Here is a 72,089-nt window from a genome sequence, read left to right as displayed (position 1 = left end):
GAGATGCAGATGGATTAATAGAATCCAGGAACTCAGCATTGACATCCAAATTACTAAGTTGGTGAGAGGCCAAGGATTAGAAAAATTGATGGCTCAATCAAATTCAGATGCGTCTCTATTTTTACTTTTTTTCAGTTTGGACACTGCCACAAGGTGGAGTTTTCCATTTAACCTCTTATTTTTCATTTTTCTCTTTAATTTGTGATAGAGGTATTGGATGTATGTTTTGATCATATTGACTACTAGTTCATTGGTGGAAGATACCATGGGTTCAATAGCATTTAGGTAACATACAATCTCATAATCATTGTGGAATGAGGATAGCTTTAGTCTTTGATTTTGACTAGACCAATCTATGAGATCTGGATACATGAGTGAAAGTGAGGTGGAAGTTTCAAGGTTATTGATGCGAGCAGAATCATCTCTAGTGATGAGAGAGGTCAAGCCTATAGAGAAGGCTCCAAAGGAATCCAAATCAAGATATGTCCTAGAGGAATCAATGTGATCCACTAAGAAAAGTTATGAATCTAACTCATCTAACTCTACATGAGACTCATCAACTATGTTTAGTTGGATAACATAGGCGTATATCACTATACACTCAAAAAGTTTCACACTCTAAAATCTTCTATTCAAGTGATCCCATGGATTGGAATTCTTGAATGTTGTGTTAGAGCTCCCTATCCATGAAGTGCAAAGGTGCATTTTGAGCAAATGTGAATAACTCTCAGCTAAGCCTTTGAGACACAACCCTTGCTAGTAAACCATGCAACAAGAGGTTCTTAAGACAAGAGCAAGAATGCAAATGTCCACAAGAACTCTCAAGTTATGCAATGCAAATATGGACTAAACTAACATGCAATGTACAATGCAACAATATTAATCAAATGAGAGTATTATGAGATCCAAGCTAGTTAAACTATGTAAGCTAGTTAAACTGTGTGAGCTAGATTATTGCAAAATAGAAGCTATACTATATGAATCTAAGCTAAAATTCCATGGTATGAAAGAATTAGACAAGAGGATAGAAGTTCTCCATAAGCTCTCAAGAAGATCAACCGATAAACCTGCAACATAACAATACTCAAGAGGGTGGATCCTTTGAGAAGGGGAGAGCTCTTCCTTTAAAGGTGTAAGAATGATGGAGATCAAAATCAAGGGTGAGAGTTGACTTTGACATGATCCATGTGCAAGAGAAAGTCAACCAATGGAGAGAAGTTGACTTTTCATGTGATGCAAAAAGCCAAAAAGCCTTTTCTTTTAATTTGAAAATACAAAAAGAACTTTATGTGTGCACATTGAGTGGGTTAGAAGAATGGGGTATTTTATTTAATCAAAAGGGGACATGTTCTTTTAATTAAATAATGAACTTAGGATAATATAGTCAAACTATAGGTTATAATCAAATTAATTGATTTTTAGCAATTTGGCCTAGGAAGATGATTAATTAATTTAGCCAAAATGCTAAGAAGGTTGCTAATAGTCTAGATGAGCATTTTTAGGTGATTACAATCACATCCACATCTAATTCACAAGAGGCATCATAAAGGGACTCACACTCATATTCAAGAGAGTCAGTACTTTAATCATGAGCCAAAAATCAAGCAATGTTTCTTTTAATTCTCTTTGTATTAGGATCTTCAACATTTGTTTCATCAAATTTGGGTTGCCTAGATGTGGACGCTTCAGTAGTGTTATCATGAAATTACATGTATTCTCCCTAAAGAAGGGAGATAGAAGGGGTGAAATCCTCTTCACATGTTGGAGCAACAATAGCATGATGGACATAATCTTTAGAGTCACTACTCGTAGGGACTTCTCTATCAAATAATGGTAAATTATCTTCAACACCATACCCTCGGCCTATAGTATCTTTTCTGTTTCATCCCTTGATGTGAATTAGGGATTCAACAATAGCATTCTTGTTGTCATTCAAAGGTCCTTGACCTCAATATTCTCCTTTCTATATCTCTTGGGAGAAATGGGGGTAGTTAAAATGACATAATTATTATTCTCTTCTTCTCTATAGATCCAATATCTAATATATTAGTCTTCTTTTTCAACTTCTAAAGGAATTAAGGATTGAACGAAACTACCAAAGATGGTCATAGCAAAAGCCGAAGGTTTCATTTTTAGATTTTTTCCCATAGGACCGTGAAGAACACGTAATGCTACAATGGAGTCCAAGGTGTACTCCCCCATCCCAATACTCATCATTTTTAGCTTATTTTCACACTTTGTAAGAGATGATCTAATATCACTAGAGGGTTGATTATGGGGTACTAGTGACTCTACAATCGTAAGCATGTTGATGGACATAAAATTATCCCCATAGTGGGCACCAAAAATGTACACACTAGAACATGCACTTCTCTAAGTCATTCTATTTGAGAGATCTCATGGATTGGGAGTTCCAAACAGTGACCTAGAGCTCCCTAGTCATGGAGTGCAAAGGAATACAAAATATGAATAAAAGGGCTCTTAGCTTAGCCTAAGAGATGCAACCCCTTGCAAGTACACCATGAAATGGGATATTAAAAGACAAAAGTGAGAGTGTTAGTGTCCAAGAACTACCATGGAATGATACACAAAATTCAACTAGATTATATGAAATATAAATAATATAAACTAAGCTAACAATATGAAACTACTATAACCCCTCTAATTAGCTAATTGTGTTATTCTAATGCATAAAGGAAGCTATGCTAATGGTATATGATACTAAGGTATAATGTTATGCAAGTATGAAGATGAAGCCACAAGATCCTCTACAAGCTCCAAGAGTACCTATAGAAAACCTACAACATAACACTAATGCCAAGAAGATGGATCCTAGATGAGGAGAGAGCTCTCCATTTTAAAGAAGTTTGGATGATGGAGATCATGAGGCAAGAAGATCTAATCAAGGGTGAGGAATTGACTTTTGCATGATCCATGTGCAAGATGATTTACACCAACAAGAAAGAGTTGACTTTTGCATCTCCACGTGACACAAAAATTCATTTCTTTTATTTATAAATTAGAGAAAATGGTTTATATGTGCAACTTAGGATAAGAGGTGAAAGGGTTCTTTTTATTTAATTAAAGGGGGACATGTCCCTTTTAATTAAAAATGACCTTTAGGATAAAGTGGTCAAACTATAGGATAAAATCAAATAAATTGATTTTTAAAGATTTGATCTAAGAAAATGATTTAATACTTTAGCAAAAATGCTGAGAATGGGGGCTAATGGTCTAGATGACCATTTTTGGGTGATTATAGAAAGGCCATGTTGCTTTATGGTGGAAAGAATTGTAGCAATATAGAGAAGAGGAAGGAGAAATAAAAATCACTAGGTGGATATTAATGGTGACAAAATTGAAGGCTAAGTTCATTCCTAATGTTTGTGAACTTGAGTTAAGAGGTTGTAGAATCTAAAATACAAGGATATATCTGTGAAGGATTATGCTAAGGAGTTTTATAGGTAAACTATTTGGTTTGGACATAGAGAAATTTCTAAGGAAAAGGTAGCTAGGTATGATAATGATTTCAGATTCAATATTCAGGATGAGATTGGTATGTTGAAGGTTGATTTGGCTGAGGATGTTTATTAGTATTCTCTAAAGGAAGAAGATAACTTGAAGAAAAGACATCAAGGTAGTTCTCAAGGGAAGGAGAACCAGGAACACTTGGTGAAGTATAAACAGATTGTTGAGGATGAATCAAGACCCATTGAACAAAGGAGGAGAAAAGTTAGAGGTGGACATGAGGGTACTAGCTACAAATATGGTGAAGGACATAGATCTTTTGAATTTCCTAATACTGATAGGAAGGTCAATGATAAACGGCCTATTATGGTAAATAGAAATGAGGACTTAGTGAATGAGTCAAGGTGGAAGATAACTTGTTGGCTTGACGAGTATTATTTGGTAAAACGATGTTGGAACCTTGTCAAACAAGGAATTTATTTAGGACTAGATGCAAGTCTTAGGGTTATTGTTGGAAAATGATTGTGGATAGTGGTAGTACTAATAATCTAGTTGTTGAGGAGATGGTTTAGAAACTTGGTTTGGAGAGAGAGAGAGAGAGAGAGAGAGAGAGAGAGAGAGAGAGAGAGAGAGAGATCCTAGTCCTTATAGGATTAGTTGGTTGCAAGATGTACATGCTTTGGAAGTGAGGGATGAATCTCTAGTTGATTTCTAGATTACGCAATATAAGGATCAGATGTTGTGTGACATTGTGGACATGAGTAATTGTCACATATTACTTGGTAGACCTTGAAAATATGATTGCAATGTTGTGTATGATCGTGTCAAGATTGTTTTTACTATTGAGAAGGGTGGTAGGGAGTTTTCTCTAATTCCTTTGTAGGATGTAGAACCGAGTAGGAAGAACATAAGTTTTGGTGGGTGAGTTGAGTTGAAGGATTCTCAAAGGGTTAGAGATTAACATGGAAAAAATACCTATAGTGCACTGAGGAAAGATGTAAGGTTGTTTATTGCAAGAAATAATTTGCAGACATGGAACAAAGGAAAGATTGTATAAATTGAAGACTTGGAGAACATGCATATAAAGAACTAGTTCAAGGTTTATGTGTTGAATCCTAGAAGATGTTCTTCTAGCTAATAGAACATCATTTTGCACTTGGAGTGTCTAATGTAGGAGCATACTAGGGTAGTTGACAGTCTTGTATGTTGGAGTGGTTCTGACCTTAGAGTTGGTGAACTTAGTTGAAAGGAGGTGATTCTTGGTCACTATTGGGGTGGTTCTTGGTTGTAGTTACACTTCAGTACCTTGGTGGTTGAAGGAACTCAATAATGCTTATGGTGCTGGATTGATGATCTTCTCCTCAGTGATGCTTGTGGAATCTTGGTGGACATGCTTTCTTAGTATACTTAGTGTTGAAAGATTGACAAGATTGGAAGATTGGTTTGATGATGGTATGTTACATTCATGATTGAGTTTGTCATTGATGTCAACATAGCATGTTTGATGTCTTCTGTGGTATCTGATAGAAGAACAATGGAAAGATTAAGTTGGTATGAACAACTAGTTAAGCATGATAACCACCTGAGGTTATGAGAGATACTTATGAGTATCTAGTATATGTAGTTAATGTCAAAAGTAGAAAGGACAAGTCTAGCAGAAGTTATGTAAGTTTTGGTGATGTCTATTTTGAGATAGAGTTTACAAAAGTATCTTTTGGTAAACTTGTTATATCTCCTAGTAGAGTTGATATCTTGAGGATCAAGATTGAGGATATGAAGAAGACATGTTAAGGATAACATGGCTAAGCTTGCTCATCATAATATTGCATGTACGAAATGTTTTTCAAGTTGCAAGGCAGAAGATTAAGGTTATCACTAAGTGTAGTGTGTTCTTAGTGATGTCCTATAATAATTAATTGAGAAGGACTAACAGCTGACTTAGGAATTGTTTTATGGACTTAGTATAAAGGAAGGACATTTTCCTTTATCATGGGGTGTGTTGATATGATTGAATGATTGATGATAAGCAACAGAGAGTACATAATGTGAAGTTGAGCAGAGTAGTGTAGAAGTGAAGGAAACTTCATTGCCAAGGTTTTTCTAAGTGATCCAAGGTTTGGTATTTGGATCCAAGGTTCGTAACCTAGTCTACAAGTTCTAACAGTGATTGGTATGGTTGATAGGATAGAGGAAATAATAGAGAAAAGAAGAAGATACCAGTAAATTACTTGTTTGAGCAGCGAGCTCTTCTTGTAGTTGAAATTGCATGTTTGGGCAATGGGCTCTTCTTGCATACATCATACCACAACTCCTAATAGGTTGGCACAACTCCTAACAGGGTTGGAATCTCCTAATAGGGATTCAAAGTCTCCTAATAGGGACTCATTGTACTAAATTTTGTAACATACTAGGTCTATCCTCTAACAAGGAATATATATATTAGTACACCATCTTGTGGGCATCATTCCCACTGAGGTTTTCCCTTTGATCAAGGGTTTCCTTAGTCAACATATCTGGTGTAATTGTCTATGTGCATCTATGTATGGTTGTTGTTTTCTTTAGTTGAGTGGTTAAGTTTGTTTAAAGAAGATAACTATTTTTATTGGATAACTGATTCACCCCCACCTCTTAATTATCTTGGTGAAGTATTGTTTCTAACACTCAGTGTATACTTGGCATGCTTGGTTGTTGTTGTTGATACTCAGTGGTTTGGCTTACCGACTGATGTTCTTGAAGGATTTATTCAACTAGCTTGGTGCATTTAATATGTGTTGTTCATGGTCATGACGTGGATCGATCATGGGATATGTGTGGACCTATTTAGGGTCTTGGTTCTCTCTCCTATGTACATTTAATTATTGTTATAAGATGACTAAGGCATGTATTATTTATTTGGGTTCTAAATGATTCTATTTAAAAAAAGCCAACTTATGGTCATGCAATTATAAAAAGAGGGTTTGGGTAGTATTTTAGGTAGTAGTAGAGTGTGTGAAGAAGTGGAAGTCAATTTGAGAGGAATAATTGAGAGGAGTAATTTTTAGTACAACCAGTAGCTAAGTGTGGGATTATGTGAGGCCTCGCCTTGATCCATCATAGCACATCTGTTACATTATATTTTGACACATTATGACTTAATATGTTTGAGACATTATTTGATGGACTAGACATTATCTATATTATTTATGTCATGTGATGTTTTTCTTTAAAATGCTTAATCATGTTATTTGATGTTTTGTGTGTAGGCATGCATTATGATGTTGTATTTCAGTAAATGATTCAAAATTATGAATATATCAATATCTTAATTATGCAATTACTGATGATTAAATATGTGTGTAGAAATGAGAAAGGTTATTTAAATGAAATTTTTAATATTTTGATCAATGTGACTATGCAAATCTAGTTTAAATATATGAATGTGATGTTATCAAACTACTAATATTTAAATAGAGTGTGCATTAATTGTGTCCTTGATGTCATTGTACTTGAGATTTCTCCATTGTAATACCACCTATTGTATTGTATATCCATTTTGAGAACGAATATGAAAGGAGTAGATTAAATGTTGTAACTTCAATATTGATAAATAGAAATGCATTTATTGTATGAAATAAGAAAGTTATGTGATCAAATATTATTGGATTGAAAATCATGTCTTTTTTTTAAGTTATTGCTTTGCAAAAAAATCAAGTTGAATACTCTCTATTTCCTCCATGAAATCTTTGGTTTAATTCATTATATTCAAAAGTTCTTATTATAGAATGTGGATATATGATTTACTTAATTGATAGATGCAATAATTCATTCTTAAGATCATGAGATTTAATCAATGATCAATTTAGTTACATTCATCCTACTTGCACCTTAAAACCTTAGCTCGTATAAATCTTATTAAATCAAATAATATCTACCCTATGTTGCAATGCATGTAAAAGACCTAAAAATCACTTCTAATTTGGATATAACATTAATGTCAATATTGAAATTGCAATACACTAAATGAAATACCTAAAGTAATAAACTCCTAGGAAAGAAACATCTTGCTAAAAAGATGGAACAAATAAAGAATCAAACAACCCCATTTATTTGAGAGCCAAAAGGCTCTCTAGAAATTCTATGAGAAAATATTTATAAAAAAAAAAGTAATAGGGAATATTCTTTAAAGATACTCCCTTAAATTCTTTTGGAATTCAATTTAAAAGAGTCAAAAAAATTATATCTAAAACTACATTCTAAACTCTTAAACTACCCCCTCTAGATATCATCTCACCTAACTCACTCCACTAGTAAGACCATTCTCCCATGTGTTCAGACATGTTGATGCCACCCCCACTTGCCCCATCACATCCTCTTACATGAGAAGTACGTAGACATGGATTGGGGGGGGGGAGGGGACACAAGTCAACATGGGTGATAAATTTAAAGGGATTGCATTGTAATAAGTTTTCCTAACTACCTATCCCCTTTCCAATGTTCCTTCTCCATTTCCATGTGTTGGAAATTCCTTATTACCTACCATGTGTCCACATCACCATCCCATCACCTTGTTGACATGGCCTGAGGGCTGCGGTCAAATGGGAATTAAGATAGTATTTGATTTATCGTTGACTTTCCCCTTCCCAATCTCCAACAAATCCCATCCTGCACATTCCTCTCCAAATGTACTCCCTTGGCCAGCTTTTGGACAATGTGCTAGTTGCATGGGACAATGTGATCCCCACTTGGGAAACACACATTTGGGCTTGAGGAGAAGTGTGACAAGTGGGCCAATTGGGTGGTGCATTTAATAGGTGGTTAGGTGATAGATAGGGATGTTTAGATTGTAGTAAGTATTAGTAATTAAGTGTTAGGATTTAATATTGTAATATGTTTTGATTAAAGTTTAGCATGTCAGAGTTTCTATTATTTTAGATTAGTGGGTAGTTTGTTGGTAATATTAAGTTATTAGTGGGAATGTAAACATAAGGGTAGGATAGGGTTGATAAAGTGTGTGTGTGTGTGTATAATTTTTATTTTTCATTAGGATGTTTAAATTTTATATAATTCATTCTTTTAGATATTTTAGTGTGATGTTAAGTAATAATGTTATATGAGGAACACAGTTGACCTAGGGCTTGCATAGTGACGAATATAGGTAGGCATTATGCAAAAGGGAGCTTGGATTAATAACTTGATCAATTGTCTAAGGACTATGGTAGAAGATGTATTGAATATCGAAGGAGACTTATTTGTGAATAAATCATTATCTTCTTAAGTTACTATAAGATTATTATCAAGTTGGAAATCAATAATAATATATCATTTGGTCCCCCTCAAGTTTAGAATTAGTTCACCTAGGGAAATTGTTCGACATAACAAAATGAACATATGGAATCATGTCAAACCTAATATGTCTTATGTAATTAGTCAAACATATTAATTAAACTTTAACCAGAGAACTATGGAACCCTAATGTCTTCTCAAATATTATGTCACATCTTAACTACGATTTAGTCAAACTAAATTGTGTAATCTGAACTAAGTGTTCATGTGGCACTAGAACCTAAGGTTCCATAATGGTGTAGTACATTTGAGATGTCAACTTTGCATCATTATGAAATGAAATCAAAACTCACTTAAATCCTTTTCAACTTCCTATAATGTATTCAATATAGTGAGTTCTAAACATAGAGTTTATTAACTTAAAAAAAATTGTTCATGTGTTTTTGCATTAATTTTTAGGCATGACAAATTAGAAAACAAGGAGATTGTTTGGTGGCTTGCAAGCACAAGTTTAGATATTTGTTGGATTTTCTACCAGATTTTTGTGTTGTTATAGATTTGGGTTAGCTAGGAGTTGTTTGGATCTTGTGGGATTGTGCATAACTATTATTGTAATTGCTTTGCATTTGACCATAATTGGGAAGACTTATAGCTTGACACATTGCATGTAATTATTTGATGAATAAGAATCAATTCTCTATCAAATTTTATATATTTTTTGTGTGGTTTTTTGTTGGGGGCTTGGAAACCTCCATTAGGGGTTCACTCAGCCGTGTACTATATCATTTGGAGTATGATCTATGCCTCTCATGAGGTATCATTTAATATGAAAGTCTTGTGCCCTCCTTTGTTCATGTTCAAGCTCTTTCATTATATTTGTTTGCATCTTTATTTATCTTGTATTAATACCTTATGATTTCATGTTCATATCTAGTGATTATCATTTAGTATTCATCTGCCACTTTTTATTCTTTTTGTCTCCTTCACAACTTGTTTGTGCTATCATGTATTCAAATGGATCTATGTGGAAAATTTATTGTTATCTTATTGATGACTTGGTAATTATCTAGTCCATCTCATCTTTTCTAGAAGCTCTATGATCTTCCTTATGGTTCATCAATATTAATTTATTTCTTATGTGCCATTTTCATTCAAGATTACATGTTTTCTTATTAACGAAAACTCTTGACAAGTGTCACTTCATTTTGATGGTAGATATTCTCATCTAGTTGTATCTTATGTGTTCAATACTTCAGCCTTTGGAGATTGTTTTTCTGAGCACAATTTTTGTTGCTTAATATCATGACTAGTATACTAATTGTGTTTGTATTGTGTGAAGAGTAGTCTATTACTCTACTATTTTGATGTTCTATTTATCTATGTTATATATTTTATAAAATTAGAAACACTCTAAGCTAAATATTGGTAATTCTATATTCTAGAGTTAGTCACATAATTTATATGTGGAGATATAGGCATCTGTTATGTTGTTCAGGGGTATGTGTGCATGCCAACCTAGGTTGAGAAAGTAAGATTGCTAACTTGACAAGGTTTTAGTAAGGATTTCAAAAAAATATATGATATGAATCATACAAGGAGTACATAGTTACACACACAATTAATGCCTATATTCCTTTGTAACTTGAAGCATGAGATTTTTGCCCTCCAATTTTTTCAATTTAATAAGGTATTTATTTAGAGTGGGTGAAGTAGGTTGGCTGCACCTTATTTCCATGTTGGGTTGTCCCTCTCATCAAAATTACTAAATCTCTTAAGAGGCAAGCCTACTAAAGCTCCAACATGTTCATTTGAGAGAAAGAAAGTTGAAATGACATGAACAAGTTGGGGAGTTTGATTCACCAAAATGGTAAATATTATATCCCTATTGTTCTCACTTCACAAATATTATTAACATTGTTCATTCCCAAGCCTTGTAAGTAAGGGGGCTAGTGAATGTTTGGACTTTTGATTCACCTAATGCTACTCATACATGAAAATGAGGGCTTCTCTAATGTGTTGGTAATTTCCAAGTTCCTCTTCATCTCAATTTTAGTATGTCTAAGAGTTTAATTCACTTAAATGGTGAAGAAAAATATCCCTAATGCCTCAATTTGATGCAATACCAAGGTGGAGAAATCCCAAAATGAGATGTCCAACCTTCCAACTAACAACCACGTAAGTAATAACATAGATTTGGGAGAGAAACAATGAAAGATCTATTGATTAATCCAAAAGGTACATCAAATGTGTAACAATGTAAGCCCTTCCTAGTTATGGCCAATACAATTAATAAAAAAGCTTATGCAATTAATCCTTGTATTGTATGCATTCACCCTGTAGGATGCCCCTAGCTTAATCCCTATCTTCTTTGCTACTTTCCGATGATCACAAACCTTAGATTTAAACACAATGCTCCAATAGGTTGCCATTCAAGATATTACATATCCCTATGCAAACATGTTAAATCGGTCAGTTGTGAATTTCAAATAATTACATCAAGTAAAGAAACTTCTAGACTTGATCTAATCAACAAACCGACCACACATGAATCCACCTCAAGATCCATACCACAAAACTTCATTGATTTAAAACTTCGAGCATAATCCACAATAAAAAAATTGGTGAATGCAACTAGATAAACTAGTAACATGAAGAATAATAGGTAATTGCACATTGAAATGGTAAACAAGAAACAAACTGATGAATACAAATGAACTAGTAAAAATAGCATGATCGACAAACATATGACCAAGCGAACCTACTGAACAACCAAACTAGTGAGATCACAACCAATCCAAATGATGACCAAAATTAAATCCAAATGAGCGTCAATCATAAATATATGAACTCTGAAAGGTCTTTAACCAAAATCCAAGATAAAAAGAATCTCCCAAGGATGTACGACCACTGCAACATTCTATCAAAATGGGAAAAAAATTGAAAACAATATTTTGGTTGAATTGCCAAGAACCCAAGATGCTCCTGCATCACATTTAAAATTCCAGTTTTCTTTATTATGTTAAGCTATATTTTGAAGGAGATTTTCCATAATTTAAGAAAATACATAAGGATTTGGCATACCTCATTCAAAGCTAGCAAAGGCTAGATGTATTTATTATTATTTGTGTTTTCAATTTTCACTTACCTAAGCAATAGCTCTAGCTCCTAGTATCTCCTTCCATAAATATTAGTCCAACACTCAAGGAAAAGTGAGGAAATAAAAGTCCAAATCAAATTGAAACTTTCCTTTAAAATATGAATTTCAATTATCAAGGAGTATGACTCCAATTGAGTGAACATATTTGGATTTGTAAGCATTTAAAACTTTAACATAATGGTCATAAAGTTTTGCTTCCTCATTTAAATCTTGAGTTATAGCCACACTTTGCAACTTTTTTTTAATATACCTTGCAATCTTTCTCTCCTCCTTGTAGTTGGATGATAGTTTTAGAGTTGGTTTTTAGACATTGTGCTCAAAGATTTGGAGAAAAATGATGTTTTCATTAGATTTATCTATTTTTTTCAAATTTCAAATTTGATAGTACAAATCACTATAATACTTTACATATGTGCTATAAGAATGCTTACATGCATTAAACTTTAGTGTATATGCACTACAAGACTATTACTAGGTATTGGAAAGTATGTTGTACGCACTAGAAAGTATAACAAAAGTGTTATAAAGTATATTATACATGGTGGAAAGTATAATACATGCGCCAAAAAGTATATTGTAGGGGTTGGAAAGTATAACACAAGTCATAGAAAGTATATTGTAGGCATTGAAAAGTATAACATAGGTCTTGAAAAGTACACATGTTGGAAAGTATTAAGCACTAGAAAGTATAAGCATTGTATGGATGCTTATAAGAGCTCTACGAATGCTAATAAGTGTTGTAAGAATATTGGTAAGTGTTGTAATAATGTTACTGAGAACTTTAAGAATGTTGATAAGAACTATAACAATGCTTGTAAGCACTATAAGAATGATTATAGGTGCTATAAGAATTTTGAGAAGTGCTAATTTTTTTGTATATGTGTTCCTGCACCTACAAATGCCAAACTAGCAACACAAATCACTCAAACTCACCAAAAGATATCAAAAAACATTAGTATGAGGCATCTAGCCCACAAGTGGGCACCATTTTGTGTATGTAAAATAACTTTATAGGATTAGTGCAATCAATTCAACTCAAAATAATGAAAGATCTAACCTAATAAGAACCTTGAATTAAACAAATGGATAAACATCCTATAGTTCTCTAATTAGAAGGACAATATCAATGCACCTAGATCTACACAAGCATTCGTAAAGTGACAACCTTTGAAATGTGAGTGCAAATTAGGTTAGAAACATGATGAATTGATCTAATTATGCTAAAACAATGCTAAATTCTCTCAAAATGATTCTAAAACATGACCTCAGATGACTATAATGTGGACACAATGAGATAGTGGATGAATTACTCTTAGAATGCTTCCTATTTGTATATTTTCTCAATGGTAGGGGGTAGAGTAAGGATAACAATGGTTTGATGAGGGTTAGATTAGTGGTTTCAAATACTAGGACACAAAGACAAATGAGTAGCAAAAAATTATTTGTCCTTGATCCATGTGAGTTCATATCTTTCTTAACATTGATTGATTTGATATAATCAACTCATTAAATCAATTACATAGTTGATTTGACCATTATAATTTAATTGATCTACAATGACTTAGAAGTTTTAATATTTGTTTCATAGCTTTAATTTGATTTGACCACATTGACTTTGATTGACCAATTTTGGGTGTATACACCTATATTATGGTCAAAATAAACAAGTTTAAAAAGATTCCATGGATTATACAATTATAAACTAGTTTTGATAGAGGAAAATTTAACCTAATTAATTTACTTCTATTCTCATTCATTATTTTTTGATTGTTAAAGATAATTGACTACACAATTATATATTTTACACTAAAAATAAATACACAAAAGATTCTATCAAATCAATAATTGAATATCAATTGTATATTTTATATCTAACCAATAAAATTGTTTACACCTATTATCTAATTAAACTATAAATAAACAAACTATTCATTTTATCCTATCATACTTTCATTTGCTACCAACTTATACAGCTTAAAATTTAAGACAATTTATTTGAAACATTCATTTAAAAATAAATTATTATCATAACAACGAAAAATAAAATCTGTATTTAAATCTTTTTAAAAATTTATAATATAAGTAGTTAATGATACAAAATATCTATTATTTCAAGATTTTAGAAATATATTTAATATTAGATATAGAATCAACTTTCATATCATATTTAGGAAACCCATCAATTTTTTTTTTTTTTTTTTGATGAATAGTCATTTTCAATTAATAAAATTTACTAAGTTTTCAATTCACAAAAAAAGGGCCGAGGGATACAAGATCACCTCGTGAATGAGTTCACACGGCCGAAGCCGGAATTAACAAAAAAACTAACTTTTAACAACCTCAGGCTGCCAAGGCAGTACCAGCAGAGAGGGAGGATCGTCTTTATCAGAAAATCCCCACGCATCAGTGAGATTGTGGGGCGGACTGGGAACAGTCCAGCCGTCAGCAGCATCAACAGGATCTGGGGTAGTCGCAATCTCCGCATCCTTCTTGTCTGGCCGCAGAGGAGAAATTGCCAAGGCTAGCCGAAGAAACTTGCCAGAATGCGCCGGTCCAAAAATACTAATAGACGATATACTTCAGAAATCAGTAGCAATCCCCAAAAATATTTGTGAATAATAAACAAATTTTAAAACTCATCATGTGATAGATTTGTTAGCATATTAGAAAGAATTTTTTTTTATTGGAAGTGGCTGAGTCACGTTTGCTAAAAAGTAGCTCAGGATCCGTAAAAATTTAATTTCCAATGATTCAAAGACTTCTAAATATATAAAATCGCTTGGCCTGCCACGAATACATGTTTCGTTTCTTTTTAACTTAATTTAATTTTTTAATTGCAAAATATTCAGAACGTTATCATGATTGACGAATCATGCTCTGTCGTGTGAAAACCGAGTCCGAGCCTGTTGAATTCGTTGCCTCGGATGCCGAACCTCACCTATATATACTCATTCCATTCTGATGAGCACCGATTTCTAACCCGATTGTATTTTACTGTACAAAATTGAAGGAAATCAGACCCACAGTACAAATAAAGGGAGCAAGTCTGAATTTCACCGCTTGGGTTGTCACCGAATTGCATTAGTTGAGCTGGATCGTAACTCTTTTTCCTTTCCATTGCTACCTGTTTCTGTTTGGGCTGTACAGACATTCACTGTTGCAGGTTTGATTCAGAATTGACAATTTCTGTCCGGATTTAATCGAAAATTGTTGTGGGACGTTCATTTTATTTTGGCAGACAATGAGTATGTTAAGTGTCCTTTAGAACAAGAAGCAGTGTAGGTACAGGTGCAGGTGGATCTGAAGTGGGTTTTGAGGGGATTGTAAGAGAGTTAGAGCTACTATGAGCATACAGAATTTGAAGGCGCGGGTGGGCAAATATGAGGTGGGAAGAACCCTCGGGGAGGGCACTTTTGCCAAGGTGAAATTTGCCCGGAATTCTGAGACTGGTGAAAGCGTGGCCATCAAGGTGCTCGACAAGGAAAAAGTGCTCAAGCACAAGATGGTAGAACAGGTATCTTCCTTTTTACATTCGTTTATGTTCATTCCTTTTCACCAAATATATAGAGGTAAGTGTCATTTTCTTAGTTCACACGAAAAGTTGACTTTATGTCATAAATATTGAAGATTCAAAGCATCCATATTTTAGAAGATCACGAGAAAGAGTTTGAGGGCAGGAATGGATTAAACTAAAGAAATGAAATTAACTCTATCCCGTTTGTCATTCATCCTCTGATATGTCAGACCGTTATATAATCTATATGCACACGTATTTACTACTTTCTGTATAGGATATATATGCATAAATATGTTATCCACACGTATACTTGCACATGTGCATAGGAGTAGAGACCCAGTAGCTGCCCATGCTAACTCTGTGCACCTAGAACTAGAACTCCTAGTCCGTAGGTGACTGAAGAGCTTAAGGTTAAGGTTTAGGTGTTTCTGCATTTACGGAGCTCTCTGCAAACGCTGTGGAGTGTATGTGGTCGAAAAGTGCCATTTCAAAACATTCGTCCAATACATGTTATGTTTACTCCCCTCTCCCCAACCCCGCCTCACAATAGCCGCTTACCAGAAAAAAAAAGTACTTTTGGCACAAATGGACCAATCAGCAACCAAGAAAGCTAAAAAATGATCAACTATTAGTACATGTGTGATCATCTACTAATACATGTGTTATCGACTATTAGTACATGTGTTATTATTTATTGGGCTTTTTAAAAGCAGTAATTGGGGGTATCTGTAATGATACCATAACGGTCATTGGACCCCCGGTGGCTACTGGGTCTCTTCCCCTATATATAACTTATACTGTATACATATATTATACATACATATAAATACATGTACATATACGGTACATATACATGCATACATGTACATGTTATAGAAACATGTATGTATATGTGTGCACTCCCCTGCACATTTATTACAGTTTGACACATTAGGTGATGAAAAGTGACCAGATACCGTTGATAATATTTTTAATTCCATCTGGTTTGACCTCATGTCTAAGCTTCAAGAGAGACAAGCCATATAAATACATCACATGCAATATCCCCAGAGAACAATCATTTTAGACATGGAGCATAAGTGCAGTAAATTCTATTGAATGTTTGCAATTAAAAACATTACACAGTGCTATCCAAATACATGATAATATGTTTGACTAGGAAATTCTATTTTTTTATAAATGTTTTTCGTTTTTCTATGAGTGCTATATTAATTGTCCTTCATTACATCCAAAATAAATACATGGTATAGAGTCAAAGAATACACGGAAGCCAAACTTTCAATGGAGTTGTTAAGAGTAAGCTGCTTTGCAGTAAGCCTGTATAATCAAATGGAACAGTATGGCTAATTGTTGTCAGTGAACCATTTTAAATAAGCTTGTATATCTAAAATTTGCAGAGCAGTATGAGAGTCAATTACCTAGAGTTATTGCGGAATTATTTAATTGACTGTCTATAGAGGAATAAACCACACCTTTTTAAAGACTTTCCTGAGCAACCTCCCATTGGAGTTATACTTATTATAGTTACTGATTTGCAATTTGGGCCCTAAGATGATAGGTGTGGAGGACAGAACAATATATTAGCTGGTATTATACAGTATTATAATACACATATGACATAAATAGATGAATCAAACTATTATACTTTCATGGAGGCAATGAAATAGTATAACTAAGCTTATCTGTTCACCTTGAATTGGGTCATGCTTATGATTACAAGGTTTTAGAAGTTTAAGAATGAATGACAATTTATTTGATTGGCTAGGGGAAAGTGTATTTGTGATTTGTGAAGCTGGAATGATGCTAAGCTTGTTAAATTTTTCTTTTTGTTAAAGGTCGAATGTAGGCATTTTGACAATTACAAGAAGCAACTACAATTGATATAGCTACCGAATGATTCAAATATGTGATTTACCTTGCTTCTGGTGCTACTGATTTGTTGGTTCAGCTTCTTGACGTGTCTTGAGTTGTCTCATGATGCAACATTACACCATACCTGCTGGTGCTCACAGGGTTGAGGATTTGCTAGCTCACTTGGTGCATCCTTGGAAACCAAATAAATGCATTAAGAAGGCAAGCCATTGACTGTCATAAAACTCGAACTTTCATGCAAGACCTCAAAGGTTGGGAGCTGAATACCACGGGAATTCTCATTTTTAGTCTCTTGGAACTTCATAACAATGTGTATAATCATTGTTCATATGAAAAGGAGAGCAGTATTCTGCTGTGTTATTGTTTTCGTGAATGTGTGCTGATTTTTGTGTTATATATATTTTTTGCATTTTCATCATAAGCAGTAATGTAATAGCTAGGTTATTATATTATTCTCCATGCCATTGTCTCAGGCCCCAAGCAGTTGAGAATAGGCACTAGGAATCGGTATTTGATTAATCATCAGTGTTCACTTCCTTAATATGCTTGTCGGTGCTCTTGCATGCTAGAAAAAGGTAGGAGCATAACCTATCTGTGTTTTAGAGTAACTAAATTAATGCTGGTGCATGGTAAAATGGGCGATTCCAAAAAGAAGATTTTTGAAGGCACTGCAAATGTTCAACCAAGTCATCAATAAAGTTGTTGAAGAACAAAATGCACTTTTTCGCTAGTTCATTTGGTTCATGATGCAATTGGGTCCTTTGACTTTAACTGTCATCCCCTGTAGTCCTCTATTTTTTACCCTCTAGGATACATCCTGGAAACACCATGGAAATAGAACATTTCTTTAACTTAAAAAATTGGAATGTCAAAATTGATTTGCACCTTAAAAGAGTCCAGTCTTGCACAAACATGTGATCATGCAGAATAGATGAGGAAGTTCAAGTCAGTTGACTCAGATGCATCATGAGCCAAACGAACTGGCCATAAAGTACATGTTGTTCTTCCACAACTTTCTTCATGAGTTGAAACTTGAAACATTTGCAGTACCTTCAAAAATCTTCTTTTGGGAATTGTCTATTTTACCATGCAACAACATTTGTTTAGTTACTCTAAAACACAAATAGGTTATGCTTCTTTTTTCTGGCATGCATATGAACAATAAAGAACTGATCGCTGATGAGAACTCAAATACCAATTCTTAGTATCTATTCCCAACAGCATGGGGCCTGAGACGATGGCACGGAGAATAACATAATAGCCCAGCTATTACATTACCGCTTATGATGAAAATGCAAAAAATATACAGCACAAAAATCAATACACATTCATGAAGACAATAAGACAGCAGAATACCGCTCTCCTTTTCATATGAACAATGATAGTGCACATTGTTATGAAGTTCCAAGAGACTAAAAATGAGAATGTAGAGTTAACCTCCTTTGTTGGGGATTGAAGGTCAAAGGTTCTTTGTACTTTGTTTCATCTAACATCAAACACGTCAGAGCACATGCCCAATCAGCAAACTTTGAAGCATTGTTAGTGGTCAGGGGTAGGGTATTAGCCTTAACACATTCCAACAACCTTTAAAAAGGTTACACCGCAAGTAGTCACCATTGATGACCTATTGGCACTTAGGGGTTTGATGCAGGAGCATCTTGGGCTTGCTTGCAATCTTGCATGTTTGGAGGGATTTTGGCTTAAAGTAGTGGAGTTCGGCAGATATTGGTGTTCGGCATACACTATGGAGCTCGGCATGGTTTGTGGAGCTTGGCGTTGTCTGGGAGCTCGACAATGCTTGAGAATTTGCTGATGCTTGGCTTGGTTTCCTCTGGCACTTGGCTTGGTCTTGGTTCTTGTTGGTCCGGAGTTGTTTGAGAGCCAACCTTAGCATTTAATTTATGTATTAGTTTTTAATTTGTGTTGTAGTCAACTTGTGGCTTGATAGATATTTAATGTAAGGGATTTAATTTAATTTGTGATGAATTGGGCTGACTTGTGGCTTAGTCGGTATAAGTAAGGGGTCTTGTAGAGTCTTTAGGTATGATTATGAGGATCCGTCTTGGAGAAGAGGATGCAAATTTTGAAGAGCTAGTAGCTGTGGCTTGAGAACTAGAGGATTGCTTGGTGGACTTGAGGGTACAAGTGTGGATTCTTCTAGGTATTCTTATCCAGTTGTGGATTTGGACTAGCTTGGATTGGGATTGTAAGTTGGATCTTGTTGGATCCTGCAGAACTGATATTGTAATTGTTATTTGTATTTGGCCCTAACTTGTAAGGCCCTACAGCCAAGCATATTGCATGTAATCAGTTATTTTATGAATAAAGAGTTGTGATTTGGTATCCGATCTTGCATTATTGTTACTTGTTGTTGTGTTTCTGTTGTGTGGTTATTTGCTGGGAATTTCGACATCTCCTTTGGGGATTCTCCTACCTTGCATTGCGTCAGGTTCAGATCTCCCTCATCCTTACCAATAACAGAATTCTAACAAATGTTAAATAAGAATTCCAATCAGTGATGATTGTTGAGACGATTATAAGAGTTGGGGCTCGAGTTTATGTTTTTCCTCTTCTCAGCAAACTTCAAACAAGGTAAACCAAATGCGTGATCAATACAAGCAGATAGACCATTGGTGGCTTGGGATCCTCCTCACACATAGAAAATATGGAACTTTGAACTTGTTTAAACAAATATACCATAGTTACACCGCCCTAGGGGACGGGGGGACAAGGGAGCCTCAATTTGGGGACGGCAGGGGGGCGACTGGGGGACGACGGCGGGGTCAGGGAGGGGGGGGTGTTGTATATACTATATACTATATACTATACATGTGGTACTTAACATGCTAGTAATGAAAATATGTATAATAATATAAGACAAAGATGTAAAATACTAATTTACTAAAATTTGAACACTCGAGTTTTGAACATTGAACATGAAAGTGAAACATTGAACAATAAATATTAAAATTTTAAATGCTCGAATGAGCAAATGAAAGAGTTCCAACTTCTCTAATATAAATATTAAATAATAATAGTACTTAAAATGCTAGTAATGAAAATATGTATAATAATATAAGGCATAAAAATGTAAAATACTAATTTTCTAAAATTTAAATACTTGTCTTGAACATTGAACATGAAAGTGAAACATGAAACATTGAACATTAAATATTAAAATTTTAAATACTCAAATGAGCAAATGAAAGAGTTCTAACTTCTCTAATATAAATATTAAATAATAATAGTCATAGATATCAAAAGTGTGAGTATCTCATCATAGAGATGATTACATTGAGCAACATGATATTATATTCAATATGCCTAATAGAATATTAAAACATGTATATATATTTTTAAACAAACTTTATTTTTTTTGGTTGGCTAGGGTACACCCAGCTGGCCCCTGGAGGGGTCAAGGGACTTGTTCTCGTCCCTCGTCTCCTCAAGGGACTTGTTCCTGTCTGCAACAAGACGACGGGCCAATGGTGGCGCCGTTGAGGATGCAGGAATGCCGTTCCCCTGTTTCAGATGCGTCATCGTCTCGGGTGCGTTGAGGAAAAAGGGCAGGGATGCGTCTTCGTGTTACTATGAATATACCAATAATGGTAGTTTTCTTAACTTGCCAAGAATTCTAAATTGAAAACATCTTATTGGGGGATTGGAGATGGAGGATCCATCACACGTATTTCCAAAAGTGAATTAACAAACTTTACGTACAAAGTTTTGATTAGCAAAGATGTTGATGGGTATATTGGGGGTAGGTTGATCCGTCCTCATATTGTTTGGCAATGAAAGCATTCAACATTGTAGCCTTGAGAGTGGAATCATGATTTACTCTGATCATATATTCAACCTTCTCATTCTTGCTTGAATAAAATTACCTTTGACGTCAACATATTAATACATCAACACTCTTTGACATCAATATATCAATACATGAACACTCTTTAACACTATTGACAACATATCCAACACACATATACAACATCAATCGACCTTTGTGATTAATGACAACCACCCATATAACAATTATGATTTTGCACTCAGTTCAACGATTGTGTAGACTACATTAGATCTTGTACAAGGGGACATGATTTTAAATACATTTATTTTGTGTTTGAGCACCTTTTCCTCTGTAATTGCTAAGGAATTAGAGCATTTGATTTTAAAATCTCCATGTAATGCCTGGGAGCAAGATTCAGAAGATCATCATAACACAAGATACAGTTAAATGCTTGTCTTATATTGTAATATTTTTTACCGATATGCATTGGGACAACTCTAGTAGGTTTCATGATATTGAAGTTTTATATCATAACACATTCAACTATGGAATCAAACCCATTTGTATATAGACATCTTTGATCTAGTTTCATTGGATGCCTATGATAGTTTCCATGACAAGCCATGACTATGATTGAGATGATACCTAAAACGCTACGATATAGTGCTAGACTATCGATTTCCATAGCTATATCGATCATACCTTTGAATCTTTTTAAAGACCAAACTCACTTTTGTATCTTCCCAAAAATGTAGAGAGCTTGTTTCCCCTATACAATATTTCATTATTTTCCTTATCTACCTAAACACTCAAGTGTAAGTGTAAGCATGTCTTGGACACTTGAGTGCAAGTGTAAGGATGTATCAGTAACGTGTCCAATCTCCTACACAATAGAGAAGTAACTCGACCACTTAGTACCCTAGTAGAAAGATGATGTCTATGGTGTCCCAACATTGATTGCATGGTAAAAGCATTAGATTGACCTAGTTTTATGATGGACAATTTCAAGCAATCCACTCGTTTGTAGACCAATTGGGAGAAAGATAGTTTTTGGCTCTAGATTCAAGAGTTGACCAAAGTAACAATCAAGCCACCATGTTTTTTTTGTGTGTGTTAGAGAGTCCTTGCATCAAAGAAAGATGGTTCATGACTTGACTATTACCCGCTCATCAAAATTACAGTGAAATTGGCATCCATTGCTTGCCTTGTATTAGTGACCTCTTGGACCAGCTTTGGAGTGCACAATTTGTCACCAAGATTGATAGGGATTCTGATTTCCATTAGACATCAATTCGAAAGATATTTGGATGACAACTTTCATAGTTAAAAAAGGGCATTCTTGATTGATTGTTTATGCCTTTTGGCCTAACCATCACATGAATAACATTTGTGCAACTTATGAATGACACACTAAGGCCTTTTACTAACTCCTTTGTGATTTTCATTGATGCTATCCTCATCTTTAGCAAGACTTGGGAGAAGCACATAGAGTACTTTGTGTGCGTACTAGATACATTGCCACAACACAAGTTGCAAGCCAAGTAAATGTACATTTAGTGCCATGTAGATTGAGAACCTAGGTTACACTATCTTATATTCATGTATATATAAAGAAGGTGAAAGCAATCAAAAATTGGTCCTCTCCATGCAATCTCATAGAGCTCAAGGGTAATCTTGGACTTGCAATTTTCTTTCACAAGATTGTGCTTCAATTTTCTCATATGTTAGTTGCTAAGTGAAACAATATATGCTACAATTGCTTTCTTGTGGATGCTCACACAACAATGTGACTTTGCAAAGATGCCTTTGCATGCACCAATCTTGGTCATGTTAGACTTCAATCAACCCATTGAGATCAATACTAACACATTGGATTATGGAGTTGCCATAAGGTTCATTTGGAATGGACACTCAATTGCATATCATTTAGAAAATTTATGCAACATTATGCAACTGTTATCCCCTTATGAGAGAATTGATTGCCATTCTACAAGCTATAAAACAATAGCAACATTATATCCATAAGAAGGTTAGTACTAGTCACTTTGATCATAAACCACTTAAGCTCCCACATACTCAACTAGATGGAGAAAGTGGATGATATACTTGTAGGAGTTTAATTTAGTGGTCAGACTAAAGGAGGGAAAGAGTCCAATGTTGGGGTCTAATTTAACCATCCTATTGAGTTGTACATCAAGTTATTGAAACTTGAGGTCATAAAGTACTTGACTAGGCTTGTCTTTACTTAAGGGATTTGAATTTCGTGCACACATATACCTCTCTTGAACAAAGTAAATAACTTTCTAGTTTCAATTCGTTTGGCGATCTTCTCTCCTCAATTAGCTCAAATATATTTGCACTCTAGTCTTGGCAACTCATCAACAACTTATTTGTGAGTTGCATTGCTCCAAGATGGAATGATATTCAAGGGTAAGAAAAGCATTTTCTGGAATGATATTCAAGGGTAAACTTCTCATTTGTTTAATTGGCATTACAACAAGGTATGCATCATTTGAAATGTTTGGAGCCGACATCAAGGAAGTTGAATTTAGGGTCTAGCACGATCATTCACAAAATTGAATTGCTTTTGGAGCTGACTTTGGTAACGTAATTAGGGTTTCACTAACGGCATGAAAAAGTTATATAATGGAGTTGTAATCGAATTTTGTTATGATGTGATGAGTTGCGATGCATGAAGGTGATTTTGTAAACTAGGGCAAAAGTGTTTATGTGTTGGGGAAGCAATTAAGAGCAGAGCAATTGAGCTGAATCAAATTGGATTTGTCAAGCAGTGAGTGCTATTTTCAGATCACATAACTTGTTGAATCCTAACAGGTTTTCTAAGCTAAATCTATTAACAAGGTCACTCCTAACAAGGTGAGTAGGATCCTAACAGGTCTTAAGATTAAATCCTCCAACCAGCTGATTCTCAGAAGGAGTTCTCAAATTCTTTAACCGGGTAGCTCATAATAGGGATTCTGTAATAGCTTTTGACCTTGCTATAGCTACTCTTAACCGGGTATGCGCCTAACTTTGGGATGTAATGTTCCTAATAGGGAAAATCTTATAATTGTAGTAGTGAGACTTCTAGGTGCTAATTCCCACCGTGGCTTTTCCCCCTAAACAAGGGTTTCCACAAGAAAAATCTTGGTGTTCTTGTGTTGCATGTTGTGGATGTTTCATTTACTTTGCTTACATGTTATAGTTTCCATTGCGTGATGGTTTATTTGGAAGATAATTGGAAAGGCTTTTAGATCCGTGGTTGCACTAATTCACTCCCCCCCGCACCCCCCCCGGCACCTTAGTGCCTCATAACATTAACAAAAAATTCCTATAACATAATTGACAATTAAATCAATAGGTTCACAACCCATTCTGGAGCATTGGCCACAATACACACTGCACACTTGTAAGGGATTGAAGATGGATTAGAAGTTCAAGACTGCACCTTCAGAAAGAGTGATTCAAGAGTCATACACCATTTTGCATGTAGAAAACAATAATGTTTTTTCTCCTTTGATCAATTGCTTTACTTGGGTCTTTATCCAATATTTATTGTAAAACTTCTTGAGCCATACCTTCCACCTTTGCTTTAGTAAATAACAACTCAATATTCTTTATACTTGGATCTTGAACACGTGTGAAACAAAAGGATCCTGATACTGAGACCATAACTATGCTCATCAATTGTTTGAAAGTTGTCAGGGAAAGGCAATGTGCCAATCAAGATAACTTATACACCTTTCAACAACTTTGGGTTTTGTTTTTGCAAGTCACTGAAGACATGATAGGGGATATCATGTCAATAGAAATTCTGAATGGTTAGAGCGAGGTCTTGGTTCATGCTTTTAGCCTGGTTTTGCAAGCTAAACGACACAAACTGACACAAAACCACATGATGCAAAATCCTAATATCCTTCTAGTAGATCAATGCTCCTCCAATTAGTGGTCCACTGCATTGACATTCCTTGAGATGATGCATGATGCAGAATGTAGAGGCATCAACATGCGGCACTTCTAAATGCTCTCATGTTTGATGCTACACCAGCCTGCACAATGCACACTTAACACATTAGTAAGATGGTAAACCACCTGAACTATGGATGTATCTCCTGTATTGAATAAATTCTAAATATGTGTTCTTGGCCTCTAAGTTCTGGAGATGGAGTATGAGAACAAGATTCTGTCTAGCCAGAAAATTAGCTAGGATTATTTCCTCTATCCTCTAATCACGTCAATTCTAATTCTCAATCCTTTAGGATTTGGTAACCATAGGTATTATTCTTGATCGCTGTCTTCATGAGTGTGTAATGGTTTGTGTGTTTTATGTTTTTGTATATTTATCATAACACGATAATTTAGTAGCTAGGCATCAGTGTTGTCCTTTTTGATACCATTCTGGGCTCAATGGTGAAAACTTGAGTGTTTTTTGTTGGGTAGGGACAATCTCCTAGATGAATGGTGCTGTTGTTTGGTGCTATTATGCATAGCATTGGTTCTGTAGGTCTGCTTGCACAAGGTGAGAGTTCAGGTCATCAAGGGTGTGCTTGATTTGTTCACCCTTGCTTCAGAAATTATAGTACCCGTAGCATCTTTGGTTAATCATGGAAATTGAACCTCAAGTCATTGCAAGTATTATTTTCATTTCAGGTATTGTGGTATACTGCTTTTTTATCCCAGGATATAGCTTGGATGTGCGTGTACAAAAATAGATAAAATATGCAAGTAAAACTCACAATTTTCCCCAAATATGTGAAACTAACCACAAAACACAACTGATTTATAATTCAATGGCAAATGTTAAATGATAAATAATATGTAAGGTTACCAGGAGACAGGGAGACTTGGAGGTCTCTGGTACTGGTGCTGGTATTGGTATGGCTATTTTTCAAAAATAGGAGACGGGGGTACTTGGAGATGGCAAATTTTTTTTAATAGTTAAAAGAGTAGTATTAAATACAAAATAGTAAAACTGTAAAACTAAAAGAATTAAGTAAATACTGATAGTAATGTCACACTAATATAAAGTCAAATAGTTCAGAACTCACATAGTCACATTATTGTATTTCATAGTCATATCTGATTTCTGAATATCGCATATGATCATCATCGTATCAGATTAATAATCACTAAGATTATCATTACATATTCAAATTTTAAATTCAGAAAAATTTAGTTTGATGCTAAATTGCTGATATGCAAAAATAAAATGAAAAAACTTAGTATTGTAAACAAAAATCAGAAATATATCTAGTATCTAGTATGATGATGATACTATCATCTACTCCACAAGGTTGTGATCATCCATCTCAAGGTCTTCAGCTATCATGCTCTCCAAAAAATCATCACTCTCCATGTTGGATTCCATTTTATTATCTATATAAAATTTAAATATTTCTAATTATTGCTGGTCAGGTTGGATTTTGGAATAAAAATAAAAATTAAAAGGGCCTTTAAGGTTTTTAATTTATTAAAAAAATTCAACATGATTTAAATGATTAAATCATTAAAATTGTCATTGATTTTAGTTTTTTGCATTAAAAACATTAAAATGAGGGTCAAATACATAAAATAATTTAATATTATAATTTACATTAATTTTTTCAATTGAAGACTCCAAGGAGACTTCACTTTTTGGATTCAGAGACTCGGAGACTTTGTCATGAAGTCTCCAACCTTTTTGAGGTCTCTAGAGATGCAAAAAGTCTTTGAGACATGTCCCCATCTCCGAGATGCCTCCCCGGGGGGGGGAACCAAGTCTCCACATAACACTGATAAAATGTTAGATGACAATGTTCAAAATACACCAATAGTTAGTGGTCAAACTATATTAACATGGTGCAAGTGCATGTGGAAAGTCAATAAGTCAACATAGTGCTTAACATTGAGAGCACCAATACGATCAATTGGCTCATTAGAACCAAAAGCAATGCCAACCTAATTCTTTGAGTTGTGTTATAGATGTCCTATATAGCAGCGTAATGATGCTCACCACTGATGAAGACTGATGAAAGCTTTGCAACAGAAGCATCCAAGTTGTTAGTTTTAAGTTTAAAGTGACTGTAAGTGGTCTTAGGCAATTTACACTGAAAGCAACTTTTCGACACTTAGTAATTGAAGGTTGTTATATGGTGATTGTGTCCTAACCAATTGCTTGTGGTACCCACACATTCTTAAACAAGTTCTGACTTCTTTAATGTATTGCCTGAAGTTTGAACTACTATTTAATAGTTTTTCATTTCCTCTTTCCCTTTTCTGTTTTCAAGAATCTCTTTATTTTATTTTTTCTGTACCTGCCACCTCAAAAATGCCCTTGAGCTGTCCCTAAATTTACAAAATTTACCTAGCTATCTAGAAATATTTCTGAGATGGAGGGACACTGAGAAAAACTTGAAATAACTTGTTTATATCTGGGTTTCTCATTTTTAGTTGTAAAATGTGCAATCATATCCTCAGGTGTCATATTTGTGCATTTTGCGGTGTTCTTGCTTTTAGATTTCATCCATTCATCTATTCAAAGGCTTCCATACCTGTGGTCTAGTGTCAGGGTATTGTTGCTGTGTGTAGTTGCATTGTCCAGTGTGGTGCACGGTAGTAAAGACATGTAGAAGACAAGCAATGCCTATTAAGGAAAGGCACATCATTCTTTACCTTTGAGACTTATTAGGTTGTAGACAATATTGCACATCTACAGCTGGAGGCAGATTGGGTGGAGCAGGATAAAGTTTATCTTCTTTTCTTTTACATAATCATGTGTCTAGGCTCTAAGATTTAGCCTTTGAAGTTTTAATCTTTTAGTTATAAACTTTTGTTAATTATAATGTATAACTTTATTCTCTAAATATGTACTGCAGATTTAAGCTTCAATATTGGGTTTTAACTGTTTTCGATTATTTTATTTTATTTTATATTTATAAAGTATAACTATTTACAGAAATACTCTATTCAAAATTTTTATATTAATATTAATTTGATTGTAAATATTAAGTTTGAAAAAATATAAATGGTAATACTTCATCAATTTTGCAGTCCTATTGATTTCAAATTTTTCGTTCTTTCGTATCTTGTCAAAATTTCCCTATATTTTCAAAACTTTCCTAGCTTTATGTCACCATCTGTTTTTCTCTTTTGGTTTGTATTCGATTTCCAGGTCTAAACTTTTTTCTTAGGGTTTACAACAATTTACTGGGTTTTACATCAAAAAGATTTACAGGGATCATAGCATAAGATAATTTTATCTACCTTAGTTTGTGTTTGCTATCTAGGAACCATAAAAGAAACTTATAGAAGTTAAGAATAATAATTGGGAACAGATGTTGTTTCATTTAAAAACAGTCTTTTGGTTGGCATGAATTTAAGAGATCCAACTTTTGTACAGTATCTTGTTTCCTCTGATTTCAAACTAGAATATTCTTGTGCAAGATTTTTGGTTAGTTGAATAAATTGGCATTATATTTTTGAAGATTTGTAGAGACAATTTGATAAATTTTTAACTCGAGTAATGCATGCTGAAGATTCATTTCTTACAACTTTTTTTAGTGGTTGGTACCATTTCTCTTTCTTGTATCATTAGACAGAATAAACTAAAATTTCTTTTACTGCAAACCTTCCTTAGGATCTTTTGCAAGTATGTTTATCTTTATTTATAATATTGTCTATCCTAGGATCAATTGAATAATATTGTAAAACCAAATAATTGTGAGTAATCTTTAACTGATAAGTCTCATAGTGCTATTTTGGCATGCCATATAATAAAATGGTCAAGCCAGGGTTTACACTGTGAGAAGCAAGCAATGAAATTTAAAAAAAGCACATTTTAAATGCTTGCAAACAAATAAATTGATAGTTGCAATTTATGTTAAAAAGGGCAGCTGTTTTTCAGTTGTAAAGGGCTTTGGATAGTTTCTAGGAAATAGAGTTTGAAACTGATGGTATTGCAAAGTGAAATGTTTTGTCATTTAACTTGTTCAACGACATTTCATCATAGTTGTTTTTTCATATTTAATTTGTTATATCTTTATTTGATGGCTTTGCACTTTATTTGCCATTTAACAATGTATGTATGTATATACATGTATATGTATGTATTTATGTGTGTGTGTGTGTGGGTAGTCTTGAACATTACATCATTTTCTCATTTGCTCCATTTTTTCCATTTTAAACTGCTGCAATTGATAAACACTTTCACTTCTGCCACATTGTGTGGCTTTATAAATGGAATGCTACTATGATATTGTCACCTTATTCAGTGCTTCTGCTATCTAGTTTGTTGAAGTTCAAGAAAAAAGATAAAATACCCTTCTCTTAATGATGAATTCATTATATTTTATCAGATCTATCACAATTATATATTTCTGAGGGTTACAGCTTTTTTCTTATATTATGTTATTACATGTGCAGATAAAGCGGGAGATATCTACAATGAAATTGATCAAGCATCCAAATGTAGTTCAGCTGTATGAGGTAAAGTTATCTTCATTGCTTGGTCATATTTTCTTTTGACATTCCAAAGTGAACTGTTAAAATATGGTGTCCTTTTGCACACATATTTTACAAATTGATGTCATCAGATACAATGCTCTTGGTGCAAGTAAATAATTGAAATCTATGATTTATTTACACTAGATACATTTTTTCTTAAGAACAAAAGTACTCTATGTTTGGAAATTGTTTTCTTTGTTTTCTATGCACATGCAAGTTGGTGTTTATTGATGATAATGAAAGCTGTCTTACTATGAATGTAAAAGGCAAACCGTTGTTTGTGAACTGAAGTTTACTTCTCACTTGACTACATCTTTCAAAGGGCTTTAACATTTTTCACCTCTTCATCAGTGAAAGGAAGCACTCTCCTTGTTTTGGGTGCATATTGTTTCGATTTTTGAGCAGAGGCTGCCATATAAAGTGGGTTGTTCAGAGTGTTTCATTACTGCTTCACAATGGGCTTGATATGTTGCTTACATAATCCCAAATCAGGATCCCCATCATAGATTGCTTGCTTCATTAGCTCAAGCATGCTATCAAATGCCTCATCAATCTCTCCAAGACTAGGAGAATCCATAGCCACTTATCTAACAACATTTAGAATAGATGAGATGGAACAAACAGATCTGCTCTTTTTTTTCTTTTTCCTAAGAATAAGATTATAAGATTCAAATGACAGAGTGAATGCTAATACAAAAATGAGTAAAAATATAAAGTTACAAACATTTAATAAGTTAATATTTAATTAAAAAGTCAAAAAATTGTTATCTAACAAACCTTCATGACAATGACACTTACAAATGTTTATCGCTGTTTAATGCTTTTGCACAGGATATCTGACCAAGGGCTGCAATAGATGCATGGGCATCCCCTGAATGGTTAGGGGACTCCTAGGAGTTCCCTAGATGTTTTGGTGTCCTTGGCTTCTTGGCAAGTCTTTGTCACCTAGATGTTTCCCTCAAGTCCATGTGTCCTCAAAACGTCTTTGTCCTGGAACCATGTGGGTTTTTTTCTGGGGGAGAGGGGGATGTGAGGGGGGAACTTGTCCTCGTGGAACATTGTTTAGAAGACAAGTGTTGTTTTAGGCAAGTGCTGCTATTTGAGATGCATGCATCAATTCTTGACAAAGGAAAGCAGATGATTGAAGTTGAGTCTGGAACTACTATTCCCAAAACACATTGATAATTTTGAAGAGAAGGAATGCCCTTTCCACTCATAGATATGGGTGTAGAGAAAGCTTTGCACTAAGAGAATGAAAGCCATAAAAACTTGAATGTTGTAGATGTCTTCGACTGAACCTGTTAATGATGACATTTCATTCTGAATCACATACCCTTGGGTGATGTCAAGGTTTTAGATTTATCAGTATGGTAAAATGTAAACTTCATCAATCTTAAATGTGACTGCTTACAGAAAGAAGTTTGTGGACAAAGAGATTCACTCGACTTTGTATGCAAGGGTGCTGGAGTGGAACACTATTTATAACTAAGTGGTTCTGCTCCATTTCTTTTAACATCGATTTCCAGCAACTTATTTCTCACAGGTTCAATGTTTATTTTCATTCAAAGGCACAAGTTGTGACATTCCTACAGCTCCGTGATTGTTGTGTAACACTACAAGTTCATTATGCAATGAGTTAAACATACATCAATTCATCCTTGTATACAATTGATTCTTCTATACTTGTGCAATGAGATTTAAATAACTTGCAAGGAAACAATAAAAGGAATGTTAAAATTCATCACAAGAAAAGAGAATCAACAAGTGTTTACCTTGGAGAAACCTGAATAGGGAGAAAAGTGCAGCAAAAATCCACCATCAGTCAATTTGTACAATTAGGACTTCATTCTTGAGGGGCATCATGAGTTTCTTAAATCTAAGTTGCTGATTCGGGTGCGCAGATGCACAATTTTTTTTTTTTTGGTTTTCGATTCTTTTATATATATATATTAAAAATAAATTTATGCAAAGAAATGCAAGAAATATACAAAATTAAATCATTTGATAGTATGATACCTCATGGTTTTATCCAGTTGTCTAGAGACAGTTTAAGTACAATATTCTACTTAAGTTGTTTTGAGCATGTCCATGACATTTCTACTTGTCTAGAACAGCTTAAGTAGAAGGCGTATTGTACTCAATCTGACAATTGTATAACGTTGGTCTTGTCTACACATAAACAATTGCCAAGTTGAGCAATAAAATTGGCAACTTTGAATAACTAATCAGCTGTATACATTAGGTTGTGTTAAAGATATGGTAGCGTCGGTCAGAATTCAAGGATTGATCTGAAAAATCTGTATACACATATGCATGTATGTATACCAGTTCATCATATGAAATGGTACACATGCATACACATACAAACATAATCAGAACTGTTATTGCCATCAGCGAAATAGCTTTTGAAATTGACCAAATTATCATCATCAAACTAAATATGAATTCTGAAGAATTCATTCTCTTGGATCATGTTCAGTCAAGCAAACAAATCATGGTCATGATAGTTTATTCCAGATCGAAGTTTGCAGATGATTAGTTTAACCTAATCACATCTGATTAGGATCAAGTTCCTTAATAAATGCTCTTTAATATCTAATCACATCTCTTCATGAAGAGACATATGGTGAATAGACTTGACCGTCTATGATTGTGTCCCTTAGCAAATATAAGATAAGGATCCAAACAAGAGATACAACTATCGAAATCAATAAATGATTATATCTCTTCAGATTAGGACTGCAGTACAGTGATCAAATAAACACTAGTTCGGACTCAGACCTGTGAATTTATATTCTGTATTTTTTCAATACTGATTCAGCATTTTGAACATTGTATCAGAGCCTAGTTCCTTCTATAAAGCCTAACAGCTTGAAGGTAGATCTTCAGAACCAGTCTAAGGAAGATTTGATCAGATTATTTTTGAAGCCTAAAAAATTTGTCTTCTTTCTCATCCTGATGATTGTTTGTGGAGTGTGACCTAAAACATTGATGGAAAAATTCTTACACAGTTTGATCCAGAAAATGGGTACAATTATCTTATTTCTTTTTTCTTCTGCCCTTGTATGTGCTAGATCTTGTAGGTAATATTACTGCAAGTCCATTTGCTAATCAATTAAGGGCAAATAATTCAGGTAAAGGAATATCTGTATGTTTATTTTTCATGCCTTCAACTGATCTTTCAAATACTCTTGTGATTGTTAGGTCATGGCCAGCAAGACAAAAATTTACATTGTTCTTGAGTTTGTATCTGGAGGCGAGCTCTTTGATAAAATTGTAAGCATTGTTTCAATGATTTGGGTACATTGTATATAGGTTTTGTTTGTATAGTTTTCACTTGGTAATTCTTGATGTACTTTTTTTTTCATTTAACATTAACCATGTCTTTACAATATATTTATCAAGCTCAATCTGTGATTGATGTCATCTTATTTTCCTACCACTATTTTAATATGTCACATGTGTTCGTGTTGAGATTTCAGGTTAACCATGGAAGGTTGAAGGAAGATGAGGCAAGGAGATACTTCCAGCAACTTATTAATGCTGTTGATTATTGCCACAGTAGAGGTGTTTACCATAGAGATCTGAAGGTGCAGCTTTAACTTGGGAACAAACACTAACGTCTTAATTGGGTTTTGCTCACACTCATCCATTTCTTTTGGACTTTATATCAATGCTGGAATTGATTTATGCGGTAACTTTTCATGTGAAATTTTTGATTCGAACAATGCATTCTGATGTGCTTTTCACAGCCAGAAAATCTGCTTCTGGACACATATGGGAATTTGAAAATATCTGACTTTGGCCTTAGTGCATTGTCTCAGCAAGTTAGGGTAAGCACACTAGCACTTGAATTTCCTTTAGTTAAAATAGGGTTCATACATTTTAATCTCTATATACTAGAGCACGTTTAAGATTTTGTTGGGAGCTTTACCATATATTGAACAATAAATTTGAAATAGTATATTATTTGATTACACTACTCACTTCATTGCAACTTATTGACTAGTTGTGCATCTCACCTTAGCTGAACAGAAATGTGTCAATGTGAATGCTGTATCCTCTTTATGGATCCACCTCTTGGGTAACACACATCTAGTGTGTACATTGATTATTTCCTAATTCTTACATTGATTTCTGTGTTCTAGGATGATGGTCTACTTCACACCACTTGTGGAACCCCCAACTACGTTGCCCCTGAAGTACAGTCATGGTTCCTTTTTTAAGCAATTTATTCCTGGTGTAGGTTTTAGAGGTTTTCGTATTAGCAAATGGACTGAGTGTTTATTTTAGCATTCATTTACATTTCTGTTTTGTAGGTCATCAATGATAAGGGTTATGATGGGGCAACAGCAGACTTGTGGTCATGTGGTGTTATCCTGTTTGTTTTGATGGCAGGGTATTTGCCTTTTGATGATTCAAATCTCATGACATTATATAAAAAGGCATGCATCCTATACTGACTCCTAGAACTTGTGCCATTGAGTTGTTGCTATCTTGTGTAATTTTATAATGAACTACTGTTTACCAATTTGCAGATTTACAAAGCAGATTTCACGTGTCCTGCGTGGTTTTCTACAAGTGCAAAGAAATTTATCACAAGGATTTTAGATCCTAATCCTAAGACAGTAAGGAAAACTTTCCTGTCTGAATGCAGCAATTGCAGATTGTAATGTTGTTCGCATTTCGTTTGGATTTTCATGTAGTCAATTGTGTCAGTGTTACAATCAACTGACATATGATATATCTCAGAAGGTTTACAGTTAAATCATGAACTGATGGGTAATGTTTTTGCTCTAGTTATGGAGCATTTGGATTAATATTGAAGACAATTATTAACAGTAAGGTTTGTTTCCATTTTTTATTCTTATTAAATCGCAGCGAATTACAATTCCTGAGATTTTAGAAAATGAATGGTTTAAGAAAGGTTATAAGCCGCCTAAGTTTAAAGAGGAAGAGGATGTAAATCTGGATGATGTCGATGCCGTTTTCAATGACTTGGAAGTAAGCAAAACTAGATTGAAATATCATGATTCTTTATTATAAATTTTCTTCCTCTCATGTGTATGGAGATCCTTACTTGCAATTATTTTTGTCCTATTTGACAGGAACATCTTGTGACTGAGAAAAAGGAAAAACCACCAGCGGCAATGAATGCATTTGAACTTATTTCCATGTCACAGGGGCTCAATCTTGGTAATCTGTTTGAGAAGAAGATGGTAAGTAGACTGAATCAAGAAAAGTTTGCAGCACTTGAAATGTATAACTTGCATGTATGTCTATATTCACAAAAGGCTATCTTTTACTGTTGAAATTCTACTTGGGAGTTAGAATTGACAGCTTCAGTATTCAGATGAAGCAGTAAGAAATTAGAGCCCTTTGTTTTCTGGGCTGGCAAAATTTTTATTAGCAGGACCCTGTTTTTATAATTATGGTTTACTTATACCTTTGTGGTACCCTTTACACAACCTGTGATCCTTGTTTAAATATAACAATGTTAGCAAGATAGAAACTAAAATAACTAGGGTTTGGTCCTGTTACATATTGTGCCCCCCCTCGCCAAATATTTGAATTCTAAATACTGCCCGCCCAACGGTCACTTCCTGGTTTAATATTATTTTAAACATCTCAGGAATATCAAAAAATTAAATGATCAAACCTTATGATTTATTTCTGCGGGCTCGCAAGTCCCCATTGTTGGATCAATTTGGATCAACGGATGGCGCTATGTCGCTATTGAAAGTTGCATGTTGTTTTGCGTTAGCGACATAGCGCCTTTCGGCCGCGTATCAGGTGGGTCCTCCCTTTCCTTATTGTTTCTCTAGCGCCGGGTTTTGTTCCATCCACGGTGGGCGCTGTGGCACTATCGGAAAATCGGTGTTCCTCGCTGTTAGCGACATAGCGCCCAGATAGAAAGTGATACTGCGGCAACATCAAAAGGAAGGTGGGTCCCAAGTATGCTCCGTTGGATACTAGGGATGAATTTGTCAGATACGTCAACAGTGGTCAATCTTTTCATTGGTTGAGGTATGACTGTGTAGAATGTGGGCCTTGCGAGGACTTGTCAGACAGGTTGGCACGTGGCCAGTTCTCATTGGTTGGTACACTGATAGATCGGATCCATCTTGCTCGCCGCCAGATCTCAAGAAATCAACGATGGGCGCTATCTCGCTATGGGAAGTTGCTCGGAGGATATCCATAGCGACATAGCGCCTCGGCGACGCGTGGCACAGGTGATGTAATGGGCCCACCTTTCTCCAAAGTGATATTACGGCTTGTCCTTGGCGACAATTGTCAGGTAGGTCATAAGTACAACGGTGGCGATATTTCATTGGTCCATTCAGCCAACTCAGTGTGCAGCTGTACAATTTTGTTGATCACCGTAGATCTAAGGACATCGACAGTGGGCGCTATCTCGCTATGGGAAGCTGGGAGGAGATTATCTATAGCGACATAGTGCCATTGTGCCACGTGGATTAGTGGGGCCAGATCTCACCAAGACAAGGACGCCAAGTTGTGCCAGGTGGTTGCCAAGTGGATTCATGGACCAGAAACTTTATGGAGGCAAGCGCAGTAATATGGCGAGTCTTCACGATCGTCGGATCAAGGAAGAACAACGGTGGGCGCTATCTCGCTATGGAAAGCTGCGAGAATATTACCCATAGCGACATAGTGCCTCAACGACACATAGCAGGGTGGGGCCGAGTGTTATGAAACTGTAGGGATGGTACCAGTTCGGGCCGAGTCGGATGTGAGGTGTGCTGAGGCGTTTCGTGGGCCCATAAGTTTTAAGGAGATAGCGCAATATTATGGCGAGTCTTCATGATCGTCAGATCAGTTCAAATCTACGATGGGCGCTATCTCGCTATGGGAAGGTGCTCGGAGGATACGCATAGCGACATAGCGCCTCGGTGACACGTGTCCTAGTGGGTCCAGTGGAGGTAGTAACAGTTTGACGCGCTGGCAGATAATGTGATTGTCATGGTCAGGGTTGCAAGGTGGCGTAGTTAGTAATGAAAGAGATGGTCAACTACGTAGGACTCCTGCGAGGTGGCAAGATAAAAGGAGGTTATTGGTCCAAATGGTGCATTTTCGTTGTGAGATTCGGCTGACTCACTGACTTTGCTGATTCATGCACCAAAGAATGATAAGAAATCAGGTTTTGTCGTGTGATTTGATCTCTGTAATCAATCCCAACCAACCCAGAATGAATGCGAGACAAGGAAGAACACTCCACCTCCGATCCAATCCATCTACCTGGTCAGAGTGGCTTAATGGCACTGTTTCTGTCTTCTCAAGGTATTATTTGACATAGAGGATCAGATATCATTGTGTCTGGATCTGTATCCAGATCAGATTTTCTTCATGATTGTTCTCTGCAGGACTTAATGGCAGGTTGTTGCGAAGTAACTTCAGTTGGAGGACATCTCAGTTTAAAGGCAACTTCTAAGAATTTTGTAAGGGGTCGATCATTCTCTGTTGTTCTCTGCTGTTGCTTTGCAATTCCAGTGTAAAATTCCCCTTGCCTCTGAATTGCATGATTCCTGCCTTATCTCCTTCAGCCATTGGTATGAAAGTGCAAGAATTCTTTGCCTCTTATTGGTGTTTTGTAGAGATCTATGATCTGCATGACTGTATCTCCTTGGCCTATGAATGATAATATAAGTGAATCTCTCTTTCCTTGTGTCATTCATCTTGGTCTTCTGATCTGCATGTGGTTATTAGATTAAAGCAAGTCTGAATGTGTATATCCTTAGTTTCATTCTGGTTCAAAAGTGCATATATGGGCAGAGGTTGGTCCGAACACTTTATTTTGGTGCATCACCTCTTTAGATTAGATTAGGTAGATTTGCTTTCATGCTCTCCTTCTCCCTCTTCCTCTCCAAGAGTAGTTAGGTGCATCCTGATAGTAAGAGGAAGCCGGCCTTCTCCGGAGACTCAACCTCATAGTTCAAGTCCCACAGCTTGGAGGTTGTTTCCATGTTTCACTATGTTGTCCTCATGCATAGGCTTTGGACAAGGGTGCAAACCTAAGTGACAACAGTTTTTGGCACGCCCGGTGGGACAACATCTTCCAGAAGATTTCAAGCCTACTGGTGTCAAAAGGGAAGATTTCAAGACCAACACCGAGGAGATAGTACTGGCTTCGGTGTTTAAGCCTTCAAGAGACTCATTCTTCAAAGTACTTGGCGACTCTGAGCTTCAAATACATATCTGGTTCTAGACCAAAGTTGCAGTTATTCATGCCCAGAGCTGAAACAAGGGCATCTTCTAGAGGTAAGTTTCAGTATCGAGAGCTTTCATTTTCAAACCCTAGAAGAAGGAAGGCTAGAATATCTTTATCACCGGTAAGGAGTGCAGTAGTAACAAATACCCCTACAAGATCTATCTCTACTCCTCCTGCTATTAGATATCAGCCTAGACTGCCATCAATACATATCAATAGATCACTTGTCTATATGGCGTTGCCTAGAGCTCATACTTTTGCCACCTTTAATGGTGGGAACCCTCTCTTATTAGCTCAAAGACATGACATACCAGTAGCTGCCCTCAAAAGTATACCAGAGTTTACTGGTGAAACTTCTATCTCTCCCTCAGAACACATTCAAGAGGTTGCAAATGTCTGCAATATCCATGGTATTACAGAGGATGATGTTGCAGTTAGGCTCCTAGCCTCATCCTTGAAAGGAAAAGCACTACAATGGTATGGAGGTTTAGCTCATGGTTCTATAACAGATTGGGACGGATTAGGAGCAGGATTGTGCAAACATTTTGAGGATAAAAGTGACTATTTGTCACTTTTAGAACAATTGACTACTATAAAAAGGGCCCCCCATGAATGTATGACTGATTTCAACTATAGATTTCAAAAGACATGTGATATAATACCTACTTCAGTGAAGTCTACCCCTGGTAATGCCTTCTTGCATTACCTTAGAGCTTTTAATAGTGATATTGCCACTACAATCCAAACTATGGGAGGAGATATCTTGCCTAATGCTTATGACATAGCAATAAGGGCAGATAATATATTGATACAAGGAGGTAAGTTAGCTCCAAGGCCTCCTATGCCTTTCTTCCTTGATGTTCCAAATCATCAACCAACAATGGCTCCTCTTCCCACAACTTCTACATCACAATCCCTTGTCCTAGTCCCTCAAGCTTCCACATCCTCAAATGGGATAGATGAAATCAAAGAGATGATGCAATCTCTGATGCAGAACATGGACAAAAGAGAGAATAACCTTGATAAAAGATTGCAAGATCAAGGGAAGAAGTTAGAAGATCAAGGAAAGAGGCTGGAGGATAATTTCTCTATGATGTAGAAAGTGAGCAACAAGGTGGTGACTTTAGAAAGATAGCAAGCTCAAGGTAGTAAGCCTCATCAATTTCAATATCAAACTCCAAGCAGTGGTAGGCCTCCAAATCCTAATCATTGGAACAATTCTTTTGATCAGAGTAGGCAGGGTGGCCGTGCTTCAACCTCAAATGTAAACCAAAGTAGGGCTATAGTCCCTCAAAACAATATGGCTCAAGATCAAGATTTTTGTCCCTCCTGTAACTACTCCTGTGCCTATTGTATGTGTCAGAAGGCTGAATCTTATTTGGCTTTGACAGTCCAAGAACCTGCAGCAAAACAATCATACAAGGAGGACCGATTTAAAGATGCCTCAAATATGCAAAGACAGGGTGATTGCTCTTTTATGAATCATCAAAAGGAGGAGCATTGTAATGTAAACCAGAATTCCATTGCTCATAACACTAGAAGCAAAAGAAGAGCTATGGAAGATGTTGTCCCTCTTCCTCCCAATCAAGCCTCAACTTCAAATGCGATATCTCATGAGCAAGCAGCAAATAATCAATCAAGTACCTTTCAGCAGCAAAGGCAAAATCATGGTAGAAAAGATACAAGTGATCCTCAGGTTATTCCATCTCAACCTCATATAATCGCAGCTCCCAAGGCTTCTACCAAAACACTTGCTATGCCATTCAGTGTAGTAGAGCAAATGAAGAAGACAAATGTGAATATCTCTATGTGGGATGCTATTGCTACTATACCCGTGCAAAAGAGGTTGCTGTAGCAAGAATTGGAAAGAATTGAACCAAGGATCAAACACTCAGTATGGAAAGTGCCACAAGCCTAGTACAACCATCAAGGGAGGTAGAAACAAGTAAAAAGGTTAGACCTCCTCCATTCTATGTTTCTCTAATTATAAGGGGCAAACTAGTCCATAATTGCATGATTGATTTAGGGGCTAGTAGTTCATGCCTAGGTGTTGCTGATGCTTTGGGAATGAAATATGAGCCCATTGTTAGGGATGTATTAGAGTTGGATGGTAGTACTGTCAAGACTGTAGGGATCCTTAGGAATGTGGAGATGGCCTTACAGACATGCTCTGGTTGTACTATAACCCAAGATATCTCTATTGCTGAGGTCAAGCCATATTTTGCCATCTGTCTGTCAAGAGACTTCACTGCCCAAATAGGTGGTTTCATATCTTCTGATTGGTCATATATGTCTTTCAAGACGAGATATGGAGCCAATGCTTCAATTAGAGCAGAGCCTCAAGCCCTCCATCATACTGAATCTTACACCCCTAATCTCATCAACATGAATTGCCCTATTCTAGACATGGATGAGAATGACATAGTGAACGAACCCACCACTTCCCTAGCAGAGATACCTGATTTTTTCTTGGATGAATGGGCTAATGCGTATCAATTTGACCCTATGTCAGAAACCCTTGAGACAGGCCTCAGTACATATTGTATATTGGAGAAACATGCTCTAGTTCCCAATCTTGTGGGTACTGAAGATGATGTAAGTGGGATATGGAGTATTTACTTTGATGGATCAAGGAATAAGATTGGATCAGGGGCTGGTGTGATGTTAATTTCTCCTGCACAAGTAAGGTACTACTTCTCCTTCAGGCTCCAATTCAGTTGCATTAATAATGTAGCCGAGTATGAATCCTTGATTCAAGGTCTCCTACTTGCTCAAAAAAGAGGAATTCAAGCCTTAAGGGTGTATGGAGACAATAAGTTGGTGGTTAATCAAGTGAGAAACTAGAATACCACCAAGAATGGTTTGCTCAAGTCTTATAAAAATAGGGTATGGGATTTGCTTGAAGGTTTCAATGCATTTGATATTCAAAGTATCCCTAGAAAAGAAAACAGACATGCTGATAGACTTGCAGCAATAGGTGCATCTTATGATGTGCCAGGAAATCTTGAGGAGGAGAAGAAGCAACAAATGAGAGTGGTAGTAAGGCCTGCTATCCCTGATAACAATATTCATTGGCAAGTGTTTGAGTCTGATGAGCAAATTGTGAGCTTCTTGCAGAATAAGGCAAAATTTTCAGAGAGAAATCAGTGAAGACTGCAGGATCAGTATGGTGATCAGATCATTCATCTCAGCTCCAACAAGCTGCCTAAAGGTCTCATTACTCTAGAGAGTGTTTTCAATCCTGATGACCAAGCAAGAGGCAGGGCCATGAACCTAGTTGCTGATAAAGATGACTACACTCTAGTCATGATCGCTGATGGAAAGTCCTTAAACATGGGGAAGGTATGTTCTGAAGTTGAACAAGAAAATTTTATTCATCTATGTCAAGAATTTAATGATGTATTTGCTTGGACATATGATGACTTAAAGGGCTTTGACCCAAGGTTGTTTCAGCATACCATAGATCTAATTAATGATGTAAAACTAGTAAGACAAAAACAGAGGCCAGTGAATCCCAAGATTGAACCCCTAATGAGAAAAGAGCTATCCAAGTTGATTGAGGCCAATATAATTTTTTCCATCAAACACTCATCATGGATAGCAAACCTTATTCCTGTTAGGAAGAAGAACGAAGAAATTAGATTGTGTGTGAACTTTAGGGACCTTAACCAAGCTTCCCTTAAAGATCACCATCCTCTCCCTTCTATGGAGCAGATTTTGTCCAAGGTCAGTGGTTCAAAGAGATTTTCATTTCTTGATGGATTTTCTGGCTACAATCAAGTGCTGGTTAAAGAGTCTGATAGGTACAAGATTGCATTTACCACTAAATGGGGTACCTATGCTTATTATAAGATGCCATTTGGGCTAACCAATGCAGGTGCTACATTTCAGAAGGCAATGGAGATGGCCTTCAAAAGATTGATTGACAAGTTTGTCTTAGTTTACCTTGATGATATCACTGTGTATTCAAAGGATGTAGAAGATCATTCTGATCATTTAAGACAGGTATTCCTAAGATGCAAAGAGTTTGGGATTTCCCTTAACCCAAGCGTGTCTTTGCTACTAACCAAGGAAAATTATTAGGACATATTGTATCTAAGGATGGCTTAACCATTGATCCAGAGAGAACAAAAGCAATACTTGCCCTCCCTCTTCCCAAACACAAGAAAGGGCTGCAAAGTTTCTTAGGTAGGATAAATTTTGTGAGAATATTTATCCCTAATCTTGCTACCATGGTGAAACCTCTTACAGCTATGCTCAAGAAAGGTATGGTCTTTGCATGGACCAAGGAAGGGAAGGAAAGTTTTGAAGAGATCAAGACAGCCATAGCCTCAACCCCTACTCTCATGAATCCAAATTTTGAGAAAGACTTCATCCTTTATACCCTAGGTGGTGAGTCAAACATTTCTGCTGTCCTGACTCAAAGAAATGATAAAGGTGACGAGCAGCCCATAACTTTCTTTAGTGAAGGGCTTAAAGAGTATGAAGATAAATACAGCTATGTAGAGAAGCAAGCCCTTGCAGTCATCAGAGCCTTAAAGAAATTTAGACACCTCCTGTCTCATAATAAGATTCATTTGTTAGTATCCCATGCCAGTGTGAAGAATTTCCTTTTGAGCAAAGATATTAGTGAGAAAAGAGCTGGCTGGATTACTAAAGTGATGGAATATGATATTGACATTCAGATTACCAAGCTGGTAAGAGGGAAGGGGTTGTGTAAGCAGATTTTATCATCTCAAGAACCTGATGAGGAAGCTGCTATGATACTGACAGAGCAACAAGAGGTAAGAGATAGCGACCCAAGGAGTTGAATGGATGAAATGATGAATTTCTTATTAGGCAATGGATACCCTCAAGGATTAGATAGAACTAAAAGGAGATAGTATAGATTACAGTCAATTCCTTATGTCATAGTTGACAATGTCCTCTTTAGAAAAGATTTTAATGGAGCCCTATTAAGATGCCTTGATACAGACCAAGCTGAAAGAATGATCAAAGAACTTCATGATGGTCCTGATGGTGGTCATTTCTCAGCAAGAACAACTGCAATGAAGATCATGAGGGCTGGTTATTACTGGCCATCTTTGTTCCATGACTGTCATAGGTATGTAAGGAAGTGTGAAAAATGTGCCTTCTTCTCTGGCCAACAAAGACTTGCAGCTCTTCCCCTTCATCCTATTCAGGTGGACCAACCTTTTGTTCAATGGGGATTGGATTTCATAGGTCCTATCAATCCTCCTTCTAATTCAGGTCACAAATGGATTTTAGCTGCTACAGATTACTTCACCAGATGGACAGAGGCAGTTGCATTGAAGGATGCCACTGAATCTTCAGTTGTGGAGTTCTTTGATGGAATTGTGACCAAGTTTGGTACCCCTTCAACCATTATTTTAGATAATGCAAAATTTTTGTTGGAGCTCAGATTTGTGCATGGGCAGTGGATCATAATATCTATTTGAGCACATCATCAAACTACTATCCTCAAGGTAATGGCCTGGCTGAGTCGTCCAACAAGAACTTGATTAGGATCATGAAAAGGACAATAGAAGATAACCAGAGGTGTTGGCATAAAAAACTGAAGACTGCACTGTGGGCTGACAGAATAACGCCTAAAAGGTCAATAGGGAATTCACCATTTGTGTTAGTTTATGGCAGAGGCAAGGCTTCCAATTTCATTGGAGTTCCCATCCCTAGAGCTAGCTCATCAACTAGAGTTGATTGAAGATGATGCCATGATAGTAAGAATGGCAGAGCTGATGGAGCTGGAAGAAAAGCGAAATAAAGCTATGTAGACCCTAGAGACACACCAGCAGTAGGTAAAAAAGAGTTTTGACAGGAAGGCTAAGGCCAGAGTCTTCAGGGAGGGAGATTTGGTTCTGAAATGGGATGCAAATAGGGCAAAACCAGGAAGACACTCAAAGTTTGATGTATTGTGGAGTGGTCCCTATCTAATTGTCAGTTGCAAGCAGGCCAATGCTTTTCAGTTAAGCAGGCCTAGTGGTGAAATTTTGCCCATCCCAGTCAATGGGATTTATCTCAAGCCATGCTTCTGATGAAGGTTGAAGGTTCCATGTACATAGTTAGCTTAGTTTCGTTTCCAGTTTGTTCCCTGCTTTTCCAAGAAGTGCACGAGCACAGGATTGTCCCCGTGAGACAACAAGTTTTGAAATTTTGAAGGGTGCAGAAGAGGAGCTTTCGTCTCTGGTTCCAGTTGCAGAGAAAGGGATTTCAGGGTTTTCTCTCAGAGGTAGGGTTAGGGTTTCACAGTATACACAGGATCTACATCTTTCGACTCTGTAGCCCAATGGATGCTTCAGGCCATTGGTCTTATGCATAGCAGGCTAGCATCCCTCGTGAGTCGCCAAAAATGTTACATATTGTGCCCCCCCCCCCGCCAAATATTTGAATTTTAAATACTGCCTGCCCAACAGTCACTTCCCGGTTTAATATTATTTTAAACATCCCAGGAATATCAAAAAATTAAATGATCAAACCTTATGATTTATTTCTGCGGGCCCGTAAGTCCCCATCATTGGATCAATCTGGATCAACGGATGGCGCTATGTTGCTATTGAAAGTTGCACGTTGTTTTGCATTAGTGACATAGCGCCTTTCGGCCGCGTATCAGGTGGGTCCTCCCTTTCCTTATTGTTTCTCTGGCGTCGGGTTTTGTTCTATCCACGGTGTGCGCTATGGCGCTATTGAAAAATTGGTGTTCCTCGTCGTTAGCGACATAGCGCCCAGACGGAAAGTGATACTGCAGCAACATCAAAAGGAAGGTGGGTCCCAAGTATGTTCTGTTGGATGCCAGGGATGAATTTGTCATATACGTCAGCAGTGGTCAATCTTTTCATTGGTTGAGGTATGACTGTGTAGAATGTGGGCCCTGCGAGGACTTGTCAGATAGGTTGGCACGTGGCCAATTCTCATTGGTTGGTACACTGATAGATCGGATCCATCTTGCTCGCCGCCAGATCTCAGAAAATCAACGATGGGCGCTATCTCGCTATGGGAAGTTGCTCGGAGGATATCCATAGCAGCATAGCGCCTCGGCGACGCATGGCACAAGTGATGTAATGGACCCGCCTTTCTCCAAAGTGATATTACGGCTCGTCCTTGGCGGCAGTTGTCAGGTAGGTCATAAGTACAACGGTGGCGATATTTCATTGGTCCATTCAGCCAACTCAGTGTGCAGCTGTACAATTTTGTTGATTGCCGTAGATCTAAGGACATCGACGGTGGGCGCTATCTCGCTATGGGAAGCTGCGAGGAGATTATCCATAGCGACATAGCGCCATTGTGCCACGTGGATCAGTGGGGCCAGATCTCGCCAAGACAAGGACGCCAAGTTGTGCCAGGTGGTTGCCAAGTGGATTCATGGACCAAAAACTTTATGGAGGCAAGCGCAGTAATACGGCAAGTCTTTATGATCGTCAGATCAAGGAAGAACAACGGTGGGCGCTATCTCGCTATGGAAAGCTGCGAGAATATTACCCATAGCGACAGCGCCTAAGCGACACGTAGCAGGGTGGGGCCGAGTGTTATGAAACTGCAGGGATGGTACCAGTTCGGGCCGAGTCAGATGCAAGGTGTGTTGAGGTGTTTCGTGGGCCCAGAAGTTTTAAGGAGATAGCGCAATATTATGGCGAGTCTTCATGATCGTCAAATCAGTTCAAATCTACGGTGGGCGCTATCTCGCTATGGGAAAGTGCTCGGAGGATACGCATAGTGACATAGCGCCTCGGTGACACGTGTCCCAGTAAGTCCGGTGGAGGTAGTAACAGTTTGACGTGCTGGCAGATAATGTGACTGTCGCAGTCAGGGTTGCAAGGTGGTGCGGTTAGTAATGAAAGAGATGGTCAACTACGTAGGACTCCCACGAGGTGGCAAGATAAAAGGAGGTTATTGGTCCACATGGTGCATTTTCGTTGTGAGATTCGGCTGACTCACTGACTCTGCTGATTCATGCACCAAAGAATGATAAGAAATCAGGTTTTGCCGCGCGATTTGATCTCTATAATCAATCCCAACCAACCCAGAATGAATGCGAGATAAGGAAGAACACTCCACCTCCGATCCAATCCATCTACCTGGTCAGAGTGGCTTAAAGGCGCCATTTCTGTCTTCTCAAGGCATTATTTGACATAGAGGATCAGATATCATTGCGTCTGGATCTGTATCCAAATTAAATTTTCTTCATGATTGTTCTCTGCAGGACTTAATGGCAGGTTGTTGCGAAGTAACTTCAGTTGGAGGACATCTCAGTTATGCTTGAGCTATAAAGGCAACTTCTAAGAATTTTGTAAGGGGTCGATCATTCTCTGTTGTTCTTTGCTGTTGCTCTGCAATTCCAGTGTAAAATTCCCCTTGCCTCTAAACTACATGATTCCTGCCTTATCTCGTTTAGCCATTGGTATGAAAGTGCAAGAATTCTTTGCCTCTTATTGGTGTTTTGTAGAGATCTATGATCTGCATGACTGTATCTCCTTGGCCTATGAATGATAATATAAGTGAATCTCTCTTTCCTTGTGTCATTCATCTTGGTCTTCTGATCTGCATGTGGTTATTAGATTAAAGCAAGTCTGAATGTGTATATCCTTAGTTTCATTCTGGTTCAAAAGTGCATATATGGGCAGAGTTTGGTCCGAACATGCTATTTGGTGTATCACCTCTTTAGATTAAATTAGGTAGATTTGCTTTTATGCTCTCCTTCTCCCTCTTCCTCTCCAAGAGTAGTTAGGTGCATCCTGATAGTAAGAGGAAGCCGGCCTTCTCCGGAGACTCAACCTCATAGTTCAAGTCCCACAGCTTGGAGGTTGTTTCCATGTTTCACTAGGTTGTCCTCATGCATAGGCTTTGGACAAGGGTGCAAACCTAAGTGACAACAGGTCCTTTTGTGAAATGGTGGGACTTCTTGCCTATAGTGCCTATAACCAAGGCTCAAGTCATCATAGGGTCGCTCTCTACCGTGGCTCTCAATGGAGAGTTGCATTACCCTTGACCATTCTTGAAATAGTGGGGCTTCTTTCTTGTATTGCTTACAACTAAGGTTCAAAAATTTAAAAGGCTTGTTAATGGGCAGGTGAGGACTAAACCTCTTGCTGATGGTTGTGTAAAAGAGGTTTGGAAACCTCCTGATTTGGGGTGGATCAAAATCAACTTTGATGGTGCTTCTAAGGGACCCTGGCCCATTTGCGGCAAGATATGTTGCTAGAGATGATTTGGGTAGTATCCAAATAATTGGTGCAAAAAAACTTGCAAATGGAACCAATAATTAAGCAAATTGCCTGGCCGTAGTCAATGCAAGTTTGATAGCAAAGGAGATGGGTGTTAGGAAGCTGCATCTTGAAGGTGATTCTTAGATAATCATAAATGGTATTTTCAAAGGAGAGATAGATTCCTGGTATTTAAATAAACATGTTCAAAGAATAAAAACTTTGTTTGCATGATTTGAGGAATTCAATGTAACGCATGTATTGCATGAAGCCAACGAGGTAGCTGACAAATTTTCCAAGGTTAGGGGTTTCTAGTATCAGACCAAGAAGGCTTTGAAATGCTTGAAGATTTTAGGAATATTCAGATTGGGGATCTATCCTAAGGTGGCGGGGAGTTTGTTTCATTTGTTTAAAAAGGTGGTCTTTTTTTTTAATAAAAATTCCCAATTTAAAATTATAATATAATCTAGGTGCGATGCCGTAGGTGAAGGCTTTTGGAGTAGATTTGAAGAGCACGAGTTGGCGGCACGAGTATAAAAGGTTGGTATTAATGTGATGTTGTGGTAAGCTTAGAGTAGGTATGGGGTAATGACATTGGTTGCCATCATGTTTGATAATACAAGCCTCATTTGCTTTCTAGATTGTTCGCCAGTTTTGAGACACCGAAGGTATTCTTGAGTGCGATGTCTATAGGGTTAGTTGTGGTGGAAGCCAAGGATGGAGACAAATTTCTCTTTGGTTGAAGACAGACATTCGGCCCCAAACAAATCTGGATATTTCATTGTTGTTTTTGCCATGGGCGCTGCAACTTGGCACTCCAGGGGAAGCTTTAATTGCAATGAGGGTTAGGTACGGTTTCAATTATTGGTCTGGCAGAGCCAGGAGTAGGGTTGAGGATGCTATAGGGACCATGGCGTGTGATTGATGGTGCGGTAGTGGGCTTGCAGCTATGGATTGTGTGGAGTTTGACAATGCCAAAAGGGAGGCAAATTGCGGCAGCTCGGAAAGGATGGGAGTAGTTGTTGTGTGTTCAGAATGGGAAAACTGAGTGGGAGCTTTGTGAGCAGGAGCAAAAGAGAAAGATGAAGTCAACTCCCCATAAGTCGAGTGCAAAGTTCAGTCCAGAGCGTGTTGTAGGTGTGGTGAGGCAGGTGAAGGAAAGGAAGATGGGCATGGTATACACCCGTGGGGGTACATTCATACCCAATCTGTCCAGGGAGGAGATGCTGCAAAAATGGCTCAAATTGAGGTGTCCTAGGTCTATTTCCTTTTTTTTTTTTGAAGTGTTGTTCTGGTGTGGCCCATTGTGTCACTGGGTAGTATACTTGAATGTAGATCTTCGTGTCAATGGCATTTGAGTAGGTGCTGGTAGGTGGGGAATTATTGTCTATGCTGTATAGCGAATGTAATTGTATGCTAAGAGGCAATTTTGGGTTTATGGGTCTGTCACAGTTCAAATCTGCCATTAGAGTGGCTTTCGTGTATTCCTTTTTGCAAATATTAATATAAAATCTTATAATTACAGATTTAAAAAAACTAAAATAACCGGCTCGATCAAAAAATATGATGGGACTGATTTCTTGCATTGGGTCCTTTTGATGCCTACAGTCCTATAAACCATATTCAATTATGATCAATTGTCAAACACAAATAAAGTGTTGCATGAAGAGACGTCCCTAGGGTTTTGAATAATGATCTGACATACTGAAAATTATGGGAATTGAAGGGGATGTCAGCCCTTTTCAGAACTGTATCTTCTGTTCCATTTAATGCATAGAAATAGAGAAAGGTAATCTCAAGGAAACAAAAGTTAGAAATGTGTAAAATGATAGAAGGGAGAGGATTGTCATTGCATATTCAACTGATTGCATTAACCTTTTAATATTTTAGTTTCTTTTATATTAGCTGTCCTTTTGCTGCCCTTCTGCCATCTTTAAAATTTAACAAACTCTCTGCCATTCTGAAACAGTTTCTCCACATCCCTGCATTCCCCTAGCCTGGAAAGTTGGAGAAAAAATGTGAAAGACAACTTGTAATCATACTGATTATGCCAAATTATCATGCAATTTCTTTCCAAATCATGTCAAGAGGAGTTTATTTTTGTTTGCATACCTTGGGCAAGTCAATTGATGATCATACACTCGAGAATAAGGAATTATAATCCACCCAAGGTTTTTAACTGCTTGTTAATTGTTGCCCCCAAATCATTGGTAGGTTATTCTATTTTTTGTTCTCTGGAAAACATCCTGTTCCCAACTAGGATACTCAAGAAATATAATCATTTCAATCACGATGAAGATGCGCACACAGTGAGTAATGTATGATAGAAATGGAGATATAGATAAGGGTTTGGAATGAATCCACATGCATTTTTTCATTGAATGCATCCACCACATGCATTTTTTCATTGAATGCTGTATTCTATCATCTTTTCCTCCAGAAATCAAGTATTTTATGTTGAGGTATAATGTTAAACTTTTGGAAGTAAATGTTTTCATTTTTTCCTTGTTTTAGAAAGCTATACTCTTTGTTTGCTTCAATGTAATCTAAATAGCTCTCTGTGGGAATTTATTGTGTGAATGTATTAACCGAATTATAATACTTGTATAGAACAGTTGACTGTCCCCAAGCCTAATTTGGCATGTTAGAGAATCAGTAGGATTGACTTGCTTGGCCATAATTTGATTGAACGTGGTTAAGCTTGAAGATTTTGGGAAAGAGTACTAATGTGTTTTCAAACGTGGAGTATGTAGACAAATTCATCTTGAACTTCAAGTCAAAAATGGCTATATGCCTCTTTTTTTGTGGTGGAAGCAGGTGGCTTGCTTAACCAGGCCTGTTGGATAAGAGATGTACATATTTCAGCATATTTTTTCATAATAAAATGATTAAGTTTAAAGAATATAAATCTCTGATTACCCTTGTATTTTCAATGCTGGCAATTTTTCAGCTAAATGTCTAAAGTTGCTTAAAGCATAAGCGTTAGTTGTGACTATACCCAGAAATAGATGAAATCTGAACTTCTGGATATTACGAGGTAATTGGTAAATGCTTCCTTGTTAATAACAGAGACCAAAAGGTCAATTTATACAAAAGAATGAGACGATGTTTTCTTAGGAAACGATCTTAAAGAATAGAAACATTCTATTCCAGAGAAAGCAAAAAACGAAAGCAAACTAAAGCTAAAGATATTTACAAGATAACCATTAACTAATAATAGACGTCTTATCTATTATTGTAATACCCTCCCTTAATGGTTAATCTATCTAACACACCAAGCTGTCCTCTGAATTTGACAAACTTATCAGGACCAAGAGGCTTGGTGAGAATGTTTGCAGTCTGATCTGTGGTAGGAACATACTGCAGATCTATAGTCCCGTCTTCAACCAACTGTCGTATGTAATGACAATGAACATCCACATGCTTGGTTCGTTCATGGAAGACTGGATTCCGTGCTAACTTGATAACGCCTTCGTTATCAACAAACAGAGTAGTCGGTCCTGCTGGTGACATCTGCATATCCCCAAGCATCCGACGAAGCCAGACAACTTCACATCCTGCCTTAACAGTCCCTCTGTATTCAGCCTCTGTAGAAGAGAGAGAAACTGCCTGCTGCTTCTTGCTGGTCCATGTGACCGCACCGGATCCCAAACTGAACACATATCCAGATGTTGACTTTTTATCATCAACAGAACCTGCCCAATCTGAATCTGTGAACCCACTGAGTTTAGGATTAGAACTCCGAGAATACAAAAGTCCATAATCAGAAGTGCCCTTCACATAACGAAGCACACGCTTTGCTGCCATCCAATGATCAGCCTTAGTAGCTGTCATAAAGCGTGAAATATAGCTGACTGCGAAGCTGATATCAGGCCTAGTAGCAGATAGGTAGATGAGGCTGCCTACTAGTTGCCTATACGTAGTATCATCAACGGAAGGAGAATCAGACTTGACTGATAACTTGAGACCTTTCTCCATAGGTGTAGATGCAGGTTTGCAATCCTGCATTCGGAATTTGTCTAACAAGGCCCTGGCATATTTGGACTGAGAGATGAATATACTAGAAGACTGTTGCCAAACTTCAACACGTAAGCAATAATGCATGAGCCCAAGGTCAGTCATATCAAAAAACTGGCATAAGTGTTGTTTGATTCCCTGAATCAAAGATGCCGAACTGCCAGTGATGATCAGATCATCCACATAGATAACCAGAAGGATGATGTCACTGTCAGTAGTCTTGATGTACAAATTTGAGTCTGAAGAACTCCTCTCGAAGCCTTGATCACTGAGGTACGTATCAATCTTGATGTACCATGCCCGAGGGGCCTGCTTCAAACCATAGAGAGCTTTTACCAATCTGAGAACTTGATGGTCTTTACGAGCAACCTTGAAACCAAGAGGCTACGTCATGTAGACCTCTTCATGGAGATCACCATTCAGGAAAGCACTCTTTACGTCCATCTGATGGACCTTCCAGCCAAACTGTGCTGCCATGGCTAGGACTAATCTGATGGTGCTCATCTTTGCAGTAGGAGCAAAGGTCTCCTCATAATCAATGCCCTGACGCTGAGAAAAGCCCTTTGCCACTAAACGAGCTTTGTACTTATCCAAAGTACCATCTGATTTGTATTTGATTTTGTAGACCCATTTGCAGCTAATGGGTTTCTTCCCTGGGGGAAGATCAGAAAGGACCCAGGTGTTGTTCTTTAGCAAGCTCTGGTGTTCAGATTGCATGGCCTGTTCTCACTCTGGAATTCCTTTAGCCTCGGAATATGTTTGAGGTTCAAACACACTATGAATGTTGGCCATAAGAGCAAAGTTAATAGAATTTGTAGTTTTGCTCTTTTTCCAAGCAGTTCTCCCATCAATGAGCTCATCATCATGAAGATCAGCAAGTGTCTTAGCCCACCACTTAGGCCGGAGAGGAGAATGACCAACAGTAGTACTAGGAGATGCTTGATCAGCAGGATCCTCATCAGAAGAATCTGGATCAAACTCAGGTGAAGCATCTTCAAAACGAGGTGATCCTGCAGGAGAAGCCGGAGGTGTCTGTACAGGTATCACTGGCAGGACTGGAGCTGTAGGAGCTACTGGAGCCCTCCCATCAGGTGGACCTAATGGAAGCCGAACTCCCAAATCATGAACCTGCATAGGCTGGTCTGCTGGATCAGGAACAGGAGAAACAGGCATGAATGGTCCTCGCTACCCATCAAAGACTACATCGCGGCTATATATGAGACGAGATGTCTCAACATCAATAAGGCGGTAGGCTTTGTGAAGACTGCTATATCCAGCAAGCATCAGTTTCTGACTCTTGGCATCCAACTTGGTGCGTGAAGCATTAGGGATGCAAACAAAAGCAAGAGAGCCAAAAACCTTCAGGTGACTGATTCTGGGCTTGCGACCTGACTAGGCCTCTTCCAGAGTTTTACCTTTGACCGCCACTGTGGGTGACCGGTTCAACAGATAAACTGCAGTGTTAACTGCTTCTGCCCAAAAACGCTTTGGAACATGTCTGTGTTCGAGCATGGAACGAGCCATCTCGGTGATTGTCCTGTTCCGACGTTCAACTACACTGTTCTGTTGTGGCGTGTGGGGTGTGGTGAACTGGCGTTGGATGCCATGTGTATCCAAGAAGCTGGAGAAAACATTAGAACAAAATTCCCCCCATTGTCTGATCTAAGAGTAATAATAGATTTTCCAGACTCTTTTTCAACTAAGGGTTTAAACTTCTGAAATACAGTAAATGCATCGGATTTCTTTTTAAGGAAATACACCCACATTTTTCTACTGAAATCATCTACAAACAACAGAAAATACCTGTACCCAAGAACAGAAGGAGTGGCCATAGGGCCGCAGATATCAGCATGAACAAGCTGAAGTACTTGAGAAGCTCGCCAAGAATCGCCACTGGGGAAAGGTGTGCGATGTTGCTTCCTAGCCTGACATGCATCACAAACTCCAAGGTGTTGGGTTTGAATCTTTGGCAAACCAAGAACAAGCTCATCCCGAGCAAGTTGTGAGAGATAATGCACATTTAAGTGCCCATATCGTTGATGCCAAAGTGTGCTGATGGAAGATCGCCGAGCAGCCATAGCTAAGTCCTGAGAATCACCAGAATCAGTAAGTCTGAAAAGACCATGATCCTCAAGACCAACTGCAACAGTAGACTTAGTCGCCCGATCAATGATGGTGCACTAATGTGAACTGAAGGTGATTGCCAAGTGTGGAGAATGTCGCAGCAACTGACTGACCGAGAGTAGATTTAGTTCCATCCCTGGAACGTAGTACACATCAAGGAATATGAGCTTCCTCCCAACAGACTGAATTTGAATGTTGCCTTTACCAACAACCGTGTACTCTTCACCACCAAAGATAACAGAATTTGAATAAGGCTGGTAGTCAGTAAACCAGTCTCTGCGGTGAGTGAAATGTCGAGAGGCACCTGAATCAATGTACCAGGCAAATGACTGCACATGATCTGCGGGTCTTTTAGCCATGAAGGTGTAAAAGGCAGATTCCACCTACTCAGTGTGCTCTGCACTGTTTGCTTTGGGTTGCAAACCTGATTGCTTAGACTGGGCAGCTAAGCGTTTCCGACATTCAACCTTCATGTGACCATACTTGTGGCAGTAGTTGCATTGAATGTTCTTCTTTCTGGTACCATTGGATGCTGGAGCAGAAGACTTTTGCTGAGATGGTTGCTAAAATTTGCCCTTATCCTTCTGAAAGGATTTCGCTTCAAAGGCTTGCTCAGTGGAGGTGGAACTGGAGTTGCTACCAAACTATTGTTTCTACCGATCTTGCTGAAGCAGCAGGGTGCAGAGATCAGTGAACTTTAGATCAACACCAGTAGATGTGATGTTGAGAGTCTCGATAAAATGCTCATAGGATTTTGGTAAACTCCGAATAGTGATTACCACAATATCCTCTTCCTCCATCTTGCGATCGATGGCAAGTAACTGATCACGGATTTCCTGAATCCGATTCAGGTGTGCCTGGAGCGAGGTGCGCTCATCCATGACAATAGAAAACAAAGTGTTTTTCAGAAAGAAGGCTCTGCTCTTGTCGGAAGTCTCATGAAGACCTTTTAGATGTGTCCAGATTTCGGCCGCTGTCTTGCCAGATGGAATCTGAGAAAGCTGGTCATCAGCTATGGATAGTTTGAGAAGCATTACTGCCTCTCGATTGTTCAGATCCCATGTATCTTGATCAGGACCTGGAGAAGTCGGACGCTGCTTAACACCCAAAACAAGTTGATCGGTGTTTCGATATTCGAAGATTGCGATGATGCGCTGCTTCCAAGTTCCATAATTGCGACCATTGAATTTGGAATTATGTTCGAGCAGAATATTTGTCAGAGATGCCATGGCACGTTTTTCAATGAAAAATTGTGAAAATCTGTGAAGGCATGTTCTTTGAGGCAAAAATACAGAAGACCCAGAAGAATCAGAGAATGACCCAGAAGAGAGCTCGAAAAACCCAAAAGGAATTTGCTGTCGTTTTCTGAATCCGCTGGCTCGAAAATCGAGGCACAAAAATCGAGGCACCCAAAAAAACGGACGACAACCCAGTTGAGCTCTCGAAAAACCCACCAAGAATCTGCAAACAAAATATTTTTTCGACCCCAAAAAATTAGGGTTTCGAGCAAAACCCTAGTTGGTGGATTTGAAGGTCGGATTTGCAGAAAAATGTCAATTTTCTGTGAAAAATCAGACTTTTATTTTCAGAATAGGGACTGATGGACTGATAGAGCAGTAGAGATGAGGATTTCAAACCAAAAAAAGGTGTTACAGACACGTTTTTTGTTGCAGATTCAGGAAAAAAAGACTGCAAAACACGGCTCGCGATTTCCAGTCAAAAATGAGCAAAACATAACAGATGCAAGCAAGTTGAAGTCGCGTTTTTTGCAGATTCGAGCTTGAATAATTTAGAGAATGAATAATTTCGAAAATAAGGTTCAGATAATTTCAATAAGAAATTATTATTTTCAAAAAAATTCAACCTTGCTCTGATACCATATTACGAGGTAATTGGTAAATGCTTCCTTGTTAATAACAGAGACCGAAAGGTCAATTTATACAAAAGAATGAGACGATGTTTTCTTAGGAAACGATCGTAAAGAATAGAAACATTCTATTCCAGAGAAAGCAAAAAATGAAAGCAAACTAAAGCTAAAGATATTTACAAGATAACCATTAACTAATAATAGACGTCTTATCTATTATTGTAATACTGGAAACCGATGTTTTGGATGAAACTGCAGTTATGTCCTCTACCCTTACGGCTGAAATCTGACAAAATTTGGAAATCTAACCTAATATTTAAATTTAAATGTAGATTAGTAAAAATATTATATTGTTGAAAAAGTTTCTCTAGATGGAACATAAAATGATAATAAGCATTTGAAAAGCAAAGGAAACCAAAACAAGAATCATAGAGACTATACAAACTATAATGGCACATGCATAGTTTTATCACTATATTATCTCCAACACCAAATATTTATTCTTTAGAGGATCAATGGGGAGGTTAAGAATCTGACTGGTAAAAGTGATGAGGGCTGCAAAGTTGCACATAGGAATATCATCATTTTTGAGTGTTTTTATTTATTTTCTTCTCTGTTTTCTCTGCTTTCTCCACTACTTACTATCATCGAGGTTTCACTGACATACAAATTAAAAAATGTTTAAACATCAGCTTTCTGAAGTTAACACATCATGCATCTGAGAAGACAAAAACAGTAACGGATGTTTCAATGGTCTATTTTATCTTGAACACCAATTAAGTATTTCTTCTTTCTTCCAAGGTCAACTATTTGCACAATTCATCATGGTGTTTGTCTGTTTAACATTTTGGCACAAATAAACATTGCAATCAAACAGAGATTATTGGGACTCCCCATTGCCCTGAAGATGGTTAAGGGACTTCTTGAAGTCCCTAATCTGTCTGAGGGATGTTAAGAGGCATCTCTTGATTTTGCAGGGTGTCAACCATGGTAGATATGTTGTTACATTATAGATTAATTAAAGAAGCTGATCAATAATTCACTTCATCATCAAAGTAGCTAGCACTAGCTATTTCGGTGTGTTGATTTCTATTTTAAATGCTTTTTGAAAATGAATCAGCTTGTTCAGAACAGTTACTTTTGGATAGTTCTAAAAGAAGTTAGTTTTTGTTACACCAGTTTATGCATGTGAAATGTCAGCTTCTCCCTTAAGTAGTCTTGAAAAGGGCACATTAGAGTGCTAACAATGTTGAAAGCAATACAAGGCTAAACCATGGTATTAATGCAGTGTTGGTTACCCTTCTTTATTTTCTATTTCTCATTCATGTTTCCCTGCCATCCTAGGTCTTCAGTCTTCCTTTGGGAAGGCCGGTTGGAGAAAAAATGTCCACGATGAAGCAGGGAAAGACATTGATAAAAACTGGTTTTGTTTTTCGTTCACACTTGCCCTTTAGTAGTTTTAGATCTTATGCAAGCTATATGATTAATGTCATAGCCATTTGTGGCATGGTCTTCGAAGGTTCCCTCTTAGGGGGAACATTATAAATGAGCATCTCCAAAATGTAAATGCTACTTGGTGATCACCGTACATTTTGAGAAATGGCATAATGCACCATAATATTTAATCGGGTAAGCAATGGGAACCCAAAATTCTAGTAAACATTTATTTCACTTGCCATGGATGGTTTTATTTATATGAAGTCTAGTGATGGATTGCACCAAGAGAAAAAATTCTTGTGCTTTTTAAACTGTTAGATTCAATAGTGTTGGAAATGGGTAAGAAACTTTTTTAGGCTACCAGTGATACTGCTTCGCAATCCTCAGCATCTACAATGCTTTTCATGGATAAAATCCCAATTAAAACTGCGCAGTCTCAAATTTTTGATGCTACAATGCTTTTAGTTCTCATGGATAAAAAGCCAATTGCAAGATGAGTGGGTCAAGTCCCTAGACGAGGCAGGTTCTAGTAAATATATTTATGATGTTATATTGATCTTCAAATTGATTAGAAAATAAATTGGGAAAAGTAACCTGTTTGTCTTGTTGCTTGTCGCTCGTTTCATCTCCTTGCAATTGGTTTGTGCACAAAAGAATGAATTTGGAGAGGATGTTTGTCAGTGAGGATTGAACATGATCAAGCTATAGTAGGAAAATAGAGAGTATCGAAGCTATCTTTCTGGGCATTTTTAGCACTTCTACTTTTTTGTTTATAATAGTTTTTCTTAGAATATTTTGACAGTCCGACCTTTTTACTAATTTTTTTTTTTTCTACTGTTAGATTTAGTATTAGATGCAAACTTGCACACTAAATATTTGTTACTTAATTTTGACATAAATTTATGTTAATTAATGTATATGAAATAAAATTTGGCATGGAGTGAAGAATATGTAAATTTTCAGTTGTTTTCCAAGTGTTTAGTATTGCCTCTGTGACAAGTTAACACACCCACAATTTTTGGAGTCGTTTATGTGCCCAAGTTACGTTGATTTAAACATTTTTCTTGGTCAAGCAACTTTAAATTACATTTCTTCTGATTTACTCTCATTCATGGCCCTTCTTGTCCCCACTGCCATATTAGATGATCAAAATTCATCATTTTCCCATCATTGTTAAATGTCTTCCTTATTTTTCTTGCATCTTCCACACTTTCTTTGTGATGCCTAATCATTTTGCGGTAGTTATCCTTACACTCAAAACTAGTAACTTGATTGTTGAATTAGATGTTATTGACATGAATATTTTCATTTATTTGCTGGTATTTAGGGCATGGTTAAGCGAGAAACAAGGTTTACATCTAAATGCCCTGCAAATGAGATAGTATCAAAACTTGAGGAAGCTGCCAAGCCTCTGGGCTTCAATGTCCAAAAACGAAATTACAAGGTAGCAACTTGGATTGGGTTTTCCTATAGTGCATCTTTGAAATAGTTCCTTATACCAAATTGGCTTTTGATTTTAAGGCCAGCTTCAAAAAATTGTTGACTTTCATGAACTTCAGCAGGACAGGTTATATGAGGAAAGTGTATAATTATAGAGGTCGTGTAATCTTGTGCAATTCTGACTTTTCCATGCTTTCAGATGAAAATGCAAGGTTCAAAGACTGGACGAAAGGGTCATTTGAATGTTGCTACAGAGGTAATGTTTCATTAAGGCTGCATGTGCTGCATTTGTTAGAGGAAGCTATAGTCCTCTATGCTGTTTCTTTGATATATATATATATATATATATATCCCAGCAAATAAATGATTTTCAGTTAATAGGCTTTACGCTTCACTTCCACAGAGTATGTTCTTAAACCAAAAGAGTTATTTGATATCTTCTCTTTTCCTGAAGGTGTTTGAAGTAGCTCCTTCCCTTTACATGGTTGAGGTCCGGAAGGCTGGAGGTGATACTTTGGAATTTCACAAGGTGAGGCATAGTTAGAACCTAAATGTTGCCCTTGCCTTTTCTACTTTCAATTGGATTTTTGAAATGTTGGTTTCATTTTTGAGCTGCCATCTGATATTGCTGTTATCTTCTTGTAGTTTTACAAGAACCTGTCAACAGGCCTAAAAGATGTAGTATGGAAAGCTGAAGATGATGTGGAAGAGAAGAGCTAGATTTTAGTCACTTTTACTAAAACACATGGGAAAGTAGTCTGTTCGACATTTCTCTTGTAACTTAGTGGTTTCATTTTGTTGGGTTTCATATAAATAACTGTTTATCTTGCCAAGGTCTCCTCTCTAGTTTTGTGGTGTTGAAGGTGACTGCAAATTCTTTGCAAATCTTTACTTGGATGTAATCAAATGCTTAGTTTGAGGCTGTTTGTGCTCACTTCGGGCTCATTAAAAGCTTCTACTACAAAGCTATACAGCAACTTAAAGAGTGCACTCAACCTTGACTACTCGAGTTTTGGATGTTTTTTGTATTATTCAAATTTCATCTTATACGTGTAGGCTTCCCTTGTGTAGTCTTGGTACCTGCAGAGTATCAAAAATTCTATCACCTGTCCAGCTAGGGGAAAACTTTCAGTGAATGCAACGATGCATGAATTTGTATGAGTTCCATATATTTGTAAAGTGAATAAATTGAAGTTATTATTTGTTTCTCAAGTGTGTTGGTTAACATTGAGAAGATGCTTCACTAGAAGCTTGGTACCATGTATATTCTTTTACTTGGTATATTTTTCTATTTAGCGATTTTTCAAAAATCCTATCAAGGAAGGGTTGCAAAAGAAGCCTGTATATGTTCTATATATTTGTCTATTATATGGATAGACATATTATACTTACATATGGATGCAAAGATATTCATCAACTAAAATTGAAGTCATTAATTTGAAGTGTTTGTGATGGTTTAAGTTGTATAAGTATAGGAATTTAGAAATTTTGGTGAATTCATTTTAAAAAATATTTTAATAAAATTGTCTTAAATGTGAATATTAGATTAATTATTAACATTTATCATTATTTATTATTGTATGTAATTTATGTACGTTACTTAATGTTTATTCTATATTTATATTAATTTAAATCTTTTTATAATTAGAACATATGATTTGAAAAATTTAAGATATCCTGCTTATATTTTACTAATTTATCATCATAATTTTGCATTCTTTTTATTTATTAAAAGAATTCATATCAATAATGAAAGCATACAAATATTTATAATAAATGTAAAGATTGAAAAATGATATAAACATTTTCATTTTTAAATCTTTTAATTTTAAAAAAAAAATTGTTTTAAAGCTTGGCACTTAAATGATGGTTGATTTTAAATGTATTCTTAGTTTAAAGTCATCATGTTCTATAAATGTTTATTTTCTTAATTAATCAAATTACTAACCCTTCAATAAAATATATAATTTGGAATAATATCTATTCTAGCAGCCTACAAAATATTAAAACTTAAGCTAATATAATATTATATTCTACAATACAAGATAAGAGAATATTTTTGTATCATAATAAAATTGCAGTCCAATTTAATTTTAATTAAGTCAATATAATCATACTTGAGAAAAGTTTTTAATGAGAATATGGACAAGTATCTTACATATATTTTTCTAATAGTATTTTAAAAAATAAACTAAATATGTTTTTAACCTAAAAAATGATCAAATGTTACTAAACAGAATGAAAAAAGTTAAATGTTTTTTCTAATTATATTAAATAGTATTTTTCTTAAATTAAATGTTGATTTGTGAACAAGTTTCAATTTAGTTTGTACTTTTATCATATTTTGTAAAGACTCTTTGAAGGATAAACTTGGGTCCGTAGGGTGATACCAACACAAGAAAGGAAGCATATAACAAGAAAAACCATATGTCATGTTGTGATCTCAATAGTTGTCAAGGAGTCTATGAATTTATAGATTCTGACATGCAATTGCATCATTGACGGATGTCATCATTCAACAAGGCATGCAGTTACCTAGGAGTGGATGAATCAACAACTACAACACCTCCACCATCATCAAATGCACCATTAGGTTCATCACATCTTGTGCCAACTCCATCATCATCACCTACACCAATAGGGTCATCCCTGCTTGTGTCACTTGCATCATTAGAGTCATTGGGGCCCATTTAGCATATATGTTTTAGTTGCCAACGTATATGTGATAGTCTTTGGTGGAGAGGAGACTCAAATTTGTTTATTTGACTCTTGGCTTATTATTAACTAATCACAAAAATATCATAAAAGTAATACTTTTTATTTATTTATAGAACACTCTAGATTGATACATGAACAATATGCAATATAGGGTGCAATAGGTGGTATGACAACACCATATAATACTTGTTCTACTAGACACGTGGGGCTGGGAGATAGAACACCTAAGGTAAAGTTTTTAAAATATTCTTAAAAATACAATAATACATTGGTTCCTAAATATTGTTTCTTAATTTTCATGCCACTAAGTATATCCTTTCAAGACACTAGTTAGATTCTCCAACTAGGAACAATACAAGGTTCCTGAAGCCAATCTACTAACTCCTCACACACAAGACCTTTCAATGGTCGAAACCCTCATTTAGTTAATTCCCCTACACATCATACTACATAAATTGATTGTACTCCAACTCTATCCAATCATGACATTATTCCTAGTTTGAATGTTCTTACTTCCAACTTTCCATATATATAATGCATAGCAATATGGGGCTTTACTATTTCTATGATAAAGCTTGTCAAATGCACAAAATGCTTTTGTTATTCCACAATATTTCTTAATGAAACTAATGGCTTATATCACCCAAATCATGAACTAAAAACTCCTAATGACCCACTAGAGGTCTAAGGTCATATACCTACCTAATCAAATCCAGAAGTATGAACTCACGAAGTTTCAAATGCCCAACTTGTAGGCAAACCCCAAATGTTGTCCTATTAGACCTAGTAGCCAATTAGGCCTCTAGTGACAATTTTCTCAACTTTCCTTAGAATTTTTCCAAATCACTCCCAAAAAAATAACATATTTGAGTACTCATTTGGCTTCTTTACAACATAATAAAAGATCAGAATCAGTTGTTTTGGACCAACTCACCTAATTAGCCAACTATGACTTTTTTAAGGGTTAAATCACCCCATTTTTACAAAAGACCCTACCCAATACTTGTCATCCAATCTTGTATCTTTGTACAAAATGTTACTTTGACTCTAGTTAAAGGAATATGTGACCAATTTGACTCTACAAGCTTCCCACATTCAAAAGCCCAAAATTTCCCTCAATAAACCATCAAAACTAAGGCTTGATCAATGTCGCCCTTCTAAACTCAATCTCAAGAAAAGAGTGGTTGATTCACCTTCCCCTTAACACATACTAACTAATTCCATCATAAAACATTTCCCTTATGAAGGTGGATTATCTACTACAATAATTAGTGTTCTTTCTACCAAACAAGCAATTTGGTGATCACCAACTTCAAACACTTATCTACAAGATCTGGTTATATATTACATGTTATTTCATTATCATTCCATGAGAAACAAAGAGAAAAACATTCATGGAATGACCATTAGAGGCTTAAATGTGTTCGAATTATCAAGACTATGTAAGGACCTTCAAATCTGTTAGCAACAACTTGAGAAAATGCAATTACCACATTACCTTAAATCATCCACAGAGGTTAAATAGTATCATATCTTTATGTTTCAACCATCCCAACAAAAAAATCAATAAAATGCTTATTCAATCATGTAAAAACATGAAGAAGTTGCTAAAAATGTTGTGTATTTGATCACAGTCAATACAATCTGTATTAGATTTATGCTCTCCTATCTTCCCCATGCCTTGACAAGGCTATATAGGGTGTGTTACAACTGATTCAACCAAACCAAGTTTGTTTCAAATAATTTCAAATTCATTTCAGGCCTTTAATCAAGTCTCCCTCCTAACTGGCACTAGCTATTAGAATTTGAAAATTTGAATTTTTAAACTCTACTTAATTGATTCCCTATGCAATCTAACATGCTAAACTTTAGATTATGATTGGTCTTGGATCCCTTTATCATGTTAAAGACCTTATTAATATACTTGAACCTTTGGACACTATTACACCCCCTTACAATCAATTAGGTCCTAAGGTCCTTTGTAGGACCTTTAGGACTTTTAACCAATACATTGAATTCGTCATCCCAAATGGCCATTATTGGCTTCAAAACATTTAAATTCAACTTATTTGATCCCTTGTAGTCCTCTTCATGCCTTGGACCCCTCATTGGTCTTCTTGCTTTATCAGATGCCCCTGCACCATGATACTCATCATCGTGGATCCTAGTCTGGATCCCAGTTTGTTGTTAAACTCCCAATACCCCACCTATAAGGGACACCTTCCCACTTTATAACAATGACTAGCCAACTTATCATGGATTGAATCCATCCACATTACACCTAAATAGGCCTTCTTTGTCTATCAACACTACAAGTAAAGAAGTAACCTTATTCCATTCTTTAGATGGTTCCTCTCTGACTTGCTCTATAGGAAACAAGAGATCTTTCTAAGACATTAAAAAATGTAGGTAACAATACAAAAAATTTCTTAGTTTCATTTTTCTCTGAGTTGATTCATTATTTAATTGGTTGACATTGATAAACCAATTGATCCCAATTGATATAATGATTATTTTTACTGAAGGCTTTCTATTTGTTGAGCCTATGCTTGATTCAATGTCATTTTTTGCATTTTTGAGTGTATTTATCTTTTCTTTTGGTCTTTTAGTTTTGTTTAAACCCTTGCTTTCAGTTTTCCCTTCGATTCAATATATTGTATGGCTTAATCGAGCTTGGCAGTCAAAATACATGACAATTTAGGTGCCCAAAAAGTGTGACCTCGAGATGCAATTGCATATTTTAAAATATCATGTTATATTTAATGTCAACATTCACTATTTGAAAAATATAACTTAAAATCATTTTATGTTATATTTTTTAGTTACTTTATCATTTTAATTTATCACTTATAGTAATTATAGAGCACTTTATGTTATATTTTAAAGTGTTGCTTTTTAATTTTTCTCTAAAGTGACTTTATTAAACTATATAGTTTGATTTATTTTTGACTTACTTTATGTTTTATTTCAAAACATCTGAGTTAAATATTACTTTTTCAATTGATATATTCTCATAATATGTTTTTGATCAGATAAACAGGTTTTACAGGGACCCTGAAACCCAAGAGTTAAAATATTAACAAGGCTGAAAATAAGCATGAAAAGCCCAACCAAAAGAGTTCAAGTTCAAAGGCTGATAATAAGCACAAGGCCCAGCCGAAAACCAAAGAACATAGAAAAGACCAGGAACTGAAACAACAAGAACCGACAAAGGAAAAAGCCCTGACAAAAAGCCAAAAAAAGGCACATATAGAAACAAAAGAATAGGCAGTGGATTAGTCCTCGTTCTTTCTCTCTAGATCTTGCATGACCTGAGTAACCTCATAGGCCATTTGGTTCTCCTCAGCCTCCTACTGGTGCGCCCTTTGATCATCCTAGTCCTGACCGTTGTTGATGTTGTCCTTTGTAGGGTCGACCACCAGTCTAGCTTTTTCCTTGTCTTTTCCTTCTTCATCTTCCTTCATAACTCTGTCTTTGATCTAGCCAATTAAAGATATGATTTTGTTGTTAATGAAGCTTAGCAGGAAAATCATCTGGTTCAAGAGTTTGTGATTGTAGATCTCAAGGTTGTTAATCCTTCTCTCTGCCAGACTGAGCCTCTCACCATGGCCATCTCTATTATTAGAATCCACTCCATTCCTATATTCCTCCATATGACCTACCTGCTCTTTGACCTCCTCCAGCTCATGGAAAAGCCACTTGATTGATCTAAAGTTATCAATCATATTGTTGCGGGAATTGTTCAAGAGGTTTATCCCAATTTCCCTTGCTTTATTCGAAATAGCCACAATTGTCAAATCTATGAGTTCTTCAAGCTGCGGCCCTTCTTGGTTTTCCACAAGGATGTGTGGGTTCATGGCCTCTCTAAAAATGCCCATTTTCGAGGTCCTAACATTAAATTTTTTCCAAGCTTTCCTCTCGTCTTTAACCTACACCTCCCCTCCCTCGGTCTTAGAATCCATTTTTTTCTCCTCAGGTTGGGCTTGAATATGGATAGGAGAAAGAGGCACTGAAGACATATCTAGTTCTTGTTGCATTCTCTCATCCTCCAGACCCTCCCTCTTGCGTTTCTTCCCTCCTTGGTCTTCCTTATTTTCCTCTTGCATCTCCTTTTCCTCCTCTTTCATCTCCACATCCTCCTCATCATCGCTATCAACCTTCTCATCCTTCACAGGTTGCTTCTGCCCATGAACCCTAGGGCTTTTTATACTAGGGGTTATGGAAGAAGGTAAATTCTTGACCTAATGGATGACTTTTTTACCAGTGGAAGAAATCCCGCCATCCTCAGAGCTTAAGCTTTGAATATCATATGAGTCTAAAGAGAAGCTGGAACTTCTAGAGGTCACATTCTCAGTCTGAGGGGGGGCATTGCTTATTGTCTGAGCCTTAAAGTGCTCATAAATAAGCAGCAAGAGCCCCTCATGCAGAGAGGGGTTATCAGTGGGCTTCTTTTTGAAGCTATCCACCACCTTGCTCATGGAAGTTAACAAGTAAAAAGGAAAATAAATTTTACAGCTGTGCCAAAAATGATTCAAAAGAACAAAGTGGTGGGTATGAGCCTAATCAAACCTAGGGTCCAGAGTAATATACTTGATTACAGCTCTCAGAACATACCTCCACAGTTTCTTCATGGTATCAGGAACATAGTACATTTCAATCTTCTTCAGGGCTTTCAGTTCCTACACATCCTTCACAAAATCTCACACAACGTTAGCCGAGAGCTTCTTGTCCCTAAAGAACTTAAAACCCTCAATTGGGATTTCAAAAATGGTCGATATCACCTCCTCAGTGATCATGAAAGAAACCTTGTTCACCTTTACTCTGCCATTCTTCCATGATCCAACCATATTGTTGGTCACCTCCTGATCAAATTGATGTAGTTTCGTAATGTATCTGGTAATCCTGCCCTGATCCAGCTGCTCCCAAACTTTTTCCCTGCTCCTCCATATCTCCATTTCACCCACTGGCTCCTTTCTGCACCTTTCGCCTACAATATCTGCACTCTTCACACCCTCAATTCTCATATGCACCTCGCACTGCAATTGATAGGAACTTCTGTGTATGAGCAGAATGCAGAAAGAATTAACCTTTCTGTTGCTCCTATTACAAATGCAAAGAAATGACTCACAAAGCGTGTTGAGTAGTCTGTAATAAATTACAGTAATTACGATTTCCCATGCTACCTTTTTGGGAAGTACCCTTTCCCCTTAATCCATTCATGCTCATAATTACACATTGATCTTCTCCGTACTTCCTTGGATCTTGTCTAGTTCAATCATACTTTTGACATCCACCGAAAAACTATTTTTGGGATGCCATGTCATTATTTGGTTTGCGCTGCCCCTATATTAGCAAACTTGTTGGCTATCGAGTTAGCTTCCCAGAATATATGAGTGACGTGGACTCTACTAAATTTGGCAAGAGTCTCACATGTCTCATTAATAAGATTTGCAATCAACCATGATGGCTGAGAGTTGCCTTTAATATATTTTATAATGTTGTTCGAATCCCCTTCAAGCCAAAGGTTAGTAACTCTGATTTCAAAAGCTAGTTTGAAAACATTACACACAACATTCGCTTCCGCAAAGTGGTTGGTTTGAAATCCCAACGGGAGGGAAAAAGCTACAATACCATCGCCATTTTCATTCCTTATTATGCCTCCACTTCCCGAGGAGCCAGGATTTCCCTTGGAAGCTCTATCAAAGTTGGCTTTATGCCATCCTTCCAGGGGGAGAAGCCATTTGGCTTCTTATCTTTTCGTCTTTCTGTCTTTTGCCTTTTTTTTTTTTTTTTCTGCCACCTAATTCTATATCTCCCCCTTTCCTCATTAAATAGTTTTCCTTAATATTAGAAAATATTTTCTTCCCTATCACTATAGTCAGCTCCTCTTTATCTCTGAAGATTCTATTGTTTCTCTCCTTCCAAATGCTCCAACAGAAATGAGGCAGGATCTAGGAACTTAATTCTTGAATATCAGACCTATTGAACATGCATTTCCATTGATAGAAGAGATCCAGAAGTTAAAAGGCACAGACTAGCTAAAGCCCAAGTCCTAGGTGAGGAAAACCCAAACCTCCCTAGAGAAGGAGCAATGAATGAACAAGTGATTGCCGGTCTCCATCTGATCTTTACTTAACACACATCTGCTGGGCATAATATGACCTCTTTTAATGAGGTTATCCTAGGTGAGGATTTTTTCCTTAGAGCTAGCCAATAGAACATATTATGTTTTGGAGTGAGGCCAGGGAGCCAAGCCCTTGACCAAGGAGGAACCTCATTTAATCTCCAAAGGGCTGAATACCCAGAGGCAATAGTATATAGCCCATTGGCGTTATCTCCCCAGACTAATTCATCCCTGATGTTATTTAGGGCCATAGAGTTTAGCATTATCATAATAGGATTAAGATCTTCAGATATGACAGAAAGGTCTATCCATCCCTAGTTGTTCCTATAGTTACTTTCTGCCCAAAATGGTTGATGCAATCATTAACCCAGAACTCATAGCTGGGGTTGTTCATAAGAGGTCCCTGAATAAGCCAACTATTAGACTAGAACTGGATATCCTCCCCATTTCCCAATTTCCAAGAAACTCTAGAATTTTCTAGGTCCCTAGCTTTTAAAAAACCATTCCAAACAGCGGATCCTCTTGAGATATCTTCACTGAAGAGGGTAAACTATTTAGAGAGCCTCTTTATGTATTTGTTTACCAAAATGTCTCTCCATTCCCTTGTGCTACTGAAGATACGCCATATTTTCTTAGCCAAAAGAGCCTTGTTGAGGTGAGTTAGCTTCCTGATGCCAAGACCTCCATTTTTCTTTTGGGAGGCAGACTTTTTCCCAAGCAACTAGGGGATACCTTTTATTCCTTTCAGCCCTCGTCCATAAGAAGTCTCTCTGAATTTTTCCCATCCTCTCAACAAATTTCACAGGGATCACAAAAAGGCTCAAAGCATAAATAGGCAAGTTTTGAAGGGTGGATTTAACCAGTTGGCATTTTCTAGCTTGGCTTAGAGAGGCCCCTTTCCAACCAACTAGCTTCTTACTGAATCTGTCCATAATGTCATTCTAGAAAGAATCAGAAGGATTCGTGCCCAAAGGGAGCCCAAGATAGGTAAAGGGAAGCTTCCCCACACTACATCCCAAAATTTTGGAGATTTTCTTCTATTTTTCCTTAGGAGTGTTGATAAAGAAAATAGAACTCTTATCCCAGTTGATGAGCTCACCCGATCCTTTGGAGTAGGTATCCAAGATGTCCTTCATTGCCTTTGCCTCCTTAATAGAAGCCTCCCCTCCCATTATAGTATCATCAACAAATTGCTGATGCATAAAAGGGGCACTTTTAGAAGAAGGTTTAATACCTTTGATTCTCCCTTCCTTCTTATTCTTCTCAATAAGTCTGCCTATGCATTCTGTCAAGATTATGAAGAGAATAGGAAAAGAGGATCCCCTTGATGAAGACCACGAGAAGGTTTGAAAAAATTAGAGGGGGATCCATTAACTAAAACAACAAGTGAGGAAGTAGTTACCAACTGAGAAATTATCTTACATGTTTCGTCATAAACCCCAAAGCCTTAAGCACCATATCCAGGAAAGACTAGTTAACCTGATCATAGGCTTTTGATAGGTCCAATTTAAGTAACATCCCTTCCCTTTTTCTAGCTTCCATAGAGTGAATCAGTTCATGTACCATTATTATTGAGTCTAAAATTTGTCTGCCCCAGACAAAACTAGTTTGCTGCTGAGATATTATCAAATCGAGGAGCTTGACCAACTTGGAAGTAAGAACCTTCGAAATGATCTTGTAAAAAGAATTGCATAGGCTAATTGGTCTAAACTTGTCCAAGGAATTGGCTCTAGGAACTTTAGGAATGAGAACTTAAAAAGTAGAGTTAATCTCCTTTAGAATGCTTCTAGCCCTGAAGAATTCCTAAATAGCCTTCACCACATCCTTCATCAAAATTGGCCAAAACAATTGGAAAAGGAAAGTAGGGAAACCATCAGGGCTAGGAGATTTATCAACTAGTAGAGAGAAGAGAGCTTCTCTAACTTCCAAATCTAAGGGAATGGCCCAAAGTAGTTTATTATGGTGAGGATGGATGATCTAAGGGATGTAGGAAACAATGTCATCCTGATCCACTTTGGATAGCATAGGATCCCAAGATAATAGGGAAGAGAAGAAAGAAATAGCTTCAATTGAGATTTCATCATCCTTGGTCAACATACCCTGTCCTTTCTTTAAACCTATGATTTTGTTATTAGCTCGATGTTTTAGAGTAGTAAGATGAAAAAACTTCGTATTCTGGTCTCCCTCTTTGAGCGAGTTAACCCTTGATCTTTGTCTCCAGAACTTCTCTTCTTTATTGATAATATTGTGTAATTCTAAAAATATAGACAGCTTAGCTTCCCTGTTTAACTCGTCATACCCATCCTCCTTAATAGAGGCTTGGATAGAAGAAATATTGTCAAATAGGAAATCCTTCTCAAAGAATATGTGGCCAAAATTAGACTTGTTCCAAGCTTTAACCATTCTTTTAACGTTGCTAAGTTTTCTAGCTACCCTATACATAGCTATGCTTTCCACATCAATACTCCACCAGAGCTTTATCTTATCTAAAAGATCAGGGTGGGAAGTCCAAATTTTTTAAAAAAGAAAAGGTGGAGGTCTTTTGGGGCCTATAGGAACAACCAAAAGGGAAATAGGGGAGTGGTCAGAACCCACTTTGGGAAAAAGAGCTAATTTGCAAGAGGAAGACTGTAGCCAGTCAGGAGCGATAAGAGCTCTATCCAGTCTAACCTGAATACAGTCCTGACCAATGTGTTTATTTGACCAAGTAAAGGCACCTCCCATGAGGTCCATATCTAGAAAAGCTAGACCATTAATGAAGTTTGATAGGTCATGTTTACTTTCCCAATCCGGAGGCAGACCTCCCTTCTTCTCCTCATCCAACAAAGGTGTGTTAAAGTCACCCATAATAATTCCTTTCTTTAAATTGCTACTCTGCACCAGACTTTGAGCTCTAGTTTGGTAATTATTTATTTCTCTCTTATTGTTTGGAGCATATAAATTTACCAAGAACTAGCAATAATTGGAAGGGATATGAAAAACTTTACACAAAAGAATATTACCTTCATTGTAAGCAGATTCCATTCTAAAATTTTTGGTTTTAAAAAGGGTCAGTAGACCCCCAGAGGCACCATCAAAGTTCGAAGCCTCCCCACTCATCAAGTTGCTAAACTTAATCTTTCCCAAAAAGTCCTTTTTCATCTTAGTTTCCTGGATCATCAAGATGTCTGGTCTCCGATCTCTAATCAAGTTCCTGATAATTTCTTGTTTATGGGCTCCATTAAGGCCCCTAATATTCCATGATATGATCTTCATATTTAATTCTTGGAACACTCCTGAAGAGTTCTCTGGTGCCCATTCACCAAGCTTCTTCTGGCCTCCTCCTCTCTGACTTCCTTCTCTGATTTTCTACCTCTTTTGGCCCCTGAGCCCACATCCGGTTTGCAGTTGCTCCTAGTCTCCACCGGAGAGGCCATAGAAGGTTCTCTAAAAATTTTCTTCTTGGCCTTTGGGGAAAGAAGAACGTCACTCTCCATGCAAAAATTCAATGACCTAGAAGCCTTGAGAGCAAAATTTGGGTTGCTTGGAAGATCCTTCCATTGGTCTAGATCCTTCACCAAAAAATCCATCTTTCCTGTACTGGTCCCTCCAACTTTAGAGGAAACAAGATTTTCATCTGGGTCTTGATAGATGATAATATCCCTATCAACTCTATCCTTCTCCTCCTCAATGGAAGCCAGGTCAAGCCCTCCCACAAAAAGTGGAGAACTAAATGTCATAGCCTCCTGAACAACCTGTTGTGGCATCCTCGCCTTCTACATCTCCTGAAATCACTTCAGGATCCAACCTTTCCTCAACTAGAGCACCCTTAGTCAGTTGGGGTTGGACATTAATCATTTGCCACTCCCTAATGACTAGAGAGGAATTCAGGGCTGTCTTCAACAACACACCCTAAGGAACAGTCTTTCCATCTGTGCCCAGAGGCAAAGTGGAATCAGAAGGTTGCATTTGATTTACCTTCTTTAAAGCTTCTGCAACCTTCTTATTTGCCAAAAGAGGACCCTTCTGGCCTTGGTTGGTGGTCTTCTTTTTCCATACTTTCTTGACCTTGAAGAGAGAAGCAGCAGAAGGATTCTTCTTTTGAATTGATTTTGCTTTTGGGCATTGAAAAGCCTTATGGCCTGTCTTAAAACAATGATAACATCCAAAAGGGACACTCTCATAATCCAACTGCTGAATATGAGTGCCAAGTTTTGACTGAAAGCACATCACTTCAAGCATATCAACCCCTTCCCTAACACCTATACAAATCCTTGCATAGGTCAGCCTGCTCTTAGAAGCAGTAGTTGGGTCTATGAAGAGAAGCCCTCCAAAAGAACTGGCCACACCCATAAAAACATCCTCATTCCAGAATTCCAAGGGCAAATCAGGGAGTCTAGCCCATACTGGAGCTTGCTGAAAGAAAGATTCATTTAAATCTAATTTTGAAGACCATTTTTGCAGCACCAAGGTAGCCCTTCCAATGCTCTAGGGTCCTTTACACAAGATGTCAGCCATATCCTCTTTACAGGTGAATTCAAAAGAAAGAAATCCCTTTGCCATAGTAGTAACGCTGACCTACCCTTTCAGACTCCAATTTCTTCTTTGTGAAGGACCAGACTACATCGATGTTTGGTCTTTGACCCATGAACTTCCCCACAAGTGTGGATGCCATCGTAGCAATGCTGTGGTCAACAATTTCATCTGGAATGGCAATCGTGCATGATCCCTTTCTCATAATATGTTAATTCTATTATGAAAATATTGTTTTTGACCCAATTAAGTAATATTTCCTCAAAAATCAATTAGACATGTGCTTAATTAATAACTTAAGTTGTTTAATTACACGTCTTTCTACCCATTTACATGTAAATATGCACATGCCTCTAGATACCATGCACTAAAAAGACATGTTAAAATACTTTTGACATGTAAATGCATGCATTTAAAAATGTGTAATAACCCTCCAAGAGCATGATTTGCATCTTGAAACCTTTTTAAAACATGTAATGCTCTTCCAAAAGTGTGATTTTCACTTAAAGGCATTCTGATGCAAGTTTCAAAATATGCAAATGCACTCCAAGAGTCTTATTTTCACTTAGAGACCAAATACATGTAATTTAAAATGTCAAATGCACCGCAAGAGTGCAATTTTCATAAATGACTGTTAGGATTAACCACAAACAAAAATAACAATACATGGAAATATAACCAATATCATAAAATAATAAATTGCATCGAAGAGAATACAAGACACAAGGATTTAATGTGATTCACCCAATCCTTGGGCTATATCCACGAATAACAAGTACAATATTATTATTATCTAGTGATTACACTCCATAATCCCTTAGAGGTCAATACCACCACAAGAATATCATCATACATTATGAAATC

The 72,089-nt window shown here is 36.9% G+C and overlaps 1 protein-coding gene across 1 annotated transcript; it reads left to right on the top strand.

The window, feature by feature from the left end:
• Nucleotides 1–14,857: 14,857 nt before the first annotated feature.
• Nucleotides 14,858–59,083, top strand: LOC149535127 (CBL-interacting protein kinase 32-like). Its single transcript, XM_089807858.1, has 14 exons — nucleotides 14,858–15,401; nucleotides 29,464–29,526; nucleotides 32,749–32,820; nucleotides 33,027–33,134; nucleotides 33,297–33,377; nucleotides 33,693–33,746; nucleotides 33,864–33,989; nucleotides 34,083–34,172; nucleotides 34,426–34,548; nucleotides 34,653–34,763; nucleotides 57,759–57,875; nucleotides 58,071–58,127; nucleotides 58,326–58,400; nucleotides 58,517–59,083. Exons 1-14 carry the CDS (start codon nucleotides 15,231–15,233, stop codon nucleotides 58,589–58,591), a joined length of 1,323 nt encoding a protein of 440 aa, XP_089663984.1. The 5' UTR covers nucleotides 14,858–15,230; the 3' UTR covers nucleotides 58,592–59,083.
• Nucleotides 59,084–72,089: the final 13,006 nt, after the last annotated feature.

This window comes from Cupressus sempervirens, chromosome 10 (assembly GCF_028749045.1).
Source record: "Cupressus sempervirens isolate cs-2001-9-10 chromosome 10, ASM2874904v1, whole genome shotgun sequence".
NCBI classification, from domain to species: domain Eukaryota; kingdom Viridiplantae; phylum Streptophyta; class Pinopsida; order Cupressales; family Cupressaceae; genus Cupressus; species Cupressus sempervirens.
Note: the sequence above shows the minus strand (reverse complement) of the source record. Positions and strands in the feature narration are given on the sequence as shown.

What these genes read in the sequence shown, in the direction of transcription:
- LOC149535127 (XM_089807858.1), top strand. Translation starts at nt 15,231, where the DNA reads ATGAGCATACAGAATTTGAAGGCGCGGGTGGGCAAATATGAGGTGGGA. An exon ending in ATGTAGTTCAGCTGTATGAG is followed by an intron (nt 29,527 to 32,748) that starts GTAAAGTTATCT and finishes TGTGATTGTTAG; the next exon opens with GTCATGGCCAGCAAGACAAA. An exon ending in GCGAGCTCTTTGATAAAATT is followed by an intron (nt 32,821 to 33,026) that starts GTAAGCATTGTT and finishes TTGAGATTTCAG; the next exon opens with GTTAACCATGGAAGGTTGAA.